The 72,089-nt window shown below is 44.2% G+C and overlaps 1 long non-coding RNA gene across 1 annotated transcript; it reads right to left on the bottom strand.

The window, feature by feature from the left end:
* Positions 1-27,746: 27,746 nt before the first annotated feature.
* On the bottom strand, positions 27,747-61,959 carry LOC132207912 (uncharacterized). Its single transcript, XR_009443990.1, has 4 exons — positions 61,898-61,959; positions 54,215-55,660; positions 35,334-35,454; positions 27,747-35,218 (listed from the first exon to the last, which is right to left on the bottom strand). It is a non-coding gene; the product is annotated as an uncharacterized LOC132207912 (long non-coding RNA).
* Between the last annotated feature and the right edge of the window lie 10,130 nt (positions 61,960-72,089).

Here is a 72,089-nt window from a genome sequence, read left to right as displayed (position 1 = left end):
TTATCTGTATGTACGGATACGAGTGACAGTGGGTCATGTCGTTTTGTGGCTAGTTGGTGTTCATGTATCCTGGTGGCTAGCTTTCTGCCAGTTTGTCCAATGTAGTGTTTGTCACAGTTCTTGCAAGGTATTTTGTAGATGATCTACCCCTCCCTACCCCCACCTATACTCTCCTCTCCACCTATCTTTTTTTCTCTCCATCTTCGGTCTGCCTCCCCCTCTCTCCCTATTTATTCCAGAACCCTTACCCCATCCCCCTCTCTGATGAAGGGTCTAGGCCCGAAACGTCAGCTTTTGTGCTCCTGAGATGCTGCTTGGCCTGCTGTGTTCATCCAGCCTCACATTTTATTATCTTGGATTCTCCAGCATCTGCAGTTCCCATTATCACTCATGGTGTTTTAAACTCTGGTTACCACGCCTCAGGCAATGGGGAGGGTTAAGATGGTGGGACCCTCATGGTCACCTTAGCTAGTAGAGGAATTGATCATGTGTTGCTGGCATCACACTATATCACAAACCAGCCATCCACCCAACTAAGCTAACACACCCTGACCAATGCACAATGCACCATTGAGGATAGTCTGTCCTCCCTTTGTGTACTCAATATATAGATGTAGAAAACCATCAGGAATTTATCATATATAGTCTTGTTACTGATTTGATTTGCTCAATTTTTGTGCAGATTGAAGTCATCCACAATAATCCTCAGAACACAAGGTATGGGAGCAGAGTTAGGCTATTTGGCCCAGAAGACTGTTCAACCATTTGATTGTGACTGATATGTTTCTCAACCTCTTTCTCCTAACTTCTGGAACCATTGATCCCATTACCAATCAAGAACCTAATCACCTGTGTCATAAATACATTCAAAGGCTTGGCCTCCACATTCCTCTATGGCAATGAGTTTCACAAAATCATCGCCCTCTGACTGAAGAAATTCCTCCTCATCTCAGTTCTAAAGGGTCATCCCTTCACATTGAGGCGGTGCCCTCAGGTTCTCGCCTCTCCTATTAGTTGAAACATCTTCTCCATGTCCATCTATCCAGGTCTCTCATTATTCTGTAAGTTTCCGTCACAGCCATAGAGTCTGACAACTTGAAAGCAGACCCTCGGCCCAACTAATCCATACCGACCATGTTCTGAAACTAAAGTAGTCCCATCTGGCTGCACATGGCCCATATCTTTCCGAACATTTCTTATTTATGTACTTATCCAAATGGCTTTCAAACGTTGTCACTGTGCCTGTATCCGCGACTTGTTTTGGAAGTTCATTTCACATACCAACCATGGTGTGCAAAAAGGTAGCCCACTTTGCTGGAAAGTGACTCCTCTCACCTTAAAAATATGCCCCTTTGTCTTGTTATCTCCCACCCTGAGGAAACAACAACTGCCATTCACTTTCCGTATGCCCCTCAAGGACAGGTCTTAAACATTTACTGGGAAGGCCCTGGGTTGTGTTGAACCCAGATACCTGCGTGCCCTAGATGGTGCCATAAGTGGCCACTTGTAAACGGTTCATTGTACTTATGTAAGTGCATGTGACTCCATGATTTCTGAATTCTCTACAATCCTCTACAACCTCCTTGTTATACCTCTAAGGTATGTTTGGGCCCTTGGATATTGGGGGAGGGAGGTGGTAAATGGACAGGTGTTGCACCTTCGTCAGTTACGGGGGAAGGTGCCAGAGGGCTGTGGGGAGGTGTTGGGGGTGAAGGAAGTGTGGAACAGGGTGTCCCGGAGGGAATGGTCTCTGCGGAAAGCGGACCAGAGAGGGAAGGGGCATATGTGTCTGGTGGTGGAATCTTGCTGTAGGTGGAGGAAATAGCGTCTGATGATCTTCTAGATGTGAATGCTGATCGGATGGTAGGTAAGGATAAGGTGAACCCTATCACGGTTGTGGGAGGGAAGAGATGGGGTGAGGCTGGAATTGCGGGAGATGGGTCGGACCTGGTTGAGGGTCCCATTGACAACGGAGCTGTGGAATCCTCGGTTGAGGAAGAAGGCCATATTTATGGTCACTGCCTTCACCTCTCATCAAATCTCCCTCGTTATACATCACTAAATCCAGAACTGTCTGTTCCTTTCTGAATTCAACCATTAGCTGCTCCAAAACAATCTCATTGACGTTCCATAAATTCCTTGTATTGAAATCAGCTGCCAATTACATGACTACTTGGAGGCTTGTACACACGTTCCATCAGTATTTCAGCCTTTCCATGTGCCTATTTTTCATAGATATTTATTAGATATTTAGTTCCCAGCCCTGATCTCCTGGCAACCACATGTGTGTTTGTCTTGCATCTCCAATCTGCCCACTTAACTGATGCGTGTCCTTTCCGTACTAATACTTGGGCATATTTTCATTTTCTGGATCCTCACTAATGCCTTTTACCTCGTCCTAAAATGTTGTATTCATGTCTCAGTAAACTATTCTCGTTCAGTTTGAACTCGATCCAATTCAGCCCGTGAACTTTTTGTGCATTTTCTCTGCCCCCAAAGGGTTTTACCTGTTTAAAGCCACAAAAGAAAAGTTGCAAAAAAAAAACCAAATTACTGCGAATGCTGGAATTCTGAAACAAAAATAAACAAAGAGACAAAGCTGGTGACACTCAGCAGGTCTAGCATTATCTGTGGTGCCGTCTGAGAACAGTCAACGTTTCTACCTGACTTTTGTTGCACACAGCTCCAGTTTTGTTCTCAATTCCGCTGCCTCTCTCACCAAATCCAACCTATCTCCCGCTGAACTGACTGCACTCCGTGCACTCAGATCCAACCCTGGCTTTGTCTTTGAGCCGACTGACAAGGGAGATGTTGTTACAGTCTGGTGTAGTGACCTCTACCATGCAGAGGCTGAGCGCTAACTCTCCGATACCTCCTCCTACCTTCCTCTGGACCATGTGCCGCCATGGTACATCACACCATTGTATCCACTACTGTTAGTGATCACATTTCATCCATTGATATCCCCCCCCCCAACCCCGCCTCCCCCATCAACCCGCCCCGCTTCCAAGCTAATAGTCTCCCCCAACCCTGCACAGCTCGTTTCTACCTCCTCCCAAAAATCCACAAACAGGTCTGCCCAGGCAGACCCATTGTTACAACCTACCCATGGCCCGCAGAACTCATCTCTTCCTACCTCAACTCAGTCTTCTTTCCCCTGTCCAATCTCTACCTACATACATCCATGATTCATCTGACGCCTTGTGCCAATTTCAAAACTTCCAGTTTACCAGCTCCAACCGCCTCCTCTTTACTATGGATGTGCAATCCTTTTACACATGCATTCCCTACCACGAGGGTTTTAGGGCTCCATGCGTCTTCCCGGAGCAAAGACCTGAGCCATCCCCACCCACCACCAGCCTCCTCTGTTTGTCTGAGCTTGTCCTCACCATCAACAACTTCTCTTTGAACTCCTCTCATTTTCTTCCGGTCAGAGGGGTTACCATGTGTACCCGGATGGGCCCGGGTTATGCGTGTGGCTTCATGGGGTACGTGGAACATTCCTCGTTCCAGTCCTATTCCAACCCCACCCATAACTCTTTCTCTGATACATCGATGAGATCATCGGTGCTGCTTCCCTCTCTCATTTGGAATTGGAAAAATTGATTAATTTCCCCTTCAATTTCCACTCTGCCCTCACTTTCACCTGGTCTATCTCTGACTCCTTCCTTCCCTCCCTCAACATTTCTGTTTCCATTTCTGCGATAGACAGGCCACTAATATCCATTACAAACCCACTGACTACCACAGCAACCTGGACTATACATCCTCACATCCCACCTCCTGTAAAGACTCCATCCCATTCTCTCTGTTCCTCCAACTCCTTCACATATGTTTAGATGAAACCAAAATCAACAAGGTTGCCTCCAACATTTCCACATTTTTCTCAACTGAGGATGCCCCAGCAATGTTATCAACAGGGCCCTCAATTGGATCCACCCCATTTCCTGCACTTACACCCACAACCTTTCTCTTCCCTCCAGCAAAAGCGATAGAGTTCCCCTTGTTCTTACCTACTGTCCCACCAGCATCCACATCCAGAAGATTATCAAGTGCCATATCTGCCACCTCCAACAAGATGCCACCACCAGGTGGTGTATACCTCTCCCTCCCTTGGCTGCCTTCTTCAAGCACTGTTCCCTCTGGGACTTCCTGTTCCACACTGCCTTCACCCCATCAACCTCCACAGCCTAACGGCACCTTCCCCTGCTACCTATAAAGGTCTAACTCCTGCTCATTTACCTCCAACCTTCCCAGCATCCATGGGCCCAATTATACCTTCCAATGAAGCAACATTTCACCTGCATTTCCCAGAATCTCGTCCACTGCATTCTCTGCTCACAATGTGGTCTCCTCTACACTGGGGAAGTGAAGTGCAGACTGGGTGACTGCTTCACAGATCATCTACGTTCAGCTTGCAAAAGAAACCCTGAAGTACCTGTTGCTTCCCACTTTAACATACCATCCTGTTCCCTGGCCAACATGTCTGTCTCTGACTTACTGCAGTCTTCGAGTGAAGCCCCACACAAGCTGGAAGAAAATCACCTCATTTTTATACATGGGGACCCTGCAGACATCCAGACTCAATATCGAGTTCAAATGTTTTAGGACCTGAACTCTCCCGTGTTCCAGCCCCAAACCCCACACACAAGGACTTGTTACGACATAGCCTGTCTTTGCACTCTGCCTGTTCTTGGTCACTAATAGTTCCTATTAACAACTAATCACGCTCGCAGCCTAATCATGTTCACTGCTTTGTCTGTCCAACTTCTATTTTCTCTTTCTTTAGGCTCTATCCTATCATTTATTCCCTATTCCTTCCCCTCCCCTTTCTTCTGCATATAAACTTACATTTTCCCAGCCTCCGTCAGTTCTGAGGGACGGTGACCAGGCCAGAAAAGTTAACGGCTTTCTCCTTCACAGATGCTGCCAGACCTGCTGAGCTTTTCCAGCAACTTTGTTTTTGTAATACCTATACTAGATTGACTAACCTAGTACAGACAGAAGCCTCACTCTCTCTTTCTTAGTCATGAACACCGTAGCTATTTCAGCATGTTTCTACACTTTTTTAAACAGGCTCTGCAGAATGGACTGATCTGGACCCCAAAATATTTTCCCACAATCCATCCCTGCCACTTTATCAGACTCTCTCAAAGCTGTGCCTGCTTCAATTTTACTGTTTCACTATTTCCCACACAGTTGTTCTTTTTCTACCTTGCACTTCTCTTGAGGTTTCCGGAGTTTTTTTTCTCATTTCTTTTCTTATTCACTTTTTTCTCGCTTATTTTACGTGTGGCAACACAAGGACTCACAACCCTCCTCTTTCCTTATTTGACTCGTGATTGTGCCAGGACTCTGAGCCCTCCCTTTTCTCCTAATTTGCAGGCTGGGCCTCGCAACCCCCTGTTCGTTATTTCAGGTTCTGACATTATTTCACACACTCTTGTGCTGTCCTTTGCATTCTCATGTTATTTCAAATATTTTCGTGTTATGTTGCATTTTCACACTAGGTCAGATGTTCTCGCGCCAGGATCCCCTTCCACTATTTTGTGTGTTCTCGCAAAATAGTGGAAGGGTTTTCTGGCTTACAGAAGAAACCCACCAATTGCCAAGCTAGCTAGAAAGAGTGGTAATTAAAGATTCTTACCCAGATCATGGCCCAGTGTAACCCTGCTCACAACAGCAATTTGTAGGAACATTTTCCAGAGCAGGGACAAGAACTCAGGAGGCAGGCAAGATTCAAGCAAGTGGAAGATGTTTATTCAAGCAGAGACCAGTCGACAGAGGAAACTGACTTTGGAGGATGGATCAATGACACATCCTCTGGTTTTACAAAGAAAAACAGCATTTTTTATATATCTTGTGTTACAGTAATCAATTGCAACATATTCACTGTCCTCCCCAATTAATCTAAACACACCGATCCTGTGGGACACCTAGTGGACACTTCTATAGACAGCCCCAGGTTCCATGATCTTACGCTGTTTGCTCGACATTATCATCTCTCAGCCTCAGAATCTTTCTGTGCATCCCATTCATTTGCATTCAAAAAGTTTGATGATTATACTTCCTTGGGTCTTTCTCAGACGTGTTTATCTATAAGGACAGTTTGAAATCCATTATCTGTTGTATGTTGGTACAGTCATTTATCACATTCAGTTACTCTAATTTTCCCATTCTCCCAATGCATAATGTAAAAACAAAAAAAAAATCAGTTAGTTTAACTGATTGCTATCAGGTTAACTTCTGTATAAAGTTAATTAAAAGTGTAGTGTTGTACCATTACTTCTACAGTCAGCATTTCATAATTTATGGGTTGTGAGGGCATAAGAGAAGGCATTTCCTCAGGCTAGTTAACCTACACATCTAAACTTAAATGTTCGTAAGGACTGCATTATATTCTGATTGTGTCTTGAAACCAACTTATGTGATTACAGCAGTTTTAGATCGAAACTATTTAATATTGCTGGTAGCTTCAAAGAGGCGACTATTTATGCGGTAAAAACTTTAGCTGCTTAAGAACCTGAACTAGAACATGATGTTACGCATTTACTGGGACAACCATTTTTTTCAGTAATAAAGCTGGAATTGGCCATTTACCTGTCCTGAGGCATCCTTTTGTCAGAACTGTCTGGGATGGAAACATACAGCGTCCTTTTACTTACCTTCTAGCAGTTCTGCTCAAGGATAAAATTATACTTCACTGTGTGAGCAGGCTGCTTAATTTTTGCTTAGCTTCTGTCTGCCAACTTGTAAGCAGGTATGGGCAGCTTGGAGTTGTCCAGTACAAGTCACCTTACATCGCCACTACAGGTCACCCCTACGCCAAGTCAGAAAGTGAGATGGACAGAGACGCAGTGGAACACGGAGAGAGAGATGGTGAGAGGGCCAAAAATATATGGCTAAAGAGACAAACAGATAGAGAGTGTGGTGCAGAGAGAGGGACAGGAGCTAATTGAGACAGAATGAGAGAGAGGGACCAATGTGAGAAGGGTACTGTGAGAGAGAGAAGGACACTGTTACAAAGGGAAAGGGTGTGAGGCAGAGAGGGAGCACAGAGGGGCAGAGAAGGAGGAGAGCATATGAAAATAGAGAGGGAACGACTTACGAGGGAGAGAGAGGGTGGGCGGAATATGTGTGAGATAGAGATCAACAGAGGGGGGAAGAGAGGGACAGATGGAAAGAGAGACAGGGGAAAGGGAGGGGATGGTGCAAACAGAGACAGATATAGAAGCAGATGAGATTAGAAGTGGAGAAAGAGCATGGATAGGGAAGAGGGAAACAGGGAGAAGGGCAGACAGAGAGAGCCAGGAACAGATGAGGAGAGAAGGAACAAAAGGGACAGGGAGGGAGGGAGGGAGAGAGAGAGGGGAGGCAGAAGGAGGACAGTTAGAAAGAGAACGACAGAGAGAGTGAGGGATAGAGAGAGACATAGAGAGTTGGACGGTGAAGCATGTATTGGAGACAGGGACAGACAGAGTGATGAAAGGCGGGATGGTGCTGAGAGACAGAGTAGGAAAGGAAGATAGGGATCGAGAGTGAGGGGGGAACAAAGAGCGAAAGCAATAGTGTTACAGATGGGTGAGGTGTGTGTGTGAGAGAGGGGCGACAGAGGAAGAGAGAAGGATGTGACAGAGGGAGAATATGAGTGAGGAGACCAGAGGGAGAGAGACACAGAGAGAAACGGGCAGAGGAGTGGGAAAGGGACGGCGCAGTGGGAGAGAGGGGGTGTGGAGAAGAGGAGAGAAAGAGAGATGTGACAGGGGATAGAGAGGCGAGAGGGCAAAGAGAGAGAGGGCTAGATGGGGCGAAACGTGCAGGCAGGGACGGAGGGGGTGAGAGAGAGGGCCTGAGGAAAAGAAAGAGAGGGGGATGGAGGTGGAGTGAGCCGGTCTGGAGGGAGAGGAGGACAGAGGGAGAGAGAGGGAGCAGAGACAGGGAGGGGAACAGAGAGAGGCAGTGCGAGATGGAGAGACAGAGGCAGATATACAGAGAGAGGGATAGGTAGAGAATGGGAAAGAGAGAGAGAGAGGAATACAGAGAGAGAGAGGGCAGGCAGAGGAAATAAAACGAGGACAGCAAGAGAGATAGAACATAAACATAGAAAAGTGCAGAATAAGAACAGACCCTTCAATCCAAGATGTTGCACCAAACACAACATCAAATTAAACTAATCCCTTATGCCTGCCCCTGGAGCATTTCCCTTCATTTCGTACACAACAGTGTGTGCATGTAAAATTCTCTTAAACACCCTTATGTTATCTGCCTCTACGACCACACCTGCCAGCACATTCCACACTCCTACCACACTGAGTGAAAAACATGCCCTTCACAGGTCCTTTGAACATGCCTCCCCCCTCCCATCAACCTTTAAAACACATCTCCTGGTTTTAGTTATTTCAACTCCGAGAAAATATTCTGGTTTTCAACCCTACCTATACATCTCATAATCTTACAGACCTCTATCAAGTCTCCCCTCAGTTCCACTGCCCCAGAGAAAACTACCCAAGTTTATCGACAAGAGAAAGAGAAAAGTGCTGGAAAAGCTCAGCAGATATGGCAGTATCTGTGAAGAGAAAAAAGAATTAATGTTTCAGATCCAGTGACTCTTCCTCAGAACTGATGGTAGCCAGGAAACTGTGTCTTTCTAGCCTCTCCTCCCTTTAATCCAGGCAGCATCCTGGTAAAACTGGTAAAGCTGGTAAAGGCGCAACAACACCTGTTCTTCATGAGGAAGATGAGGAAATGGATTAAGAGATTTAGTGTATCTGCATCCTGAAAAGCATTCTATCCCAGCACAGCAACTAGCCTGCTCAGGACCGTAAGAAACTACTGAAGGTTGTGTGCACAGGTCAGACCATCACAGAAGCCAACCTTCCATTCATTAGCGCCATGACACATCTCGTTGCCAGGGAAAATCTGCCATCATAATCGAAGACCCACGCCACCCGCTAAGGCTCTCCAACACCCTCTTCCATCAGGCAGAATATACAAAGTTTGAACACATGCACTGGCGCCTAATTTGACAGAAACACTGAAATGTGCCACAGTAAACCACTGTGGGATAAGGTTGCAGAAACCAGCACTACCCTCAGGCACAGCAACATGGTGCTTCATTGCTGCAACATTGAACTGAAATCAGAAAATCCTGGATGGATTGATTAATGAGTGAATTTGATTGATCGGTGAATTTGGGTAAAGGGATATTTCAGCACATTCTTCAGCTGTTGCCTGAACTTAGTCTGGGTCACGGCATAAATCACGGTGTTTGTGCAGCAACCGAGGAGCTGCAGCATGAAGCCCAATTCCTGCACACAGCGGTCTAGATACACAGACTTATACCCAAACCACCACATCCGGTTCCACATTGAATACACCATTAACATTGACCACAACAGGACGAAATTGGCCGAGATCACAAACAGAAAAATGATGGATTTTTTTCGATTTCTCATTTCTGTGTCACACTGACCGTCCCCATTGGTGTGAGCCCGGAGTCTCCTGCGGGCTCTGCTGGTCACTAAAATGTGTCTGACAGTGAAAACATTGAGCAGCAGAATCAGGAGAAATGGAAGAGCTGGGGTTAGAATGTGGTGGAGGAACTCGATTGTGACCAAGGCACGAGAGGAATAAATACCACCTCTTACATGACAAAACCAGGGGGCATTCACCAGCCGATACGTTGCTGTGAGCATAAAATACCAGAAAATGTTCTTTAAACAGCTCAGCACAGTCACTGTTCCCAGAACCACAGCCGCCGTTTTCTCACTGCAATATTTACTTTTCAGCTTCTGGCAACAAATGGCCACAAATCGATCAAAGGTGAAAGTGACGGTGAACCAGACAGAACAGTCAGTGGCTGCATAAAGCAGGACGGCGTGGATATTACACACAGGGATGAAGAACAGGAAATAAAACTGTTCCCGATAAACAATGGGAATGTGTCTCAATATCAGATCAAGGATAATGAGCAGTAAATCCGCTGCTGCCATGGCCCCCAGGTAACGTCTGACACATGGAGATAATCCACAATCTTTATAAAGCAGGACGTAGATCGTCACTACGTTAACTATGGAGAAAGAAAACAAATAAATTATACATCAGCCTGGAGGCAAAGCCACCAGTTTGGATGAGGATCCAGTGCGATTTTTAAATGTGTCGCTGTATTCAGAGATTTATTAAAGATATTGAGGCTGAAATGCAAATGGTAGGTTCTAAATTACTTACAAAAATGTGGCGTAAAGTACAAAAAACACTCCCCCTCCAAACACACAGGCACTCATCCATAATAACAGGTGGTTTCTCGAGCGTTCCCACATAATTGATCGCTCAATATCATGCAGAAGTCACTTCTTTGCAGTTTCTAATATGGAGGGTGAAAACATTGCTGTCCCGAAGGAAAATTGAATTAAAATTGAGGTTGGAAATTTTTGTCTTTTGGTCTAAACAGTGGTCGACCCTCAGTAATGAAGAAATGTAACTCAGGGAAAACTTATTCACCTCTTTAACTACACCGGGGGACTTCGAAACAATGTTTCCTTCCTCTCCCTGGAATGGGATCTCTTCTTTCAGGACATTATATTTTGTTCAAGTAATTGAGCTCCGGGCGTTCACAGGTAATGCCAGTCACAGAATGTTTTGGGGAATGTCAGTTTTAGAATTTTCTAAGGAATGGCGGTTATAGAATAGGCCTGGGAACGCTAGTAATACAATATTCCAGAGACTGACAGTTATAAAATGTTCTGCAGAAAGTCGGGTATAGAATGTTCTGGAGAATGTTGGTTATAGAATGTTCCAGAAAATGCCACGTACAAAATGCAATAGAGTCATAAAGATCCATATCACAATGGGCCTTCAGTCCACCTGGTCTGATGAAATCCACTCAGCCTCACAGTGTTAATCTCTCATCAAACTCAACTCGACACACTCTCTCTCTCTCTCTCTTGCCTTTGCAATAACCCCATAGGGGCATAGAATCTTCTGGAGAGAGTCAGTTATGGAATGTTCCAGAGAATGCCACTTGTAGAATTTTCTGAATGATGTCGTTTATTGCAGTTTCCAGATAACGCTCTGGACATTTTGCAGTTTCAGAATAATGTCAGTCGCCTCATATGTAACACATAAGGGGAATAAGCAGAGCTGTTTTTTTTTTCTTAAATCTCATCCGAATAACGTCCATCCCGAGTCCAGCCAGCCTTTTAAACCTGCTCCACCATTTAATAAGCTCAGGACTGATCTGATGGTGTCCTGAGATCCATGTCACAGATACTTTCAACTATTCAATCCTTTGTCTCGTTGTACAATTAGAGATCCTGCATCGGGAATATTAGGAATTAGGAGCAAAATTAAAGAGCAGGACCTCAACTGTTATAACCACCTGGTTATTACCTGACCCACGTGTAAATTGGTACAGAAAAGAAAAGACAACTGGGGAAGTAAGGTTGCCACGAAAGGAATGGTGCAGGAAGGATGGGTTCCTTTTCGAGGGGCACTGGTATTGGTTTTGAGACAGGACGGAGCTGAACCTTTGGGACGGACTGCACCTGAACTGTTCAGCAACCAGGATATGACTCGAAAGGTGAAATACTGTCGTCGCAAAGACTGGAAACTAGTAGAAGTGGGGAGAAGTAGAAGGAGAGGTCATTAACATTTCCAGAACAATGAGATTTACCAGGTACTTGAGATAGCTTTGGAACCAGGATTAACAAGAATTCAAGGAAATTCTACCAATTCATTAGTGACAAAACACTAACAATTGAGACAATAAGGCCCGTTAAAGATCAACAAGGCTGTCTATCCATGGAACCACATGAAAAGGGTAAGATACTAAACAAGTGTTTTGCATCCTATATCGTGTGGAGTAGGATATATAAACTAGAGAATTTGGAGAAATACATTATGATTTCTTGAAATGTGCCAATAGTACAGAGGAGGAGGTGCTGGACGTCTTGAAATGCATAAAGTTGGGTAAATTCCTCGCAAATGAGCAGTTGTTCCCCAGAACATTGTGGGAATCTGGGGAGGTGAATGTTGGGCCCCTTGCTGAGATATTTGTATCAACAATAACCATGGGTAATGTGTTGGAAGAGAAGGGGTTGGTATGTGGTGCTATTATTTAGGAAAGATGGTAAGGAAAAACCAGGGAATTGTGCATTAGTGAACCCGACATCAGTGGTGCCTAAATTGTTGGAGGGGACTCCAAGGAACAGGACATATATATGAGGAAAGGTAAGGACAGATCAGAGATTTTCAACATAACTTGATTGAATATTTTGAGAAGTGACAAAAAATATTGATGATGGCATCAACTGTCTGTACAGACTTCAGCAAGGCATTCAGCAAGATTCTACGTGGTAGACCAGTTTGCAAGGTTAGATCGCATGGAATCTAGGGGCAACCAGCCACTAGGATATAAAATTGGCTTGAAGGTGGGATGCAGAGCATAATGTTAAGTGTTGACTTTTTTTGTCTGATTGGAGGCCTATGACCAATGGTGTGTTGCAAGGATCAGTGCTGTGTCCGGTAGTTTTTGTCATTTATATCAATGAGTTAGATATGAACATAGGAGGAAAAGTGAGTAAGTTCACAGATAACTCCAAAATTGTTGGGGTGTCAACAGTGAAGAATAATATCTCAGAGAACAATGGGACCTTGATTAAATGGGCTGGTAAGTGGTAGATAAATTTTATTTTAGATAAATGTGAGGTATTGCATATTGAATTCCGAATCAGGGCAGTATTTATAGACTTATTGGTAGGGATCTTCAAGGAAATAATGGAATCCCTACAGTGTTCAAAAAGGCCCTTCTGCCCTTTGAGTCCACACTAATACTCCAAAGGACATCCCACCAGGATCACCTGCACCATATCGCTGTAAACCTGTATTTTTACTGTAAATCCAGTAATACACATCATTGGAAAAAAATGGCCAATTAACATGGCCAATCCACCCTAACTTGCACATCTTTGGACAGTGGGAGTAGACAAACGAACCCACAGAAAAGCCATGCACGCACAAGAAAAGCGTGCAAACTCCACATAGGCATTCATTTGAGGGTGGAACTAAACCTGGACCCCCATTTCCGGGAAGTAGCAAGGCTAACTACTGAAACACCATGTCACCCTGGGGTGAAGGTTCACAGTTCCCTGAAGCTGGAGTCACAGGTAGACAGGTTAGTGAAGAAAGCATTTAGTACACTTACCTTTTTTGGTTAGTGCGTTGAAGAGAGGCGTTTGGATGTCATGGGACTGTACAGAACATCAGTTAGTCCACATTTGAAATACCGCATTTAATTTTGATCTCCTTTCTATAGAAACAATGTTGTTGAACTTGCAAGTATGGAAACATGATTTATAGGGTATTGCTGGTGTTAGAGAATTCGAGCGAAAGGGAGAGTTTGAATTGGGTGGGGCCATTATCCCCAGAGCTTTGGAGGATAATGGATGACTATATAGAAGTAATAAAATAATGAGAGCATTGGATATGACGAATAGTCAAGGTCTTTTCTGAGGGTAGGAGAAAGCCAAGCTAGAGTGCATAGGTTTAAGTTGAGGGGTAAAGACTGAAAAGGGTCCGAAGGTGCAACCTGCTCAGGCAGAGAGCGGTGCATGTACCGAATGAGCTGCGAAATGAAGTGATGGAGGCTGGCATCTGGATTTGTACATGAAAAGGAAGGGGTTGGGGCATTTAGGCCAAATGTTGGAAAAGAGGACTAGGTTAATTAGGATACCTGGTTGGCATGGACAGATTGGCAGGAAGGGGCTGCCTCCGTGCTGCACAGCTGCCTGACTCTATATGAGAAGGTGAACATTCAGTTTCTCTCAGTTCTGACGAAGGGTCACCGGACCTGGAACATTGACTCTGATTTTTGTTCATGAATGCTGCCAGACCTGCTGAGTCTTTCCAACAACTTCAGTTTCTGTTCCTGATTTATAGCATCCATAGCTTTTTTTTCAGTTTTTATTGAACCTCTCTAGCCTGTTACACAGAAAAGGAGGTGGCTATTCAGCCTCTTGGGTCTCTTAAACTGAAACAGGAGGAGGCTATTTGATCTCTCAAGTCTGCCACAGGGGGCCTTTTAGGTTTTGAGCCTGTTACAATGGAACAGAGGGAGGCCATGTGGGCTCTGGACTCTGTTACAGCGGAAAAGGAGGTGGCCAAGCAACCTCTGGAGCCGGTTACACAGGTTGAAGGGTGTGAGCTATCGGGAGAGGCTGAATAAGTTGGGGCTAGTTGGCCGGGAGCATCGGAGGCTGTAGGATGAGCTTAAAACTTTATACAGTCATGAGCGGCATGGATATGGTGAGTAGTCAAAGGCTTTTCCACAAGGTAGGGGAGTCCAAATCTAGATGATACAGGTTTAAGGTGAGAGGGAAAAGATTTTAAAAAGGACCAAAGGGGCACTTTTTCTTTTCATACAGAGGAGCACTTCTGTATGGATTGAGCTTCAGAGGAAGTGGTGGAGGATTGTTTCGTTTTCAGGTTTAAAAGACATCTGGAAGGGGATATGACCAGGAAGGGTTTAGAGCGATGCAGGCCAATTGCTGACAAATGGGGCTAGATTCATTTGGGATATCTCATCGCCCTGGACAAGTTGGACAGAAGGGCCTGTCAGCACACTGCACGCCTCTATGACTCTACTACTGGAAGATGCCATCCAGCTTCACAAGTCTGTCATACAACTGCACGACCTGTTAGCTCGCTTGCACAATTACTGAGAGAAAAAAAAAATCATAAATACATCGTTCAGATTGTGAGGATGCTTTTCAGAAACAGAAGAAAGGCTTCCAGTCAATAGAAGCTGTAAGTAATGTGAATGGACCATTCAGTCCCTCAATTCCATTCCATGGGTAAAGCACACAGCTATTCGAACCTATTGTTCAGGATCAGGAGGAACACGTCTGTTTTCATGATAAAAAAACTAAAAGATTGTGGATGTTGTAAATCAGGAACAAAAGCAGAAGCTGGTGGAAAAATTCAGAATAATTCTGAAGCAGGGTCACCGGACCTGAAACGTTAACTCTGATTTTCTCTTCACAGATGCTGTCCGACTTGCTGATGTTTTCACAAAGCTGGCACACAGGGACAGAACAAAGCCATTTAACTGCTCGAGACGATACACAGTTTGATCTGGAGGTCAGTAAGTCTCCAGGATTCTGTTACCCAGGAACAGGAGGAGGCAACTCACTCTCCACCACTATGGTACACTGGCAGGCACGGTGATTTGGCTTGTTACAAACAGAAATATATGAATACGTTGCAGGAGTGGGCCATTCAATCCTGTTCCCCCAGTCAATAATATTCAATGTAATTGTGATTCCTCACCCATTTCCCTCTCTGCAGGTTCTGCGCTGTTTTCTGGCCATGTTACAGACAGAGACACTGTAACTACAGTCATGACGACTCATCTAGCATGGGTCACCAAAGCATCTGGTCTTCCTGAATGCCCACAGAAGATTAAAACACAACCTTGAGGAAACTATCCCGAGCATTTCCATGAACCTCCCAAAAAGAATTAAGTGAAACACTACTCAACGCCAAGTTCGAAGCCTAGTCTGAATCAATAAGAGTCCGGGGATTCCAGAACAAATGATCAGCTGAGAGAGACTAACACAGACGTTCAGTAGACCGTCACAGAACACGTTACAAAGGTGTACCCCTTAGCTGTTGAATATCTCTTGTCCAACATGGAGCACCGCGCAGGACACTGGGAAGTGAAAGAAAGTGCAAGCAATCGTTTTTTTTTCAATGTCAGTTTCATAATGATGAACTGAATGTTCCAGAGTGAATGACACAATAGGTCAGTGAGGATACGGGACATCAGTTCAAGTTAAACTGGACAATTACTTAATGGGCAACAAGATGCAGCAATACGTGGGTAGACAGCAGAATGGGACTCGCCTGGGGATTCAGAATTTGGAGGGTGCAATCGTAAGAATGAGAGCATAAAATAAATATGCTGCCCGGTCAGCTAAAATTGAATTTAAAAAAAAAATCACATTCACAATCCAGTTCACAGAATCAGCCCAGACACCATAAATTCAGAGAAGGCATCCGTTCAGCATCGAACACTGTGCAAACCAGGATAGTGTTCGTCTCAATGCAAGCTGGCAATCTGTCCAGTGTGGAACACTGATTACACCAAACCAGTGCATTGACCTATAAACCCAAACTAGACATCTACCCACCGCAAGGACCACAGCAGTGCACTGTTCTATAAGCCCAGAGAAGATAACTGTGCAGCATGGGGAGCTGAGCAGACCACGGCTTGCATTGAGTTATAAATTTAAACTATGTATCTGTCGCCTTGTCGAGCTGTGCAAACCACCCCAGTGTATTGCTCAGTAACACTGCCGAAGATCACAACGTGTAGAGCTGGATGAACACAGCATGCCAAACAGCACCAGAGGAGCAAGAAGGCTGACATTTCAGGCTTAGGCCCTTTTTCATCCAGCTCTACACCTTGTGGTCCCAGATTCACCAGCACCTGCAGTTCATACTATCACTGCCTTAGTTCGCTCTCAGCTTGGGGAACCTTGCAGCCCATGCTGGAAGTGACAGGATATGAGGCTCCCATCCATTTGCATCTCCATATCCCCAACGTGCCATGACAAAGGGTGCTGTGGATGCGAGCATCACTGCCAGAGAGAGATGCCAGGGAATCAGTTTAAATACCAACCAAAACAAGGGGTTCAGAATATACTACAGAGAAAGGAAAACTGAGAGATAATGTCATGGAGGGATGTGTTCACGGGTTTCAGAATGCTGAAGTGAAAATATTTTGATAGCACCTTGCAACATGGGCCAATGTTTCCCACAATGACGGGGCTATGGAATTTTGGTGAGTTCAGTTGACGGAGAGTGTTGGATGACTATTTGTTCCGTAACTTTGAAACTCAGAGTGGCGACAGCAGAACCTTTGACTCATTGGGTTCAACCTTGCAATATTTTGTCTCAGAGTCATTTTCATTGAGTTTGACAGGGAACATCTGCATGAGGCCAAGCTAATTTCCTGCTTCTACCTTGTCAATCTCACCTCATTAATTACCTACACCACCCCATATCTTCCCTCTCACTCAGCATCCTCCAGTTTTGCCCCTTCATCATGGCTAGTGGTACTGACCACTGCCTGGATGCTCCTGGATATTCTGTGATTCCTGGCTCTGGTGCCATCTTTAAAAGGCTAATGGGCACATGCGGTTTTCTTTGTTTGGACCTGTCCTGAACTGTGTACAGTGAGCATAGCAGATAAGGGGCTATTGCATCACATTTTTTTGACAGGGGCCTGGAGGTCCAAGTGAATGGGTTAGTACAGTGGAAGACCATTCTCTTTCCAGGGGAGGCCATGACACCAGAACATGATCCGAGCTTTTTGCCTATTTCAGTCCAGTATCGGCAGGGTGAAGAAATGCCCAGCAATACAGGATAAGCGTGAAACCCCTCCCTGTTCAGTGAGGGTAAGTGCCACCGTATTCTTTCCACTCTGTCACACTCAATGTACTTCTTTCATAGCATTGACCTTCAAACAAGATTCATGAGCTAACATTCTAAGTGCATGCAGCATCATACCTCTCTCCCACCTCCACTGTAACCCCCACACTAATAACACTCCATGGATTCAAAATTCGACTGACTCACTCCAGACACATCAGTATTTACCTCCTACCTCCAACAACCCTAGGAGCAGGATCACCCACTTCCATCCACCCTTCCACCCTCACGCCCTTTCTGTCATTTCAGGAGAACGAGCGTGTAATAGAGTAGAAAGTGTGCAGCCGGTTGGTGGAGTGCCCAACATCCGTTCCCTCACAACTTTCTCCCACCCTGCGCCATATTGACAGGTCCCAAAGAAGCTCAGGATGACTTGCGTGGAGGTTCTGGAACATCGATATAGCACCAACTGAGTAAGAAGCAATATTCAGTGATGAACAATTCTCATTTTCAACCTACTGTAAGTTATTTTTCACTTGGCATAACTTAGATGCTGTGGCCCAGAAAACTGTCCCTCTTTTATGTTGAATCAGTGCAAATGGAATCTCCACGGTCTTGTTGTGTCACAACACATCGTCTCCACCACCTCCCAGGAAAGGAACATGATCGAATAGCAAAACACACTGAGTGGGTCGAATCGGCCATTGCTGCTCCAATTTCTTACGCTTTCATGATCTTATGCTCGTTGTAATTTATCTACCTAAAAGAGCAGTGGAGGATGAAGTTGATAAATATTTGGTTGAAAAGTCTTAATGGTAAAAAGCGGTATGGGGGGTTTGAGGTCTATGCCTGTTACTAATTGTTGTATCCTTCAAACTCCAAAGAGATGGTGACATAGTGTGATGTTAACTCATTTAAAAAATAAGGGCTCGCCTATTTAAGACTAATATAAAGGTATTACCTTTTCTTAGTGTTGTGCTCACCTCCAGGCCAGTGAAGATTTGGTTTTTGAAAATGCTCAAGGCTGAGGCCAACTGATTTTTGATGGAAAAGGGAATCATTGTTTATGCGAACAAACAGGAAAGGCATGTTCAGACACATTCAGATAACAATATGCTTTTATATGATTCAACTCAGACAGGGAGAAATTGCAACCTTCCTGAGAAGCGACGGCTTATTGCCCCCATGTCTGTCTGTCTGCCTACCTGTCTGCCTACCTGTCTGTCTGTCTGTCTGTCTATCTGTCTGTCTGTCTGTCTGTCTGTCTGTCTATCTATCTATCTATCTATCTATCTATCTATCTATCCATCTATCTATCTATCTATCTATCTGCCTACCTACCTACCTACCTATCTCTTTCACCTCACAGCGATGTGTGTGAATGGAAACCCCGCTCAGTGATCTTTACTACACGTGGAGGATTCCGGTTGAGGATTCATTGAAATTTCCAAACTCCCTGAAGCAAAGGGAATTAAACTAAATCCAACTGGTCCAAGTCGAAATCCAACTGCCTGCAGCTTGTGTGTCCAGAATGACTTCAGAAGCAGAGTAACATTTGGGACAATCTACTTTTTGCTCGTGTCATGAGTTTAACTTTTTTTTTGACAAAACTCTTCAAACTGATATTCTGCAGTGATTTTTTTCCCGTTTGTCTTCACGTGTACATATGTGTGTGCATGACTCTGTGTGTTTGCATGTGTGTGTGATTGTAAGTGTGTCTGTATGTGTTTATTTTTATGTGTTTCAGTATTTATAGAACGATAAATACTGATGTACATATTTTCAATGCTCAAACTATTTGTCATTTAACCTTCCATCACAGCGTCAGTTACGTTGCTTTGATTATGGCTGAGCTGTTTTTTTAGTAAACGTAAGACTTCTACTCAATTTTTCCTAAACGCTGAACGTAACCCAGTCTGAGACCTGCATAATTAGCCATATCACCAAGTTGGCAACAAATAAAATTTGTGAAGAGTTGGACAAAAAAAGAAAAAAAAAAGACCCTCCATTCTCAGTCTAAACAGGGATGAGGAGAAATTCTCAAAGGGTCATTTGAGTGGGAATTCCCTTCCCCAGAAGTCTGTGGTTCCTGCATGTTTGTATTGATTCAAAGCAGCGTTAGTTAGATATTTGAAAGCAGAGTGATCCAAGGATAACGAACTACGGATAGGAAGGTGTGACTGAGGCGACAACCGGGTCAGCCACAAGCTTAGTGACTGGTGGAGCAGAGTCAAAGTGTCTAATGACCCACTCCTGCTCCTCAGCCCTATGTTCCATTCTGATCCTCAAATCTGCCATACTGAAACTGTGGAAGGCTACTTGTTCCAGCTACTTCATGCACAGAAACTCCTCAGAACTGCCACACACCATGTGACGCATGTTGGATAATGTTTTTGGTGGAAAATGGGGGCACCAGTGTGAAACACACCCCAACTCTCCTCACAGACGTTTCCCAGTATCCCTTTATTGGTCGTGGTCTAGACCTTGATTCACTGTGAAAACAGCCGCATACTGGTCACTGACATCACTGACAAAATTCTCTGGTCTTCCTACCTGCAACATTCCAAAGCATCAATTTCAGGGAAATCAGAACCAATAACTTTTCAAAAGCAGAATTGGAGGAAACAAGATACAGAAGTAAATCTTTCAGCCCCTCAAGCCTGCCTTCCCCTTCAATGTGATCATGGCTAATCTGATGTTGGCCTCAATTCCTCTTTCCTGCCCACTTCCTTGCAGCTCTCAAATTTCTGATGTGTCAAAATTTAATCACTTCTTTCCAAACATTTCAGTGACCTATCTCTCTATGTTTTCTGGAATTAAGACGTTCCGACAGTCACTACTCTCTGAGAGAAGGAAACAGCCCCCACACATGCAGCATAACCTATTAACACGAACAAAAGATACAAACACAGTGTAAATGTGATGGACACAGATTGCAAGGCAGCATTTGACTCGCAGTGGTATCAAGGAAACCAAACAAAATTGGACTAAATAGGAATCAGTATAAACTCTTCAATGGGTGGAGACATTCGTAGCACAGTGTGGTTGTGAGACATCAATCATCTCAGCCCCGGGGTATCAATGCGGGAGATATTCAAGGTAGCTTCCTCGGCACAAACTTTTTCAGCTGTTTCATCAATGCCGTACTCCCATCATAGGATGAGAAATTGGGATGATCACCGAAGATTACACAATGTTTAGCACAACTTGTCAGGCCTCAGTTCCTAAAGCAGCCTGTGTCAGTGTGCACCAAAAACTGGACAACAGTCAAGCTTGAAATATTAAAGTGTGGGTAACATTCATGTTACAGCACTACTGGACACAGCACATATTCACAGTAAAAGGAAGACATCGTTCAGCACCTCGAGGTGATTTCACAGGAGTATAAGGAAGTCTTTCAGTCCATTGAGATTTTGGACAAGGGGGACAGCCCATTCAGTCACTCCTGCCTGTGACATCAGAAAAGAGTGTGTCTTGTCAGCACATCAAAATTTTAAACAGGACTCTGAGGTTGCTGAATCCAGTCCATGAACCTCTTCCATGGAATGAGGGAGATGCCATTCAGCCCTTTGAAAGACTGATACATAAATAGGAGGATATTATTGCCGGCCCAACATGATTAACCAATGAACCACAGACTGCACAGATAGACTGTTACATGTTGCTCCTTCTGGCTGCATGGCTAATGGTGCTTTACCACAATTTGCTGATTGTCAAAAAGGAAAGTGGATCAGTTGTGCCAAGCCTCAAAGATACATCTGCCATCTCTGAGAATACAAACTGTTTTTCTATATGGAGGTCAGAAACTGGCTGCAATGGCAAACTCTGTCTGACTTAGGGCGCTGTGGCCCCTGACAGGTTTGTGAACAACATGAAAATCAGTGCAGGATCACACACCGACTGCAAAATAAAGTGGTGAGAGCTCATTGAGAGCCTGGAGCTCTCTCAACCTGAAGATGAGGTGTCAACTTGGCGAAGCCACCAAAGAGGACTATTTGCATGCCAAACAACATAAGCTGCAAGTGATAGAATGAAGCGATTTCGTAGCAAACAGATCAGATCAGAGTCCTACAGCCCTGCTACATCCACTTGTGTATGATGGCGGAGAAACAAACAATGCACTGGAGGAGGAGGCTCCACAAATATTCCCGTCCTCAATGATGGGAAAGCCCAGCACCTCAGTGCAAAAAGTAAGGCTGAAGCTTTGGCTGCCACCTTCAGCCAGAAATGCCGAGTGGATGATCCATCTCGGATTTCTCCAGAGGTCCAAATTATTACAGATACCAGTCTTCCGCCAAATCTATTCTTTCCAAATGATACCAAGAAATGTTTGGAGACACCGAATACTTAGAAGGCTACAGGCCCTGGCAATATCCTGGCATTGTATTGAAGCCTTAAGCTCCAGAACGTGCCACTCCCTAACCAAGTTGTAGCAGGGCAGTTACAACGCAGGCATCTACCTGACATCAAATAATGTTGTCCAGGTACTTTCTGTACATGAAAAGCAGGACAGCTGCCCCATCAGCCTACTTTCTATCACGAGCAAAGTGATGGGTGGTATCATAAATAGCACTATTAAAAACACTTTGTCAACAAAAAGTTGCTCAGTGAAGTCCCGTTTGGGTTTCACTGGGGTCTTTCAAATTGTGACTACATTAAAGCCTTGGTTCAAACATGGACAAAAGAGCTGAATTCATCAGCTGAAGTGAGAGTAACAGTGCTTGGCTTCAAGGTAACATTCGACTGAATGTGGCATCAAGGGGCCTGATTAAACATGGAATCAATCAGTATTTGGGTACACTCATGAGTGTTTGGACATATGCCTGGCACAAAGGGCAATGGCCACGGTTGTTGGAGGTTAGCCATCGGATCTCCATGACATCACTGCATGAGCTCTGTGGGGTAGTTTCGGACGCCCAACATTCCCTCCAGCATCAGGTCAGAGGATGTTCATTGATGAATGCATAATGTTCAACACCATTCACAAGTCATTAAAATACCAAAACAGTCCACATTCAAATGCAACAAGATCTGAACAGGATCCAGGCTTGGGCTGAAAGATTTGCACCACACAAATGCCAGGCTGTGGCCACCACCAATAAAAGACATTCTAACCACGGCCCCTAGACATTCTGAATCCTCCTCTGTCAACATTCTGGGAGTTATCATTGATCAGAAATTCAGCTGGACACACCACATAACTGCAGTGGCAACAAAATGTGATGAGAAGTGAGGAATACTTTGGCAAGGAACTCACATCCTGGCTCCTCAAAGCCTGTCTACTATCTTCAAGGCACAAGTCAGGAGTGTGACGGAATGCTACCCACTTGCTTGGATGAATGCAGCTCCAACAACACTCAAGAAAATTAACATCATCTAAGATACAAGCATTGACTCCTTCCAGCACCAACATTCAGTGGCAGCAGTGCATACTACATGCAAGATACCCAGCAGAAATTCACCAAAGATTCTCAGATAACACCTTCGAAACCCATGATCATTTCCATCGAGAAGGACAGGGAAGAAGGTATGGAGAAACATCACCACATTCGAGCTGCCCTTGAAGACACTAATCATTCTGATCTGGAAAGTATATTGCTTATTCCTTCACTGATGCTCGGTCAAATTCCTGGAATTCCCTCATGAGTGACATTACGATTCAACCCACAGCGGGTAGTGATTCAGGAAGGCAGCTCATCAACAACTTCTCAAGAGACATAAGGGCAATAAATGTTGGCCCAGCCAGTGATGCCCAATGCACACAAATGAATGCTAAAAGAAAAAGAAAACAACATGGAGGTTCGGCAGAGAATCGTAAACTATCTGCAGTCATGTATCAATGTTTTGTTTCAGACGTGTGACGGTGCATAAACTTCATCTTTCAATGGAATCACCTCTTATCCTCTCACAGTGCTACAAATTAAAGCCTCGCTTTCTACACACTCTCCTCATGTCATCGTCATCTCAGGAATCAGTCTGGTGAAACGCCTTTGCATTCTGTCTGTGGCAAAGAATCCGTATTCAGGAGAGAAAATCTGTACACGATGCTCAACAAATGCAGAAAGGTGTCTTTAGCCCTATACCTGAATCATTTTGCAATGAAGGACAACAAACAATTTATTGTTTGGATCACTTGCTAACCCGCCTGAATTCTGTTAGCAACTCATGACCAAGGGTATTCAGGTCCTTTTCGACAACAGCACTTCTCAACGTCTCACCTTCTAATAAAAACGAAATGAGAAGGATGGTGTTTTTTGCCTGCATCTAAATCATTTCTTTGCCTTATAAATATCTGTTCTCCAAGCACTGATGCCTGTGATATCATCTGAGTAGTTACCTTCGGTGTATAGAAGGATCTGGCGCACTGTATTCTCTCCATTATCCAAATTTCAATCCACAAAATACTTTTCCCCTTACCCAAGGATTCTAAATGGGTTCACTCACCTGTGTACAACCACATCAAAGGTTTTCTGTAAATTCAAATACACCACTTCCACTTGTTCACATTTGTCGATGTCACAACCAACATTTTGGACAAACTCCAGAAGATTTATCAGATAATTTCCCATTCATGAATATACGCTAACTCTACCAACTCATATCATTATTCTCCAATTATCTAGTTGTTACATGAATTACAAAAAAAACTGATATTTTCTCATAACTGACATCATGTTATCCACTACTTAATTTTCTGTTCACCCTTTTCATCCTGTTTTAGATATTTGTGATCGCAATAGCTACTTTCCAGTCAGCAGGATCCTTTCCAGAATCTAAAAAGCATTGAAGAGCTTTGATCTCCCTCAATATTCCGGAATGTAGATCATAGAATGATGGAACTTACACTACAGAAGGAAGACATTGACCCATCGTGTCTGTATCAACTCCTGAATGAGCAATCCAGCAACTTCAGTGCTCCAGCCGTATATCTGTAGCCCTCTTAAGGCATCACACATCTGGTGCATCAACATATCAATGCTCAATAGAATGAGTTTTTTGAATACTTCCTCTTTATTCTTCCTAATTTCCTACATGTCCTCATTTTTACCAGTCACCTTGTTCCCTAATATTACTGGAACGTTTTGCACTGCTCCCTCTGTGGAGACAGAGCCAACGTGTTCACCTCACTGGACAGAGATGACATCACCTCATGAATACATCAGAGGACGGCTCTCTGGGACACGATGGGCATGTAACTCAATTCCGCCCAGAAATTTCCAGAATAAAACCAGTTCACTTCATGGCCAGTGTCAGCACAGTCCTCCCCCTGGTGTGTGACTACAGGTTATACTGAAAGTGGTGACACAACTCTGGGACCTCTTCATTGCTGAATAAAACTTGCTTCACGCTTTGCAACTGAAATAGGGACAACATTGGAAAACATTCCATGAATCTCCAGAGAGGAGAGCGCAGTGCCCTGATACTCCCTGTTTACAGAGCTTCCCTTCAATGCAGCCTCTGTCCCATTTGTTAGCCATATTGAAGTCCCAGATACACTGTAAATGCAGCAACCATATCTCTCACGGAGTGGAGGCACCAGACCTTCAGGTCTCCCGAAATGAATGCAGCAGCTGACAACACACACGCAAGAAACTATGAAAATAACATTCCCTGGCTTTCCAATGACAGGCGAAAGTCAAATTTATGCATTCATGGTGCACCCATTCAGTGTTGAAAATGCCTTCCTCTCCTCATTTTCTTTTCCTGGATGATAAACTGTTACATTTTTACGCAGTCGCAGTGACCTGAAATATTAACAGTTCCACTCTCCGTAAAAGTAGTTTATAATACAATTGCACATTTTTTCTGTACCTCAGTCACAATTACAGTAAAACCACTATTACCGGTGAAGATGGTTGGACATGCTGGAAGGAGGCATTCTAGCGACATTATGTGCAGACTGTTAATCCAAGGACCCAGGTATATGACCCTGACTCAGGATTTGAATCCTGCCACTACAGATAGTTGAATTTGAATTCAACAAAATATCTGGCATTATGTATTCATTGAAACTGTGAATGCATCATCGCTCGTCAGAGAGAAAGAAAAAAAAAACTGGCCCACCGCTGTACTTCATGGAAAGAAATCAGCCATCTTCATCTGGTCTGGCCTTCAGTGACTGCAGAGCTAAAGCAATGTGATTGGCTCTCAGTTGCCATCTGAAATGGGCAAGACAGCCATTCAGTTATATCAGTCACTGCAAGGTCTCATAGAAATGAACAGAATGGCTCCAGGCATTGACACACGTGGACAGCAGTGGTTGAAGAAAGCAGCCCACTGACACCTTCTGGAGGGGAAGCAGGAAACGGCAGTAATTTCTAGCCCAGCCAACGATGATCATGTCCCATTAATGAATAAAGGAAGATGATCACACTCAGGGAAAAGAAACAAAGGGGACATAACTCACTTTAAACACAGACTTGGACATATACCTGCACAGGAATGATATTCAGGAATATGGGAAAAGGCCAAAAATAAACAAGATTAGCATCACATTTTATTTCTATTCCAGCTGATCATCAACAGTGTCCCTAATTGCTTCTTTTTTCTCTCTCTTACTCCACGTACTCAACACACTCCTTCTCCCCTTCAAAACAAACATCTCTGTCACCAGATTTAATCACATTATTTCCCAGCATCTTTCAGTTCCAATGTGTGGCCAGTGGATTAAAATGCAAACTCTGTTCTTCTCTTGGCAGGAACTTCAAACCTGTTCAGTTTCCTCACCATTTGTTTTTCCTTTTTGTTTCATGGAATTTCATGGGATTTTGACATTATTGGAAAGGGCCAGCATTTGTTCACCATCATTAATTGTTCTTGCCTGTGAGGCCAATTCTCAAGGCAGTATAGAGCCGAGCACATTATTATGGGTCTGAGGTCACTCTTAGTCCAGATCAGGTGGTAATGTTAGATTTCTTTACCAAAGGATATTCGTAAAACAGATAGGTTTTTAGACAAAATTCTGTTGATTTTATGGTTGCTGTTAGTGACTTCTTTAATTACTCCAGTTCCTGTCATTTGAATTTATGGTCTGCCATCAGCTGTGAATTTGGAACAGTGTTGTTGATATAAATTACTGTCCATCAACATTACTACTCTGACACAATCTCCGTATTGTAAAGTAAATTCAGAGACAAGAACAAGTTTCTGGCCAATTATTTGTAACTGGAAGACTGGCTGGTGGAGACCTGAAGACGTGAAGTCTTTACGATACCAAGGCGTAGTTAATGGTTTATTCAACAGCAACAATGACACAGAGGTGGAGCCTGTGGATATTATCGAGCTGGTCGTCGACAGGTTTGCTGATGGAGACAACAATGAGGGATAAATCAGTTCAGGGCAAAAGGGGTCCTCCAGGTTGTGAACACTCGTGTCTGTAAAGGAAGGGTCTGAAATTCATGGAAATGAGCGGTGTTTGCAATTGAAACAAAAGAAAATAGATTCTGCCTTTGCCCAAGTGCGGAAAACGGAAATAGCAATGAAGTTCAACATGTTTTATGGAATTAATGAATGGTTAGAGACAGTGACTTACCAGGAACACCAACAATAGCGAGGAGGGGATAGTAACCCACTTGAATAATCAGCAGTAGACCGTGTATTCGCCATGATAACAGGGCCCAAGGATTTGAAAGGTATAAAAGACCCTCGAATAAACTCCTGTCCGTTATTGTAACATTCCCGTCTATTATTCTCAGATTCAGATTCATTGTTGGAACATTCCAGTCGATTGCTCTCAGATCCTGAACTCTCCGCGCCGTCTCTCTGCAGCTGCTGATCCCTGTCAGTGCTGTAGCTGATGCTCACGCTTATACTATGGGAGAACACACTGAATGGGGCCCCTGAGGAGTAGGAGAAGGAAAGCCTCCTGTGACACAGCTGGAATCCATGGAGACTGACATCAATCACAGTCACTGAACAAACAGTTCTAGTTAACTCCTTTAATTCGAGAAACTTCAGATCAAAATAATAACCAAACTTGTTTGGGTGACTTAATCTCTGTCTCTTGGCCTTATCTCCCATTACACATTGCTCTAGCGAAGTCAGTTATGTGGGAGCATAATGGATGATTTCTTTTCGCTGGTTAAATGATTCTACAGTGCTGTCCATATACAATGGTGTACCCATCTCCCCCCTCAAAAAAGTCAAGAGGTTGTTATTGTGCTGGTCTTTCCTTCACCAAAACAAGCGCCAACCAACTGATTGCCACTGGGCATAGCTGCCATGACCTTACAGAGGAAGTGTGGATTTGGCTGGACATTCCTGCCATTTATCTAAGAAGGCATTTTTTTTCAACACACAATACACTTTAGCTTTCTTTTTAAAATACACTGAAAAGCATCTTATTGAAGTTTATTTGCTTTAAAGTTTTTAACAAATTGGTTTTGTAACTTGAATCCAAAGCCAGGCTTGGCATGAACAATGATCCTGTCCATTTAAACCCACGGATTAATGACAGAATGAACATGATGCTGGTTAGGAGACAGAAAGGAATGAAGCAGTGGCGGTGGAGACTGGAGGGGAGTACAATGATCTCGCCCAGTCACCAATTTTTGACCAGCACTCTCTTTAGGAGGCAGAATGAAGTGTGATGCAGAGGAAATAGACAGACTACATTTGGGAGATGAAATGCCCAAAGACATTGTGAACAGAGCAGGATAATTTTAAATGTGTCGTCGGGAAATATATTTTATATGAAGACTGCTTTATAACAAGGTATGCTTGTTGATAACATTGGTCATATCTGGACGGGGTATTCGAAATTAAATATAGATACAGCTATTAGATGTAGGGGTACAGGATGATTTCTGGACAATAACAGTAGAAATATAGCTCATTCGGACCTCCTGCAGTAATGAAGAGGTGTGTTACCACTATTTTTCCTGTAGTTATTCTGTGACATGTATTACGAGGTGGCATGGTTGTTATGACTGCTGCCTCACAGTGCCTGGGACTTCGGTTCGATTCTATTCTTAGGTGACTGTATGCAGTTTGGGTGTTCTCCTGTGTCTGCAATATGTTTTCTCTGGGTGCTTCCGTTTCCTCCCACAGTTCAAGAATTTGCACGCTGATGGAATGGCCATGCTGAATTGCCTGTGATGTTCAAGAATGTATAGATTAGGTGGTTCCGGGGGAAGGGTCTTGGTGTGAAGCTCGGAGAGTAAGTGTGACCTTGTTGGGCTGAAGGGCCTGTTTCCAAACTAAAGGGATTCTCTTAAAAGTTTTCAGAGCATGTGGTGACAGGCTTGTTCAATAAAGAACATGGCATGGGTCATCGTCAATAATCTATTCCTGTTTTTATTTTCATGAAGTTCAGCTGCGTCTAAAATATCTTTTCAAGCAACATCAATTTCCTGAGATTCACAAATTTAGGAGGATATTCTCAAAAAAAAAAAGTTTTTGTTGGAACTTAAAGAAGAAACAGACACCATGTTTATACAAGTATCACCAGCACAGCTTCCTGAATGGGAAAAGAAATGGACTATATTTTGTCTGATCTGAACGAGTACAGTGAAGCTGCAATTTCAGTCGACTCTCAAGTATTTGGTTATGGCCAATACATGAGTAACTATAAAGATGCTATGTTTGACAGGTTCCCCAAGTATCAATGACATATTGAGTTGTGCTGACTTGCCATGAAATTAGTAAACTCAGTGACACTGACATCATACGATCAATCCTCTGAAAGTAACCAATTGAAAACAAACAACAAATAAACAAAAGAGAAGTGCAGCACAGGAACAAACCTTTCACCTTTCCAAGCCTGCGCTGATCGTGGTGACCTGACTAAATTAAAGAAAAACCTTCTGCCCTCATTTGTTCCGTATCCCTCCATTCTCTTCCTATTCATGTAACCATCCAAGTATCTTTTAAATTTTGCCAACGTGCCTCCTTTCATCATCTCTTCTGGTAATGTATTCCAGGCTCCTACCAGTCCATATGAAAAAAAAAACTTTTTGCGCACATCTTGCTCAAACTTTTGCCCTCTCACGTTGAACCTGTGCCCCTTTATAAATTGAAACTTCAACCCTGGGAAAAAAAATCAAAACCTCTAACTATCCACCCTATCTCTGCCTCTCATAATTTTCTAGGCCTCTATTCGGTCACCTCTCAGCCGCCATCTTTCCAATAAAAACAATCCCATTCTTTTTAACATTTTGTCATTACCAATGACCTCGAGACTGGCCAACATCCTGGTGAACCTTCTCTGCACTCTCTCCAAATCTACCACATCCTTCTGGCAATGTGGCAAACAAAACGATGGGAATCACAACCTCAATGTAATGTCATTCTCTTAGTGTCGCTGGAATCAGACTCATCCAGCAAGGTGTTACCTTTCTGAAACTATAGACCCAACTGTGAAAGCATAAAATATCTTGGTATTTTTAAGAAAATATATTCATCTGTGTTTTGGAAGGCAAGGGTAGAGTTTGTTTGTCATCCCCAAAACCTCTGGAGAGTTTGACAGAGAGCTTCGTCCTTGAAATTCTTCTATCCAAGTGGTGCAGATACAGACGCAGACCTCTCTGAAAGGGGATTCCAAGATATTTCAACTAACCAACAATGATGGAACATCAAATTTGTCATCGGTGCCACAATTAAAGCAGTCCTTATCATTTAAGTTACAGTGAAGCAGTGCTCCTTGGTTATTCTAATGACCATACACATTGGACAAGTCAGATTAGCGAACGTAGATTGAATGATGAATTGACTAGTTCATTAGAACAGTATTTTCCAGATACAATCAGAGAGCAAGACACCTGGTAATATGTAATGGCACAAGATTAATCAATGATCTCATAGCGAACACGCACCGAGGTATCAGTGATCACGGTGTGGCTGAGTGTACTTTGAGGGAGGGATGGTTGGTTCTAAGATGACAGCTTGAAACCTATGTGAGGAAATTGGTAACAGTGCGAAATTAGGGCTGGCTGCAATGAATTGGTAAATTAGCTTAGGAGCTGGGTCAGTAGACTTGTAATGTTAGACATTTGAGGAAATATTTCATCCTGGAAAAAGCTAAACTGCAGTCAGAAAGACTCGAAGAGAATGAAGCACCATCCAAGGCGAAAGAAGGATTTTCAAGATAAGGTGAACTTTCAATAAGAAGCGTAGAATGACACATGGATATTCATATTCAGACATATGCACACAGGACACATTTCTTAGGGGAGTACATTTTATACGCCATCTTTTCCTCGATGCTATCAGTTCTGATGAATAGTTCCTGTTCTCAAAACATTAACCCTGCTTTCAAAATGGAGCTGACATCATAACATCATAACATCACATCATAACCTTGCGATATACTTAGAGCAGATATAACCTGACCATTCCTTATTAATGTTCTACATTTTAACTGAAATATAAATCTGTAAAACAATACTAATAATGCTCTTTTAAACGGGTTAAGGATGCTGCAGTTGTTCAGACCCGAGTACTGACGACGCTTGACTCGCAGCCCCAGGACAACAAATAATGTTGATCTTGCTGCCCTTGATCTCGCCTACTCCATGTCCTGTGCCATGTAACCAATGTACCTCTGTCTAGATCTTTTCGCAAATTCTGATGTGTTAATCAATGCTTACTATGATCTGCTTGTCCTGCTCGTAAACAAAGCTTTTCACTGTATTTCGGTACACATAATAATCCATCCATCAATCAATCATTTCCACAGATAATGCCTGTTGGACTGAATTTCTTCATAAATTTCTGATTTTGCTCAGAGAACCTTGTACCATTTTGATTGCGAGATACAGGAAGGGTGTAATTGTACTAGAGTGTGCCCAGAGCAGATCAGCAAGGATATTACCCGGATGGACCATTTCTGCTGAGAAGACAGATGATCTAGGCTATTTTTTTTTCTGACAGCAGAGGAAGCTCAGTGGGGAGCAGATTAACATGTATAAAATTATGAAGGGGATACATAAGGGAGATTGGACTAAACTTCAGCTTATTGAAAATGATTATTAACCTTCAAGAAAGATTGAAAACAAGTGACAGAAGGTTTACGGGAGATTTAAGGAAGATGTGTTTCTCCCACAGATAGTTCTGGGCATCTGAAATTCACTGCCTGAAAGTGTGCTTAAGCTAAGAATCAGAACATTTTACGAGTGTTTAGATGGTCACATGAATGCCAGATCTCTCAGGGATAGTGTGGAAAGTGGGACGAGGGCAAACAGATACAAAAGCAGAAGTTGCTAGAAAAGTTTGACAGATCTGTCAACATGTGTGAAGAAACATCGGCGTTATTTTTCAGGTCTGGTGACCCTTCTTTCCAAGGAAATTTTTTTTTTTGTTAAAAGACACAAAGATGATGTACCAAAGCCAACTTTCTGTACTTTAAAGCTCGAGTAGGCGAGGTTCTAGGTACAATGGCGAGCGTATCAGACATCTATGGATTTATGGCCCTGTATTTCAAATGTTGTGGGTTTGACTCCCACAGAGTTTTAGATTGTGTTTGATGGAAGTCAATGATGATCTGCAAAAGCCGATTCATTGTCACCCCCTGTTGTCCAGCTCCCACTGCTGACCATGCGAAGTTTGTCAAATTTTCGGGGCAGGTTTTCTGGGGATAATAATGTTTGAAAAATATTCAGACTAGAATCGGTTGCCTACATGATAAACCTGCATAGTTCATGAGAAAGCACAACTGGCTCGCAGCACAAACATTCCCTTCCACAGTTGACATGTTACTTTCGAAATTTTTTGAAGGTGGAGATTGATAAATGTCTGGTTCCCAACGGTACACAGGGTTTTGTGGATGGGGTGGAAAATGTCATTGAAGTTTAGATCAGCCATGATTCGATCGAATGGTGAGACTCGTTCCTTTTTTATGAGTGAATTTTCCAGCTGAGAGTTTTAAACAATAACCTGGTGAGGATGATGTTAATTGACACCACTGAATATCAACTCATCAACTTTACTACACTTCTCTCACAGCTGGAATTTTCCAGCTTCAGATCAGGCAATGGAAGATTTACTGGAAAATAAAAATTAGTTCCTGTGAATTCCTCCAGTCATAACATTTCTTTCCTAAAATTGTGACATTAAGGATTTTGGAAATGTCCACTCTGTGCAAAATTGTGGGCCATTAATACCTGTCCGGAATAGACGTGGTCCCAACACTGACTCCTGGGAACAGCACTGTGCACCCTCCTCGAGCCTAGTCAACAATGCCACATCCCCACGATTGCAGGGATTTTCAGTCCCTGGGCTTCAATTCTTCACAAAATTGGTTTTAACAGACCTTGTCACTTCGTAATTCTTTAGTTGTATTCTGCTGGGTACCATACTTTGGAAGACGTCCTCTGCTGTTTATCGTTTCACTAATGCCAAGGAGAAGAGTCTGTTGCTCTGCGCAATTTACTGAACAGCTTTCAGAAGCAAGGTAAACCAACTCAACTGTTTCCTGCTCTCTGTAACTGAAGCAATCTCTCAAATTGATTCTACTGTCTCACAGGCCAAGATTGTAAATGCTATACAAAAGTAAAAACTGTCCGCTCTCTCACATCCCTGTTCTCCCCAGAAGATGTCAAAGTGCTGGCCTGAATTGCTTCTCTGTCGCTCTGAGAATGATTTGAAAAGTAAAATCTATTCCCTGAGCTGGGATCAACACCATGAAGTTTATACAGACCTAGTACAGTGTGTCTGAATGACAAGACTCCCTGCAGTAACTTTCCCGCTGATTCATATAGCAGCGACCTCCCTGTGACAGTAAGATACAGAAACAGTTCCCTATTATTGGGAGGGATTCTCTCTTTCGTACCAACTCTGCATTTTTCGCTCTGTCTCAGATGCAGTAATTTAGACAAGGTTCCCAACATAATGTCAGTTCCTGTGCAAGTACGATCTGCCTTCTGCACAGACTTCCACAATTTCCATTCCTCACAAGGAGGTTTGACAGAGAACTGAAGAGCACGTTCATGCTGCCCTTCTCCAGCACTAGCTGCACGTGGAAGATATCTTACTCCAGGTGCCAATGGACAGAGCTTGGTCCCGGAAGAAGGGAGTAAGGAGTTAGAATGGGAAGAATCTGTTTTTAAAACTCAATGTTGCTTTCACTCCCCGAGGCAATGGGGATATCCTTAGCTTACAAGAAAACTCACCTGGCTGAGAGTTCATTGTTCTGAGCTGTTTGCTGGTTCATTGATCGAGCGGTATGATTCCTGTTTTGTGTGGATAGAATAAATGAGAATGGTTCTGCACGTTAAAAGCGTGGGCAATCTCTGGCATTTTCTATCTTGCTCTCTTCTTTACTGATGAAGTCTGTTTTTGATGAGAACGAGGTCAGTCTGAGGTCCCTCAGGTTTGCTGTGGCGAATGTATCACATGTGCAAAATAAGGAAGCAAGCTTTGAACAAAAAACCTCTTCTCGTGGTGAACGGACTTCATGACATGGAAAGTCCTCTATAAATGCACCTCTATTTATCTTCAAAGTTTAAAAATCCCAGTGTTTACTGCCCCTGGTCTTTGGAAGCAAGTTTCTCACTGTCTACTTCATCCAAACGCTCATGCCATGAAATCTCCATTTAATCTTCTATGCCCCAAACAGAACAATCTCAGCCTCTGGAATGTCTCCATAAAACTGAATTCTTTCATCCCTGGGCATGATGAAGACTGAGCAGCGCCATGAGAATTTAAGCGGGAAATCAGTTAGTACGTGGAAACATGGAAATGATACGAAACAGAAACCCAGTCTGTGAACCTTTCAAAATGTTTTGTGATCTAGGTGGAAGAAAATGGTTTAATACACAAATGAAGAGAACGTAGTCTCGTTGGAATGGACAAATAGCACCATTCTGGGAGCAAGGAGACAAAATGAGAGGAAATTGTTTTGAAACTCTGGGTTGGTTTGAATTTCCGGAGCAACATTCGTGACAATTCACTCTGAGTAAGTCTCAGCTGGTTCAGAGCTACGCAAGTGCACACAGGCAGGGCTTGTTAGTCTAGGGGTATGATTCTCGCTTAGATTATGATATAGTGTAGATATGCAAAAAGTCACTGTGTTCAACTCCCAGACAAACCCAGCTTCTTTACCTTACATTTGCTACAATGCCCAATGAGATTTCCAGAAAAAAAGCTGGTTTTGTTAAATGTGGTTGGATTGCCTAACGTGGGAATGGTGCAGAGGTACCGTTGCAATGAACATGCCGAAAGGAAACACTCGTTCAAAGTGAAAACAAGTGTTCTCGGGCCTTTGCCCACGTTAACTGACTCTGAATGAGTGCTCCAACTGCATTATTGCTCATTTCTGGGAGTGAAACATCCAGATTAAAAAAAAACGAAGGAACTGCAGATGCTGTAAATCAGGAACAAGAATAAATTTGCAAGAAAAGCTCAATAGGTCTGGCAGCATCTGTGAAGGGAAAAAAGGCAGTTAACTTTTCGGGTCTGGTGACCCTTCCTCGGAACAGAGTCATCGGATACAATATGCTTGTTCTGTTTTTTTTTCTCTTTCATTCCACGTATTTTCATTGGAAGAGAAGTTGGAAGACATAATAGGAGGGAAAATCGTGCTCCTTTTCATTATGCCATCTCAACATCCCAACTCAATTATCCAGAGATACACAGAAGGCAGATTCTGTACGTAGAGACAGAATGTAAAAGTCAATCAGAGATGTCAAAAAAGTGCTAACGCGATGGGATTGCTTTGTGTTCAGGAGGTGAAAAGCTCTCTCACCTGAGTCACCTTCACATCACTTGCTGAGGACTGAATAAGAGAAAAGGTGTTTCACCAGAGCTCACAAGCCTCGCTTTCCTATTCCTCCTTGTTTCGCTCTCCTTGATCCTTTGTGAAAGAATGAAAAGAAAATGGAAACAATGTTATTTAGTAGCCTAGCTTGTCCTTTTTGCAAACATTAGAATTCAAAAACGACAATATCACGTTGCGAGTTTGTTCAAACCTTGGTGCAGGTCTGAGCAGCTATCTGCCTTGTCTTTCTCCTTAAGCGTCAATTTTCCTGCACAGCTTTCCAATCGTGGACACGAACAAATGTCAGATTGGCAGCCAGCTGATTCAGAAACCTGTGTGGGAAACGAGGAAAAGCAACTCAATAAATTTTACGATATTTCATGGTGCTTATTTAGAGACGCACGTTTATGAACACATTGACCGTTAGTAAAAGGTGATCAGAGACGTCGGAGATGATAACAGCATGTGATTGTTTTTCATTCAAGAAGTGAAAAGCCCTCGTGCCTGAGTCACCATCGCTTCACATCCTGCTGTATGATTAAGGTACAAGTTGCTTCACTTTAACTTCATGTGGCACACTTTTCTATCTCTCCTTGCTTAGACTTTCTTGCTCCTCTTTGATATAAAGAAAAGATTGGATACAATATCAATTGGTAGCCTGTCTTGTCATTTCCTCAGTTTCAATACGAGCATGTTGTTGACTTGAGACCACACGTAAATGCTAATGACTCTACGAGAGCATGAGTCATGAGGTTCATCTGAGCTTGTAAATCCCTTCACTCCTGTTGTTGGCTGAATGAGCCGCTATTGCGTCCACTGCTAAGAAATGCAAACACATTTCTCTACTCCGAAAGGTGACTGAAGGCTTCTGGTTTCAATTCATGCACTTTGAGACACGGCAGAGCAGAACTAGGACGTTCAGAGACTACCTTGAGATGCATTTGACAGAGAGGAATATGCGGTGCACTGCAACACCCGCAAATCAAGCTTTTCCTTGACTTTGAGCTGGAACGCTTTCACACAAAAAGCAAAGGTGACACTACACTGCTCCAGAATGAATTAGGGCACGTTAAATGCACACGTGAAAGGGACAATTTCAGCACATTCATGGCCAGGAATGAGAGAAATTTAACAAGGATTCATACCACATTGAAATAGAATTATCCTCCTTTCCACAACAAAAGCAGAAATGGCCAACTTCATTCAAAGAAATGTTGGCTGACAAGAACTCTCACTTCATGTCCATCCAGAAACCTATCACTGTAAAAGGGCAACAGCACTGTTTCTGCCCGGCTTCGAACTGGGAACCTTTCACTGGGTAAAGCGAATGTGGTAACCACTACACTACAGAAACACAGCCACTACTCTGCCCTGCGCACTGACCTTCCTACAGCATTAAAATGTGCAGCAGTTCAACACTAAAGCTCTCTGTTTCAAATAGATCGATGCAGCCCAGCGTTATTGGCATTATCGAAAAATAAAAGATATCATGTCAACCCGCCCAGAAAATATTCACGTGGACTTTGCCAGGGTTGCAGGTTTCGGACTGTATGGCGAGACTGAATAGGTTTAAGGCAGTTTTCCCTGGAGTGCCGGAGGTTGAGGGACGACCTGGCGGAAGTTGATATAATAATCACGAATATATACAGGGTGAGGAGTCAAGGTCTTTATCGCATGGTGGGTGAGTCCAAACCTGGAGGGTGTGTAATTAAAGTGAGGGGTAGGAATTTAAAAGCGACCTGAGGGCCATTTCTTTTATTGCCCTGAAGTGGTGCAAGTATGTGTTGAACTGCCAGATGAAGTGGTGCAACCTGGTAAATGTACAACATTTCCAAGGCATATCGAATGTGTGAGTGAATCGGAAGGGTTTAGAGGGATATGGGCCAAATGCTGGCAAATGGGATTGTGTTAATGTGGGACATCTGGTCGACATTGGTGAGTAGACCAAAGGTTGAGTGTCTGCTCTTTCCATTTCCACAACAAAATTGATAACCACTGGCACAATGGAAGCTCTGTGCTCTCTTGCATCGTACATTGATTGGAAACAAAATGCTTCCTACTATTGCTTTCTACTGATCGCAGCTCATCGCCATCCAGCTTCAGCAGAACAGACAAACAACATGACAGGGTACCAGCATCACGGCAGTGGTGGGAATTGAACCCACGCCTCCGAGGAGACTGGATCTGAATCCAGCTCCTGAGACTGCTTGGCCACACATCCACTGACAGGTGCGCTGCAAACATGATTCTTTCTGATGTTGCTACTGCAAGACAACATAAGCAAAGGCACAGGGAAATGCTTGAACCATCCCTGTCTTGTTCATCCATTTTCTTAGCTGCCGGGCAGTGCCCAGCTCAAACATTATTTTCCCACGAGATGCTGATAGCCGCTCGATCAATTCAAAAATCAACTGAAAGCAGAGAACGTCATGTGAGACTCAGTCAGGCGACAAATGTAATGTGCCTGGGAGAAAGTATATTCGGTTATGCTTGGATAAAGTAAACATGAACTGCATGGCATTTCCGGCATTTAGATTTTCACTCTGGTGAACGATTCCGCCCTTTGCTCAAAACAGGACAATTTTCACGTTAACATGTAGCGTGAGAAACACCAGACTACTGGGAAAATGCACCAAGCTGAGCAGGGCGTGCACCAGATGATACCGTGCAACATATGTAGACTTACCTTCGACGACGTTTTGCAGTGTAAGTGGCTCAAAGATAACCCTCTGTCTGAAAAACTGAGCAAGCATTAGAATTCGAGAACGACAAATCACATTGGGAGGTTGTTCGAACCTCGGTGCAGCTACGAGCTGTCATCTTCCTTACCTTTCTCCTTACTCCAACATTTTCCAATCGTGGACATGAACAAATCTCAGGTAGCAGCCAGCTGATTTGCAAGCTGGCATGGGAGACGTGAAAAAGCAACTCAGTAAAATTTACGAAATTCCACGGTGCTTATTTAGAGATGCACAAAAGGCAGTTTCTGAACACATTTCTGAATGTAAAAGGCGATCAGAGATGTCAAATAAATGCTAACAGCATGCGATTGCTTTTTGTTCAAGAAGCGAAAAGCTGTCGCTCCTGAGTACCATCACTTCACATCCTGCTGACTGATTAAGATAGGGTTAGGGTTAGGGTTGGTGATCATGTTCTCTTGTTGTTAGTTTCCTTCCTGTTTGTCCGATGTAGTGTTTCTCACAGTCTCTGCAGGGGATCTTGCAGATGACATTGGTCCTGTCCATGGTCGGGATTGGATCTTTAGTTCTGGTGAGCACTTGTCGTAGGGTTGATGTGGGTTTGTGTGCCACCCTGATGCCGAGTGGTCGAGAAGTCTTGTGGTGAGTTCTGACATGTTCCTGATGTAAGGAAGTGTGATGTGTGTGTCGGGGCATGTAGAATCTTTCTGATGCTGTTCCTGGAGGCATCTCCTGACACAGATCTTTGGATATCCATTATCGTTGAACAACTGGCTACAAAAAGACATGGCCAATGCTCACTCATCTTAATCCACACGGAGAAGGAGTACCACCACTTCGACTGGGACAGCACCAAATTCCTGGGACAGGCAAGCCAGAGGCAAACACGAGAATTCCTGGAAGCATGGCACTCCATGAAGTAAGCTATTAATAAACACATTGAACTCGATACCAAATACATTCCACTATGGAGGAAACCCACAAGTGAGGCAATCCATCACAACGAACCCCAGAGTTTAAAAACCAGGTGGGAAAGCACTCTGAATCTTCATCAGAAGCTGCACTGAGGATGTTACCAAGCATGGTAACGAAACGTCTGCGGAACAACAAACCAGCTCAGCGAGCCATCCAACCTCAAAATAGTCATCATTAGATTTTTAATTCTAGATATCTTTTTAGAATTGGAATGTCACCACCTGCTGTGTCAGGATTTTCAGTGAGTCGATTACAACCAGGGAAAAAAAAACACAGATACAAACACATATGGAGACACATGTCAACATGACCATTGTATCATTTGAAACTCAAGAGGGAGAGACAGAGAGAAAGCGGGGAAGTGAGTTAACCCCGTTTCAATGGATTCACCCCCAAAACAACAGAAATCCCACTGGAAAGAACCACAGGCACAAACACACAGCCACAGAGACTCACACTAATGCACACACTCAGCTTACAGTTTTGTTTCACATCAGTCCAGCTTGCACACAGTGAGAGTTCAACAGTGACACACTAATACAGAGACAGAAACACACAGACACATATGTACACACGTATGTACACAAAGGCATATAGACACACATTGAGACAGAAGCACACAGACACAGAGCCACACACTGAGACAAACATGTGCATACAGACAGTGACACACATACACACACATACAAATGCTGAAACACAGAGGGAGAAAGGGATGGAACGAGTTGGAGAGAGAGTGTCAAAGGTTCTTTCTAGTTCGGAAGAATCTTGGTATGAGTTGCCTGGGCCTGAATGCACATAATATTCGCAGACAGTTCAATGATTGGAGAATATTTCCTTGTAGATAATGTTCCTATTGACGATCCGGAGATGTGTGACAAAGGAAACAGCGAATTTTTTAACTGACAACCTTTATTGGTTAAAAGCTGAGCATCTTGATTGGTTGTGACACAGAGACTGATGTGAAACAAAACTGTAAGCTCTCTTAAACCCACGTGTGAGCCAGTTCAAATTTCAGATTGCAACAACTAAAATACCAATGTTCCTCTGCCAGTTTATCATGGAGACACAGGCCCGCAGTCAATGCAAGCACACCCATGCCACCAGGAACTGGCCGTGTGTGCTGATACATACAAACTGATTCTGCAGTCTCTCTCCAATTTACTCAGTTTAAATTCAAGCTGACTATGATTCATTTCAGGATAACAATGGGCTGAATGAAGTCTTTGCTGTAATCAAGCTGTGATTTCATGGGAACATTATAGATTTAGGCATTGATTGAATGGATCAAGAGATGAGATTAAAACTCAAGGCGGGTAGTGCTCCATTTAAATGGTTTTGACATCGCTTTTCATCATTTCGGAGTTTAATCAAGGGCCCACTGAAATCATTATCTCGCTTCATGGATACTGAAATTTAACTGAGAAGGAAAAAGAATGCCTCGATCTTGTTTAGTTTGTTGATTTTGTAACCACATGAAATGATTGTGGTTGGCCATCCAAATGTTTCCCGCCACAGGGCAGCCTGACCCTCAGGGAGGTTTCTTTAATAAACTGTTCCCCGGGGCTTCCAGCTGCACCATGACGTCATACACCATGAGCGGCGACAGCCTTCAACTACTGTGATGCAACAATGATGCTGGCTCCCGGAATATAATGATTTGTCGTGGGTCACGTGGCGCTGAATCATTCAATGAAATGTAATTACATCCCCAGGTATTTACGTTTCTACATTACAATCTCAGGCACTTCCATCTCTGACTTCAAGTTAAGCAATTCTTGGGATTCCATATTTCTATTAAGGATATTCATGATGCTACTTCCTGGTGAAATTGGAGAAATATTGTGTTTTGGTGGCTGAATTTACTGAACAATGTTCGGTAAGAGGGTCGGGAATCTCGTCAGTTGTTTCTATTTTCCCTCAGATCCTTTTCCTCTGCTTGCATTTTAAGGCGGGTCGATAATAACGATGTACATACAGAATCAAATTCCCCAGTGCCCTACAAGTTCAGAGCAGGACACAGGCAGGGCTCCGCACACAAATCACATTAAGTTTACACCACTCATTAGCAGGCCAGCTTCCCTGGAACATATGCTAGGATGGAGGCTTTTGGCGACGGAGTGTATGGATCTCAAACTCGTTTCTGATTATTTTTCAAGTTTGCCATGGGAACAATGTTTCACGGCTGTGGTGTGCCATTGTTTGGGTTAATTCTCACTTCCTCTCATGTGTAAAGTAAAACGCAAACTGCTCACCATGCGGTTTACACACACAGCTGCCTCCCTCTGGGTAGCTGCTTCATTCAGCCGGTGATAGCACAATGTTAAATATATTACACTGATCTTTTATTACTTAAGCTATAGACACGCCATTTTATGTTTCAATTCATCAGGATTTTCCAGCTTCTCCTGTTGTGGCAGAGTGGCATTGAATTCAGAAAGAGATGTTTCCAATCAACAGCAAATCCCTTCCTCTTACTAGACGCAGGAACAGTGATCTCTATGCAACAGCAAGGGCACATCCACAACCTCTCTTCACATTAACGGTAAGCCTGAATTTTATAATCTGTGTCGAGAGCAGGGAGTCAGAAAGAAGATGTTCTTGAGATTGAACAGTAATCCCATGAGCAACGTGGAATGTACTCCGCTCTGAGGGTATCCCAACTTGACCGGGACTGCTCCTAACTTGGCCAAAAGGGCTGTTTGGTCTTGGGGTATGATTCTCACTTTGAGGGCTGTACAGCCCGAAAAAAATCTGAGAGATCACGTGTTTAAATACCAAACAAGCCCTGATTAGTTGTCTTTGCTTTGCCAATTCACCCATCAACTTTCTGGAAAAAAAAAACGTTTTCAATGACGTTGAAACACATTAGTTGCAGTGTGTTGGGTGCTCAGGCCACTCTGCAGTAACTCCCCATAAGTGCCTACAGCAGCATCCTCGCTTTGACACGGGGTCTTGTTTTATTTTTCAATTCATCAGGATTTTCCAGCTCTTCCTGCTGTGGCAGAGTGACATTGAATTCAGAAAGAGATATTTCCAATCAACAGCAAATCCTTTCCTCTTACTGGATGCAGGAAGAAGAAAATCATGTTTATTCAAGCTTTCTGCTTCTAAAATTTAGCATCCTAACGTGAGGCTGCAAAACTGACCTGGGTTAGCTGCCAAGTTAAACTGATGTGACTCCCGGTCCTCTTGAGGCACTGAACCGAGGTGAGATGTGCAAAGGACAACACACAAATGAGAGTTATTGTATCATTGATTGTATACCAGGATAAACAGGGAAAACCAGTCTTGAGCACCCAAATTGAACCTTTCTCCAGTTGCCCTAAGTCAGCTCTCACTAACCACTATCACCATTCACTTTTCCTAATGTCCCTGCTGTTCTTGTTGCAAACTGACTGCACGTCACACAATTGCAGCTGACATTGCTGGTGTGGAACTGTAACTGTGGTGAAGTGATTCTGACTAGTTCACAACATTATTCTGTTTCTAAAGATCAGTCTTTTTTTAACTATAAATGTTAACCATTAGCAGGCCATGGTAGTGAAGGTTCTGAAACCTTATTACGAGACTACCAGTGAAAATCTGTTTAAAAACCAAAAGAACTGCGGATGCTGTAAATTGGGAACATAAACAGAAGCTGCTGGAAAAGCTCAGCAGGTCTGGTGGCAGCTGTGAAGAAAAACAGAGTTAATGTTTCAGGTCGATGACCCCTCCTTTCCGTTCTGAGGAAAGATCTCTGTTTATATCAACTTGGGCACTGTCTGATTCAGCCTTGCTTTCTCCCATCTTCCTGCACATAATACCTACAGCTCTGTTTCGATTTTGTTATTTCTTGATTTAAAGTATACAGGCTATCCCATTATCTATTACATTGTAATTTCTTATACGTGAGACCCTCCGACTATTGTCAGGCTAATGGCTGAATAGCTCAGCGGTTAGAGCACTGGCCTTGTAAACCAGCAGTCATGAGTTTGCATCTCACTGGGGCCTTAGGCAATTTTTGTACACCTGCTGTTTCCAAGATCCAAAGGAGCACTTTAAACATCATCTGAAATTATGAAAATATCATTTCTTCTACAGGCCTGAAATGTGCTTTAAATGCCACACTCCTGTTTATCTTTTCAGGAATTTGAGGAACACCATTCGGAAGGACAGGAAGCAGCTGATATGATCAATGTTTGGATGGAAGACTGAGGTGAGGCCATATAGACTACAGAGTGACAGGAGAAGAACTCAGGCCAAGGGGCGTGACTGAGTGCTTCCTTTATTTGCTGTAAGCAGACTCTAGTTTTGAAGTCTGGAATGGGACAAGATAAGCCAAGTGGGTGAAATCCGACTTTCTGCGGTTTGATCTTTCCAGGAGCCTTTGTCACTCTTGGTAGAATGTGCCCATGTTTGTTTCCTTCTGGAGGTAAGGTTAAGTTTCCCGAGGGAGCATGAAACAGTTTTCCCATCTCAAACTTTCCTCCCATTTGTTGTGTTGATTGAGATTAAAACATTTCGGTGAAATTATCATTGAAATGATTACTTGAAACGTCACAGCACACAAGACTACAGGCCAAGTCCTGGAAACTGGGATGATGCTCCTCTTTCCATGCTTTAAAACTCAATGTTTTGATCATCTTTGAGGAGAAATTGATGTCCAGTTAAAAAAAGGCAGGAGCTGAGTCATTAAGTAATTATAGTACTTCTGTCCTCATCCCTGGTGGGCCTACTGTCTAGGATTCAGTGCTTTCACTGTTCACGTCCGCAAAATCACAGCAAAAGCACAGCAGCTCTGACAGCAATCTTTTCTATGTCTCCGATCAGAGAATGTCCCTAAGAACACCAGACTCAATGTCCCAGCCTCTAAAAGAAGTCGAATTATAGTACTTCTGTCCTCATCCCTGGTGGGCCTACTGTCTAGGATTCAGTGCTTTCACTGTTCACGTCCGCAAAATCACAGCAAAAGCACAGCAGCTCTGACAGCAATCTTTTCTATGTCTCGGATCAGAGAATGTCCCTAAGAACACCAGACTCAATGTCCCAGCCTCTAAAAGAAGTCGAAGGTTTCTTGGCAGTCTCTGCTCAGTCGGACATCTGATTCAGTGAATCAGAGGAGAATATCCTTTTACCCAAATTCACCAATCAATCAAATTCATTTGTAAATCCACGCAGGATATTTTCATTTCAGTTCGATGTTTTAGCAATGAAGCAGCCTGCTGTTAGGATAAGAAACTGAGGGTAATGCTGGTTTGTCCAAAATTATCCCACAGCGGGTGGCAGGGATACATTTGAATGTTTCTCTCAATTCAGGGTCCAGTGAGAAAAGGTGCCATTCCACTGACTGTATCAATCACTTCAATTTGTAAATAATTGAAATGTTCATTAAGAAGTGTCAAGCAGCAGAATGAGTTGTATTGTTGTTTGTCTTTGTGTTGTAGAAGCTGGGGGACGGACAATTAGAATTGGCCCCAAGTTGTCATCCTCAGAGTAGAGGACAGGAATGAAACTGAGTTGAGGAGTTGGGTACAAGTCACTCTGTCCTTACTTCCACCTCTGGGTTACCCACTCCAAACTGGTCTTGGTACATTTCACCTTTCTCCCTTGCTCCCTCTCCCTACCACATTCACACTGTCCCTCTTCCTGTTTTTGCCTCCTGTTCATATCTCAAGGGCAGTATCGATTGGGCAAAACTGCTCTGTGTCTCTAAAGACATTCTTTGAAAAACGAAACAACTGTGCAACCTGACATACCTTCTTCAGAAAAATATGTACCACTTGTGTAGTGAAGTTAGAAGGCCACCAGGCGGTGGCATTGTACGAGAGAGACAGTCTGAGCCTTTGACTCATCGGTTTCTAATTCATTTAAACTTCTCCCCTGAGTCTCATTGCAGCCAGATATAGACACGCAGATACAAATATGCACACGGACACATATGGAGATATACATCAAGCTGACCATTGTATCACTTCAAACGCAAGAGGGTCAGACAGAAAGTTGGGTGGGGTATAACTCAATTTCTATGGATTTGCCTCCAAAACAACAGAAGCCCCAAGGCACAAACATAATAGTACACACACTAGATGTGCACTATCTCACACACAAACAGAAAAACACAGCTACAAATACACAGATAGTTCAACTGAGATAGAAACACACACTCAGTTACAGAGATGCACACAGACTCTCTCTCTCTCACACACACACACATAAACAGAGAGACACCGTGGCACACATCCAGAGACAAGCATAAACACAGACACACACTGACATGTAAGCATACAGGCACTGACAGACATAAACACAGAAATATACATGCATATGTGCAGACTCTAACTTAACATACATACATACACACAGAAACACAACACACTCATACAGACTGTGTGCAGTAACTGACACTGCTCCGAATTTAACCATCATTAACAGAGCTAGAACATAGAAGTGTAGAGCAATGTATAGGTCCTTCAGCCCACGATGCTGTGCCGAACTTTTACCCTAAACCTAAGGTCTATCTGGCCTCCACCCCTACCTTATGGTATCATACATATGCCTATTTAATAGCAGCTTAAATGCCCCAAAGAGGCCGACTCCACTACCCTCTCTAGCAATGCATTCCAGACCCCGGCCACTCTGAGTAAAGAACCTACCTGTGACGTCTCCCCTATATCTACCTCCACTCGATTTAAAACTATGTCCCCTCATAATAGCTCCCTCCAACCGCGGAAAAAGTCTCTGGCTGTCCACTCTATCTATACTTCTGATCATTTTGTAAACCTCTCACACTTCATCATTCTAAAGAGAAAAGCCCTAGCTCTCTCAAATTTTCCTCCCTCGTACAGCCTTCCTTCCATTCCAGGCAACATCCTGGTAAATCTCCTCTGCACCTTTGCCAATGCCTCCACATCTTTCCTGTAATGAGGCAAACACAACTGTACACAATATTCCACTTGTGGCCGAACCTGGCTTTTGTATAGCTGGAGCATAACTTCACGGCTCTTGAAATCAATCCCTCTATTAATGAAAGCTACCACACCATACACCTTCTTAACAACTCAATCCACCAGCTTTCAGGGAACTTTGGACATGAACCCTAAGATCCCCATGCTCCTCCCAACTGCCAAGGAGTTTTCCATTAACACTGTATTCTGCTTTCAAGTTTGTCCTTCCAAAATGAATCTCCTCACACTTTTCAAGGTTAAACTCCATTCGTCACTTGTCTGCCCCGCTCTGCAACCTATCAATGTCCATTTGTAACCTAGAACAGCCCTTTGCACTATTCATAACTCAACCCACCTTTGTATCATCCATGAACTTGCCAATCCACCTTTCCACTCCTACGTCAAAATCATTTACAAAATCTACAAATAGGAAGAGGACCCAAGACAGATCCTTGTGGTACATCAGTCGTAACTGAACAACATGTTGACTATTTTCCATCCACTACCACCCTTTTTCTTCTCAGGGTCAGCCAATTCTGAATCCAATCTGCCATATTTTCCCTACCCACGCCTCCTGACTTTCTGCATGAGCCTACCATGGGGAACCTCAACGAACGCCTTACGTAAATCCATGTATACCACATCCATTGCTCTACCTTCATCCATGTGTTTGGCCACATCTTCAAAGAATTCAATAACGTTTGTGAGGCCTGATCTATCTCTCACAAATCCATGCTGCTTGCGTCAATCAGATAATTCCCAGCTTTTACTGATGAACTATCAATGGGAAAGTGGGATAGTTCAATGAAGTACCTCATTCTATTGTCAGGAATGAGGTGACAGTGTTTGATAAACTTAGGATTATTTGTACAATGAACAAACTTCCACTTGTGCAACAGATCCAAATAATCCCCTGATGTTCACCTGTGAAATAGATTGATATTCATTCTCAGAAACTAATTAAAAGTAATCCCCGTCTTTGATGGTTACCTACAGCTTGACTCATACCTTGCGTTAGTCTGTGTGAAAATACTGTGTTCACCTGCAGGATCAATTTGTGTTATGGCTGCAGAAGGCTCAGTTCCCTTGTCTGGATAAAAGTGTTTTATACCCGTTTTGAAACTGCAGCCTTGTCTCTGTGTGGGTTTTAGGTCTGGGGCCAATGTGTGTGTGTGTGTGTGCGCGTGAGTGAGAGAGAGTTTGTGAGAGTGCGGGTTGGGGGGAGGGGTGCAAGGGAGGGACAATCATGAGACATTGGACTGAACTTCTGAGTTGCTGCTTTATTTCCCCCTCCTCCTCCACACCCCTCCCCCCACCTCTAACCTCACAAAGAAGCTTCTTGGTTTGCTCTATATCTGGAGGATGTGTGTACCAGGTACAGACAGCTCGGAACTGATTGGGTAGCTGGGATTTGGGAGGAGTGAGGGGTTTGAATGACATAACTTGGGGTTTATAAAATTGGTTGTGACAGCCATACTTATCTTGTTCATGTGGATGAAGCCAGGAGGTGAGCATCAGAGTTATTCTTACTGTGCCAGTGTGAGTACAGCTGGAATCTCAATGCCAGCTTTGGACCTGTACCACCCTCTTCCAGAAGCAGCCCTGGTGAGTAATGGCTCCTCAGACTCTGTATCTTTCCTGAATTCCTGGCTGTATCTCACTGACTTCTCCTCTTCTTGCCTCTCTTTTTCTCTGTTTTCTCGCTTTGCATCCCTGTTTTTCTCTCGAAGCCTCTCCTTTTGTCTCCCTTTGCTTTATCTCTGTCAGTCTCTTTCTCGCTCACATTCTACTCTTGTCTCTCTTTGTTTCATTCTCTCTCTCCCTCTTTGTGTTTCTGTCTCTTTCTTTCAAAGTCTCTCCTCTTGTCTCCCTTTTGGTCTTTCTCAGTCCTTGTCTCTTTCTCTCACCTGAATCTCTGTCTCTCTCACAGTCTAGTTTAGATCATTTTGTTTCATTCTCTCTCTCTGTCTCTCACGAGCAACAACTCTTTGCCCCCCACCACTCTCTCTTTGTTCCCTCCCCTATCATTCTCTCTCTCTCTGTCTTTTCCCTCCATATTTCTCTCTCCTTTCCCTCCATTTTTCTCTATTTCATCTCCTGGTGTCTTGTTGCACTGCCGCTTTCTTTCCTTCACCACTCCAAAAATTTTGTTTCCATTCAAAATTGCCAAATTCCAACCCCTCCCCTCCACAAATGTGACTGCCCCTACAAATTTGACCCTAGAATTTTGTTATTTCATTTGAGACTCATATACCTCTCTCATTTCACATTCTTCTTCCTCAATTTTCTGCCTACAATATAACCGCCAAGTTTCGCTGCCGCCCAGTTTTGTCCCTCTCTTTACCTCCCAGAGGAATGTCAAACTTTTGTCCCACCCTTACAGTATTGTACCCCCATCCCAAATCCTTGTGCTGGTGAATGCAATATTGCACCCCCCCAATACCAATATTTTGTGGGCCTACCGACCAAGTATTGTCCCCACAATTATGGTATTTCCCAATTGCAGTTCCCCAAAAGTTTGTTCTCCATCGCAATTTTGCAAACTCCCCACTAAGTCATCTCAAATATTGCCTCCCACAAATTTGCGCACCTGTTTAAATATTTCCCCCGTGACTTTTACCCCAATGAAAATGTTCAGCCTCACAGTTTCTGATTGCTGCCAGTGTAGCTACACCCTCTTTCTTCATTCCTCTGTGATGCCTCCACTGTGTATAGATAGCCCACTGTATCTCCCTCCATGTGCAAAACCCAAATATCACCTCACCCTCACTGGATCCCTGACTGCACCCCAGAGATACTCTGGCCTGTTCATTGACTGCCTTACTGCAAAGCAAGATCCCATTTCGCAGGCACACCCCAAGCCCGACTACCACTCACTTTAGCCAAAGTGTAATGGTGCAACATGTAGGCACTGCAAAGACCAGGAAGATCCCCTGGCATTTCGCATGAAGAACAGAGAAGGACAGAGATGGAGATGGAGAGAGAGAGCGAGAGAGAGAGAGAGAGAGAGAGAGAGAGCGAGATCCCATTGAAAACAAGGAAAAAGAGAAAGAGGAGAGAGACACAGAGATAGGAGAAAGATAGAAATCCCATGGACAGGACGAGAAAGGACAGATATAGAGAGTGGGACAGACAGAAGGGACAGTGAAAAATCGAGAGAGAGAAGAGCAGAAAGAGAGATACCATTCAGAACGAGTGACAAAGATGGGGGGGGGGTGGTATGGGGATGCAGACAAAATGTCCCTCAGGAAGGAACATCAAGATCACACAGGACAATGAGAGAGAGAAAGAGAGAGGAGTGTTGAGGAGAGGTGAATGGGTAAACTTGGAAATCAGCAAGACTGAACAATGAAATGGTTCTTGAAAAACCTGGGAAGGGGACAAGACATTTGGAGGGAGGAATATGAAGGGATGTGGGAGAGTGAACAGGGGTGGATGTGAAGAATGATGGGGAGACAAGGATTTATAGAAAACTGTGGGAAGGACAGGAAGGCGAGAATATGGAGGCAAAGAGAGTGGAAGGCAGTGACATCAGACTTAGCAGCAGCCCCCTTTTTCCACTTTGTCTCCCCCACACCTCCAGCCCAGAGCTCATCCCCTTGTTTTACAAATCTCAGGGACAGCCTGAACCCCATAATTATTTTCCCCTGTGAGCATACAAGTGTGCAAATGAATGACAAGGAGACAGGCTGGTTTATTATCATGCTCTCATTTCTCTCTTTCTCTTTGGTTCCAGCTCTGTCCGAAGCTTCCTCACGGCAGAACAATTTAATTCTCCCAATCAGTGCTTCGTCCCAAATTTCAGCTCCCGAATCTAATCACCTCAGGGGCGAGGTTGGAAAGACAGACAAGAAATGAAAACAAAAAACCTACACCCATCACCTAAAACACAGCAAAATCACACCAATCTCTGCCCGAGCTTCCATAATCTGACCCTTTCCCCCAATTGCCCTACGACCTCCAGAACAGCCCATCGTCTTCAAGAGGGAACAGGAAGAGGCTCAAACCACCTCAGTGTTTCTGTTTAAAGGGAGGACAGAGAGATATTTACTCCAGATGGTGAGGCTCCCCTCCACCGGACATCCCCAGCTACACGACCCCCCACCCCGAACATCTCCACTGCCAGAGAATGTGTCCACCACTGTATGTGTATAAGCTTCAGTCTCTCAGTAATCTCCTCTGGTGGAAGAGAAGGAAATTGATCCATCAAAGCCAAAGTTTTGAAACAAAAATGAAGAGAAACGTATGAGATTCCATCACAGGCTGACTTTCGAAATTTCCCCAATTTATCAGCACTTTCCCTGATTTTAAACCCCGAGAATAGGAACAAATTTGACTTCGGTTCAGGGGAGAAATGCTTTCTGACTGCATCCAGTGTTTACTTTCTGAGAGGCTGGACAATTAATCACTGATGGGGAGTCACTCACCGGAGCCTGCGTCTCTCTCTTTGTCGCTCCAGATGAGTTTCTGACGCCCTGCGGTAAAAAAACAATAAAAAGACCAAAGACCGTCCCACTCCCATTCAGCAGGCATAGACCCCATGACCACTACTTCCAGGATTGGGGCTGTTTCTACATGACATATTAATGATGAACTGATACACTTACTTTTCTCTCTCTCTCTGTCACTGTCTCTATCACTGTCAGTCTTCCCTCCCTCTCTCTGTCCCAATCCACCTCTCTATCTCTGTGCAACTTTGTCCTACTCTTGAGAATTGATCAAACTCTCCCTCTCTCTCTCTGTCACTTTTCTGTCTGTGGCTGTCCCTCTGTCTCTCTTCCTCTCTGCCCCATCCACCTCTCCATCTCTGCTCTGTTTTCTGTTGCTCAACAATCGCTCTCTCTCTCTCTCTCTTCCTCTCTGCCTGTCTCTGCCCCATCTCACTCTCTCTCACTCCTCTGTCCCTCTATCTTCTTCTCTTTGACGCCATCGACCTCTCCGTTCAGCTTTCCTTGCTCTTGACAATCGGTATTTATTTCTCTCTCTCTCAGTCTCCATTTCCTCTGTTTTGATTGAAACACTCCTGGCTTACATTTTCCACAAGTTGCAATCTCCCCGCCGTGTCTCCTTGACGTTTGCGACACCAATATCGCATTTTGGAGGGTGAGGCGATGACAAGAGGTGGGAGTGATCGGAGTTGAGGGTAAAGGAGGGACGATGCATTTCACCCACTAAAAGCTGTCAGCAGTGTCCGCTCAGGGCCCTGTAGACAGACACACAACACGTTTGAGGCTGTTCCGCAGACCAAGGGGATGCACAGCAACATTCCACAGGCAGCCACTTAATGTACCTCGAAGGGATTCCCTCAAAACTTTGTTGGAGCCAACCACACCCTGCCCCCACAAACTGAAGGACTGACTGCGGAATGAAGGACATTCTGCACAGCAGCATCCCAACAGCTTTCCCCAGGTTCCCCATACTGAAGAGACTAAAGGTTTCCATATCCTTCACCGGCCAAGATCAGAAGCGCCGACACACCCACCTCATCTGAATTTGGAAATGGTGGACCCCTGCTCCTGTAGAGGAAAAGGCTGCAGGCTGTCCCCACACAGCAAGATTGCAACGTGAAAACAGGATTCCCCCACTGAGTCTACCAGCAACTACTAAACACCCCATTTTAACTTAGACCTCAGCTCAGACTGAACACTGGAGTTAATCCCTCACCCCCTTTTCCTCAGAACCTATATCTATGTCCCTCAGCCCTGTCCCTCTTTCAGCTGTCTCCAATTTCCCTCCATACCACCATCTTGGCCCCTACACTCTCCACCGTGCCGGTTCCCACAAGCAGCAAAACAATAGTCACTTGTTGATGAGAGAGGATTAATTTCACACCAAACATTGGCCGTGAGGGAGTGTGGGTGTCAGGCCGTGCAGTCTCGGCCCCTTTGAAATATTGATCCCCCTCCTTATCTCCAATCCAGAGCCTGCGCTGACCTCCCCATTCCCTCAACGCTCAACACCAGAGAGAGGAATGAAGTCCCAGTCAATGGAAACAATTCGCTCCATTTACTCACAAACTTCACACAGACCAACCGGGGGTGGTAGGAGGGAATGGCATATAGAGGGGGTGGGATCCCACTCCCTTCCGATATCCTGGCACACCCATCCCACCCACCTCCCCATTAAAATGACAACAAGTCACAGCAGAATTTCTTCCAGATTTTCCAAGATAAAATACAGGGAAGTAACCAGCTGGATGGAGAAACAGGGGAATCCAGCCTTTCCCTCCCCTTCCCCATTGCCCTCAGATCACCACATTCAAGTGGAGCCTGCACCTTTTTTTATCCCTCGCCACCCCAGGGCCGCCTGAAGTTCAGATACGACTCTCCTCGATGATTCACAAAGCTTTCAATTGTATCAGTCCTGTCCTTGTTTGTTTTACCAAAACACAGTACCGTGTATTTATTCAAATTTAGACTCCATCTGCCACTCCTGAGCCCATTGACCCAATTGAACAAGCTCTCTTTGTAATCTTAAATATCTTCATTGGCCACCATACCAGAAATTTGGGAATCACTCACAAACTTACTAACCATGCCTTCTATAGTCTCATCTGAATCATTTACACAAATGACAAACGAAAGTGGACCCAGCAGAAGACCCTGTTGAACAGGTGTCCATTCTGAAAAACAACATCCAGCACCAGTTTGTCTCTTGCCATTAACAAACTCTGTATCCAATTAGCAAGCTCATCCTGAATCCCATGTGATCTAACTTTAATAATGCATTTGTCACAAGGAACTTTGTTGAAAGCTTCACTTTACTCCAAGTAAACAATGTGAACAGCTGTGCCCTTATCAACCTTCTTAGTCACTTCCTCACAAAAACTCAATGAAGTGTGTGGGGCGTGATTTCTCTTGCATAAAACCATGCTGACAATACCTAATCAGTCAGTGACTCTCTATATGCATCGGCTCACAGATTTATGGTTCTCAGGCTTCTCCTCACATCAGTTTTCAAACAGATGCAAACACCAGCCATTCTCCAGTTATTAGAAACTTCACCATTATTTAGAGACGATACAAATGTTTCTGCAGCGGCTCACAATTTTCTCCCTAACTTTCCAAAGTGCCCGAGACATACTAGCTCAGAACCCAGAGAATTATCCACGTCTATACCTTTTAAGACCACCAGCACTTCCACTTTTATAATGTGAACTGTTTTCAAAATATCATTATTTATTTCCCTGAGTTCTCCAGCCTCCATTTCTTTCTCCACACTAAAAACTTAGGCAAAATATTCAAGTAATATGTTTCCCAACTCCTGAGACTCAACACAAAGATCAACTCCTTCATCTGTATGGAGCCCAACTCTCTCTCATTGCTCTCTTTCTCTAATGTACTTGTGGCATTCCTTTGAGACATCCTCAAACTTACTCACCAAGACTATCTCATATCTCTCTTTGCTTTCCTGGTGCTCCTCTTAGGAATGACCCCACACTATTCATACTATTCGAAAGATTCATTTTCTCCCAATTGTTTATGTCTAATATGTGATTCTTTTTTAGTTTTATTTAACGAGTCCTTCATCCCTGCAATCAATCTTGTAAACGTCCTCTGGATCCCTCGAACACCAGCACATCTTTTCTTAATACAGGACCCAAAACTACTCAATTTTCCCACTGCGGTTTGACAAGCACCTTTTATATGCTCAGCAGTACATTTCCGCTCGAGCTGTCTTCAAATGAATGCCTACATTGCCTTTGCCTTATTACCACCATTTGAACCTGCATGTCAACCTTACAAAGAATCCTGAACTGAATCTTTTAAGTCTCTTTTGACTTTAGATTTCTGAAGGTTTTCCATGTTCAGAAAATAGTCTATGTCTTTACTCTTCCCACCCATATGAATAGCCTTGCACTTTCCTTCACTGGATGCCGCATGCCACTTCTTTGTGCACTCCCCCAGCCTGACCAAGTCATTCTGAAGGCTTCCCACAGCATCGATACAACCTGTCCCTCCACCTATCATTGAGTCATCTGCAAACTTAGCGACCATGTCCTTAATTCCTTTGTCCAGCTCATTAATACATTGCATGAATAGCTGTGGTGCCAACACTTGCTCCTGCTCAACTCCACTAGTCATCCGGCTGTCATTCTGAAAAAGTCCACTTTATCCCAACTCTCTGCCTTCTGCCAGTCAGCCAATCCTTAATCCATGCCAGTACTTTGTTCCTAAGACCATGGGCACTTCCCTTATTTGGCAGCTTCCTGTACGGCAGCCAGTCAATGCCTTCTGAAAATCCAACAGATCACTTCCACTGGTTCCCCTTCATCCAGGATGTTCAGTACCCCCTCATAGAATTTCATCAGATTTGTCAGGCATGAAGCCCCCTTGGTGAAGCCACGCTGCCTCTTCCAAGTACTCCATGATCACATCTTTACAGTGACCTGCCACACTGTTTGAAACAAAGGTTTTATTTTTCACTTTTATCCAGAATATTTAAAGAATTGCTTTCAGTCATGAATGTTTTGAACCGCTAAGTCAAATTACCATTGAGATCTGTGAACTCTATGTTGTCCAGCCGGATTGTCAAATGAATGAATTCCTTCCCCCACACAGAGCAGGTGAACGGCCTGTTCGCCAGGGTGGCTCTGTGCTGTCTCAGCAGGGCTGAGGAGTGACCCAAGTGTTCTTTTCTTTTTCCTCACATGCAGCAGGTAAATACATTCTACCCAGTGTGAACTTGCTGGTTTACTGAGAGTTGAGATGATCACCTGAACCCAGTCCCACAATGAAAGCCTCCGAAAAGATACCTCATCATGTGAAAATGTTGATGGGACATCAGTTCGACAGAACTTCGATAACACTTCCCACAGACCGGACATTTCAAAGGTTTCTCCTCAATTTGAACACATTGATGATAAAACTACCTCCATGATCTTGCACAGGGATTCCCATAATCGCAGCATTTATAAGGTCTCTCCTCAGCTTGAACATGTAGATGACAATTCAGTTCCCAGGAGCTTCTGCACCGCTTCCAGCAGTCTGGGCGTTTGAAAGATTTCTCCAGTGTGAATTTGCTGGTGTCTCAGCAGGTTAGACGACTGAGTGAATCCCCTCCCACACTCGGAGCAGCTGAATGGTCTCTTCCCAGTGTGAACCTGCTGGTGTTCTGTGAGGTTGAATGATCACCTGTACCCAGTCCCAGAGTGACAGAACCTTTTCAGGGTGAACATGTTGATGGGATATCAGGTCCGGGGGTTTTGTAGCATTTTCTGCAGGCTGAGCATTTAAAAGGTCTCTCATTAATGTGAGCTAGTTGATGCGACAAGAGATCCCTGGGACTTATAAAGCACGTCCCACAGTTTGGGCATTTAAAAGATCTCTCCTCCACGTGAGCACTTTGGTAGGTCATCAGGTCCCCAGATGTTTTATAGTATTTTCCAGTCTCGACATTTAAAGGGTCTCTCTTCAGTGTGAAGATGTTGATGGGCCGCCAAGTTTCCAGAGGTTTTATAACATTTTCCACAGTTTTGGCATTTAAAAGGTCTCTCATTAATGCAAGCTAGTTAATGGGACATCAGGTTCCGGGATGTTCTGAAGCATTTTCCAAAGGCTGGGCTTTGAAATGGTCTCTTATCAGTGTGAATGAGCTGGCATTGCAGCAGGTGAGATTACTGAGTGAATCCCTCCCGACACATTAAGCAGGTAAATGGTCTGTTACTGGCGTGAATCTGTCGATGAGTTTTCAGCTCAGATGTGGAAATGAATTCCTCCCAACAATCTCCACATTTCCACAGTTTCACCCCAGTGTGACTGCATTTGTGGTTTGTGAGGTCTGATGATTGGCTGAAGCCTTGTCCACACACACAACATGCGTAGTTTCTCTCCAGTGTGAATGGACCGTTTTCCTACCAGGTTTAAAATCTGATCATGTTCCATTTGTGATGAAATGGGCGTGATGTTTGGTTGTGTTCGTCTTCCCCTTCTAATATCCTGTGAAATTGACATCAAACAAAAAACAAGAGAATCAGAGACAATCTCTCACAAGACACGGGCTTCTGTGTGAAGATAGAGAATGAAAGCGAGGGATTTTGAACACCGGCAACTTGATCAGAATTTTGTCAGAGTCATTTAAACACCCAGCCTCCATCATTGAGAATGGGCAGGGTAGCAGGTGGATGTGAACACCAACATCTCTAAATTCCCTCCAGGTCACAAACCATCCAAACTTTGCTGACATCCAGTCCTGGTGGAGCAGAAATTTCCTCCCATTAACTAATGACAAAACCAAGGCCTTTATCATGTTTCCCCAACACAAACTCCACTGCGTCACAACTGACTCCAAACCCTCTGTGGCAATTGCCTGAGTTTGAACCAAAAAGTCATAACCGTGGTGAAATATTTCATCCCGAACTGAGTTTTCAGCCACATATCCCCACCGTCATTGAGACTGCCTAATTCTGCCACAGTAACATTACCCAACTCTTCCAAGTCTTTGCTCATTTGCTGCTGAAACACTCATCCATTCCTTTGTTACCTCTGGACTTAACTATCGTTACACACTCCTCACGGTCCTCTCACATTCCCCTCTCTGCACTTGTCTTATTTCTCTGCTTCTACTTTTGTGTGTCCTTGAGCTCTGTTTAGTGTTTTTTTTTTGCTTCCTTCTACTGAGTGTATCCAAATGAGATTTTTACCACTGCTCATTCTCCCAACCATGTGCTGCTGTCTTAACAGCTTTCTCTTCCCACATCAGCTCTCTCAATGCTGTAAGGGAAGGAGTTTCCACTTTAGGAGGTACGAATGTGTGGACAGATTGTGGAAAGATGTAGGAGCAACAGGGTGGTGGTGACGGGAGATTTTAACGTTCCCAACATTGACTGGGATTCACTTAGAGTTATGATCAGAGATAATGGGAACTGCAGATGCTGGAGAATCCAAGATAACACAGTGCGAAGCTGGATGAACACAGCAGGCCAAGCAGCATCTCAGGAGCACAAAAGCTGACGTTTCAGGCCTAGACCTTTCATCAGCGAGGGGGATGGGGAGAGGGTTCTGAAATAAATAGGGAGAGAGGGGGAGGAGGACCAAAGTGTTTATCCACTTCACAAGCACCTTCCACCCCAACCTCAAGTTCACCTGGGCCATCTCCAACACATCCCTCACCTTCCTTGACCTCTCTGTCTCCCTCTCAGATACCCAGCTAGAAACTGATGCCCATTTCAACCCCACCGACTCCCACAGCTACCTAGAGTACACCACCTCCCACCCAAACCCTGCAAAAATTCCATCCCCTATTCCCAATTCCTTCGCCTTCACCACATCTGCTCCCAGGATGACGCATTCCACTCTCACACATCCGAGATGGCTGCGTTCTTCAAGGACCGCAACTTCCCCCTGCAGTGGTCAAGAACGCCCTTGACCACGTCTCCCGCATTTCCCACAACACGTCCTTCACACCGCGACCCCGCAATAACCGCCCTAAGAGAATCCCTTCCGTCCTCACATACCACCCCACCAACCTCCGGATACAACACTTCATCCTCCGACACTTCCGCCATCTACAATCCAATCCCACCACCCAAGACATTTTCCATCCCCACCCTTGTCTGCCTTCTGAAGAGACCACTCACTCCGTGACTCCCTTGTTCGCTCCACAATCCCCTCCAACCTCACCTCTCCCGGCACCTTTCCCTGCAACCACAGGAAGTGCGACACTTGCCCCGACACCTCCTCCCTCACCCCCATCCCAGGCCCCAAGATGACTTTCCAAGTGGAGGGTTGGGGACCACTTTGCAGAATACGTCCGCACGGTTCACAATAAACAACCGCACCTCCCAGTCGTGAACTGTTTTAACTCCCCCTCCCATTCCTTAGACGACATGTCCATCATCGGCCACCTGCAGTGCCACAATGATGCCACCCGAAGGTTGCAGGAACAGCAACACAAATTCCACTTGGGAACCCTGCAGCCCAATGGTATCAATGTGGGCTTCACAAACTTCAAAGTCTCCACCTCCCCCACAGCATCCTAAAACCAGCCCAGCTCGTCCCCGCCTCCCTAACCCGTTCTTCCTCTCACCTATCCCCGCTTCCCACCTCAAGCCGCACCTCCATTTCCCACATACCAACCTCATCCCGCCTCCTTGACCTGTCCGTCCTCCCCGTACTGACCTATGCCATCGCCACCTATACTCTCCTCTCCACCTATCTTCTCCTCTATGCATCTTCGGTCCGCCTCCCCTTCTCTCCCTATTTATTTCAGAACCCTCTCCCCATCCCCCTCTCTGATGAAGGGTCTAGACCTGAAACGTCAGCTTTTGTGCTCCTGAGATGCTGCTTGGCCTGCTGTGTTCGTCCAGCTTCACACTTTGTTATCTTCACTTCGAGTTAGTGGTTTAGATGGAGCAGAATTTTTAAGGATCATGGAGGAGGGTTTTCTAGAGCTGCGTGTAAATACTCCAACTTATTAAGGCGCCATACTGAGCCTGGTGTTGGGGAATAAATATTGATGAACAAAGAAGAGCGTGGTCCTGAAGGAAGAGTGCTAAACTCGGGGAAGGCCAACAATAGCAAAATTTGACAGGAACTGGGGAAAGCGGATTTGGAGCATCTGTTTGAGGGTAAATCCACATTTGATATGTGGGAGACTTTTAAAGAGAGGTTTATTAGACTGTCGGACAGACATGTTCCTGTGAAAATGAGTGACAGAAAGGGCAAGATTAGGGAACAATGGATGACAGGTAAAATTGTGAGACTGACAAAGAGGAAAATGGAAGCATACATAAGGTCTAGGCGACTGAAAACAGACGAAGCTTTGGAAGAATTTGGATAAGCATATGGACGTACATGGAATAGTATAGGTTAGATGGGCTTCAGATCGGTATGACATGTTGGCATAGCATCGAGGGCCGAAGAGCCTGTACTGTGCTGTAATGTTCGGGAAAGTAGGACTAACCTGAAACGAAGAAATAAGAGGGCTGAAAGGGATCATGAAATATCTTTAGCAAACAGGGTTTAGGAAATTCCCAAAGCCTTTTGACAGACATGAGGAGCAAGAGGGTAACTGGAGGAAGAGTTGGCCCACTCAAGGATGAAGGAGGGAAGTTATGCAAGGAGTCAGAGAAAATGAGTGAGATTCTTGATGAGTACTTTAACTCTGTATTCACTTAGAGAAAGACATGACAGATTTTGAGGTTGGTGATAGATTTTTGATTACTGTCGGTCAAGTCGGCAAAAGGAGGGAGGTTGGGGGGAGTGTTGGGTATTCTAAAAGGCATTAGGGTGGGCAAGTCCCCAGGCCCAGATGTCATCGATTCCAGGCTTTTGAGGGAAGCGAGTGAAGAAATAGCTGGGGCCTGAACAGATATCTTTGCAGCATCCTTGAGTACGGGTGAGGTCCCGGAGGACTGGAGAATTGCTAATGTTGTCCCCTTGTTTAAGGAGGTAGCAAGGATAATCCAGGTAATTATGGGCCAGTGAACCTGACGTCCGTGATGGGGAAGCCATTGGAGAAAATACTGAGGCATAAGGTCTATTTACATTTGGAAGAAAATGGGCTTATCAGTGATAGGGAGCAGGAAAGTTGATGTCTTACCAACTTGATAGAATTCTAAACCAGCTATTCTAAATGCTAAACCAGCCCGTCGTGCCCACCCCCATCCCAAGAATGACATTTTTTTTTAAAAAATGCCCTTCCAGATACCTGCATTATCTCTAATTCCATACTCCTGAAAATTCTTGTTTTTTAATGTTTCACATTTGGTGCCCTCAAGTTTCAGCTGCCAAGGCCACAAATGCTGAAATTTCCTCACTAAAACTCTCCCTTTCTCTGCCTCAGTTTTGTACTTGCAAATATGCCTTCAAAACAACAAATTTGACCATAAAGCATTTTGTCACCTTCCTAACATGTTATTGATGATTCTGGTCAAACGTTGCATTGTAATACTCCTGGGGAACAGCCTGGATGTTTCCATTCAGTGAAAGATACTACAATGATATCAATTAATTGTCATTGATTTGGACACATATCACAGTTCCTTCATCACCATTTCATGATAACTCCTCGCTGAACAGCATTGTGGGACGTACTCAGGAAATATAATTGCCAGCAGCAAATGGTCAGGCAATTTTCTGCTGTATAAACCTCATTTAGAGAGCGAATGAAGGTAACAATAAAATATCTAGGATAGTCACACCCATTATTGGAGACAGAGGAACTTAGACATGACAGAGCTGATCGAGGAGAGCAGAAATGAACCAGGACAATGGATGGGCTCTCATTCATCAGTGTTATACAGCAACTTTTAACATCAGTCTCACGATATTATGGGGGTGAGAAAATTCTACCAACCATGTGCTGCTGCCTTAACAGCTCCATCTTCCCACATGAGCTCTCACAATGCTGTGAAAGAAGGAACACCAGCCCCAGAGTCAGATGTCTGAGAACAGCACGAGAAGCTGAATTGTGCAGATTTCTGGTTAAAAAATACTGAAATAATTTCATTGTGTTCCAACTATAAAATCAAATGCTAATCTCTACCCCTGGAAAGTTATCAAAAGCACTGGGGTCAGAGGAAACTATCACAGTTCAGGATACCTCGGACTCAGAGTGATGTCACTGAGTAATTGTCCACGTGTCATAGCATCACTCATTTGAACAGACAGCATTTGGGTCTGCACAAAAAGGTGACCTCCATGAAGGATGTGATGGTCAACTCATCATTCAAAAAGAAATTCAGCAGAATGTTTAAAGAACTGAGGGATACTGGTTTTAAGGTCACATTGGAGAAATTCAAGTTGCCCCTCATAGTGCAAAGGAGGTCAATATGACAGTAGATAAAGGGGGTGATAATACAGTATGGACCTGGAGGAAAATGTTCTGATGAAAGGTCCCTTCCTGAAATGTCAACTTGCCTCCTCCTCCAATGTTGTCTGGCCTGCTATGTTCCTTCAGCTCCACAGTGTGTTATCTCAGTTTCCAGCATCTGCAGTTCTTGCTATCTCTGATTTGATAAAGGTGTCCAGGTTTAAATCAGGTGGATAAAGAGCAGCTGTTCCTCTTTGCTGATAGTAAAACTGTTTGGCACACAGATTTAAAATATAGGACAATAGTTACTGGGAAATGTAAGAAAGGAATTTTGTGCTATTTTTATTTTACTCAATACTTCCCTTTAAAGGCCAATAATATCCAGTGCTAAATGAATAAAAAAGGCATGCTTAGATCATTTGGTTTGAGTTTCCGATCTGGAAATCCTCTTCTGATGTGCTGTAAAAAAATTACAAAAGCCACCTCAGTCAATCTGGGACACAATTTCGGAAGAAGCAACTATTTCCTTGATTTGGAGTTTGCTGTTTAAATGCTCCTCTCCCAACTCCCTGTAAAAGCAGTTTATATATACGCCAAGATAACAAGTGTGGAGCTGGATGAACACAGCAGGGCAAGCAGCATCTCAGGAGCACAAAAGCTGACATTTCGGGCCTCCACCCTTCATCAGCGAGGGGGATGGGGAGAGGGTTCTGGAATAAATAGGGAGAGAGGGGGAGGCGGACCGAAGATGGAGAGAAAAGATGATAGTTGGAGAGGACAGGAGAGGTGGGGAGGTAGGGAGGGGATAGGTCAGTCCGGGGAAGACGGGTAGGTCTTCCTACCTACTAACCTCATCCCGCCTCTTCGACCTGTCCATCCTCCCTGGACTGACCTATCCCCTCCCTACCTCCCCACCCAAACTCTCCTCTCCACCTATCTTCTTTTCTCTCCATCTTCAGTCCACCTCCCCCCCTTCTCCCTATTTATTCCAGAACCCTCACCCCATCCCCCTCTCTGATGAAGGGTCTAGGGCCAAAACGTCAGCTTTTGTGCTCCCGAGATGTTGCTTGTCCTGCTGTGTTCATCCAGCTCCACACGTTGTTATCTTGGATTCTCCAGCATCTGCAGTTCCCATTGTCACTTATAAAAACGCCATCTCTGTCAGTCCAGGAGAGACATTCACAACTTTCTTGCCCCTGGCCCAGGACAACCGCACATGCGCCTTGATGCCCTCTGCCTCCTACAAAGATGGCTGCCGTTACCCACAGTCTGCCATTGAGCGGGAGCCTCGATTTTAACATTTTATGAAACCGGGACAGATTGCTTCTTTATACGGGATCTGTCACATTCGCAAAGTGTTCAGAAATTCTCCCCGTCTCACTGACCGGTCTATTGCCTCCCCCGTTCCGCCTTACTATTACCTCTTGTGGAGTCGAGGGAAACAGCGACTGCTGCTCAGGATCACTCCCAGTGCGCAAGCTCTAGACAGTGGGCACTTGGGAACTTAGAGCGCGCGCGCAGTGATCAGCAATGCTGTGCACAGCACTCGGAATTTTGGGTTAAGTGCCCATCGTTGTAAAGATTGAACTGTATTTGTTGTAATGTGTACAAGCAATCTTTCTCTATACTTCCTACCAGGACAACTGGCATATATTTTATAAAGTATAAAACGTGCCTTTTCCATCCCATGGATATAATATTACAAAATCTGACACTGAGTCACACACTGAGTCTGACACTCAGATGCCATACACATTCTGGGTCAGAGGACTGCTTTCTTATTAGAGAGACAAAACTGATGGTGGCTGAACCTGAGGGACACCACAACTCATGTCAGCAGAGAGGTTGAATGTAGAAAGTCATTAGTGGTAACCTCAGGCGGTGTGGGATTTCATTCTACACTGTTGGCATCATGGCGGAAACTGGCAAATGGCTCTGAGAAACAGTTTGGATTTAATAGCTGTCTTCAAAGAGGAAAATGTAGTTTCATGTTGTAGCAACCAGCAATGCTTTCCTTTCCTTTGTTGAAGAAAGTGTTTTTGTTCCACTGATGCCCTCAAACTTTGACTGCCTATATGGATGAGCACTTGAAACGTCAAAGCAGACGAGGTGCTGGGCCAAGCCCTGGAAACTGGCTTTAGAAGTGAGATCAAAAACAAAGTTTCTGGTAAAGCTGAGCAGGTCTGGCAGCATCTGTGGAGGAGAAAACGGAGTTAACGTTTCAGGTCAGGTGACCCTTCCTCCGGTTTTTATTTATAAGTGAGATATTTGATGACTGCATAGATATAATGGGACGAAGGTTCTTTCTCCGTGGTGTTAAAATCTCACTGACTAATATTTTGCAACTGAAACAAAAGATCAAAAGCAGTGTCAAGACAGAAAACGTGCAAGTATTGTCTGCACCTTCCTTTTTGGGATTCAGCATTGCAACTGTTGTGTTCATGGCTTGATTCCGAAATAGGAATGAGGATTTTATTGTTCCTCTCAAAATTCTTAAAGTGAACGTGAATTCCTGACATGAAAACACATAAAGGGAATAGCTTTGTCAGAATAAGTAACAGTTTGACATCAGGGATGAAAGCAAACAGGAGGAAGTGCTGAAATCCAATGACTTCACGTGCTCAAACACAGTACTGCAAAAATAATACTTGCGCCTTATTACAGCATACAGATTTCTTTGCGATTTAATATGTTGGACACAAAAAATGGTTTTCCTTTTGGGCAATCTGCACGAGCGTGCCTAATATCAGAATGGGGGTTGCACATTTAAGACAGATGAGGAAAAGTTTATTCTCTCAAATGATGGTGAATCTATGGAATTCCTTACAGCAGAGGCTTGTCAGATCTGGGTCGTTCAGTGTATTAAATGGTGAGATTGGCAGATTTTTAATCAGTAAAGGTATCAAGTGTTATGGGGAATGGCAAGAAAGTGCAGCTCAGGATTATCATATCAGACACGAGATCAGTAAATGGTGGAGCAGACTGAATGGGCTGGATGGTCTCTTTCTGCTACTAAAGTTTATGGTCTTAATACGAGACTGTTAGGATGACTTGAGTGAAATTTGCCAGCTTAACATGCATGGATCCTCTCCGAGCTCTGAAATGAGGTGAGATGTGCACCGTCAACACACAAACGAGAGTCATTGTGGGTGATTAATCCGGAGTGATTATATATCAGGGTAAACAGTGAAAATCAGTCATCAGAGCCCAGAGATAGTAGGAACTGCCGATGCTTGAGAATCTGAGATAACAAGGTGTGGAGCTGGATAAGCACATCAGACCAAGCAGCATCAGAGGAGCAGGAAATTTGATGTTTCGGGTCTCACCCTTCTTCAGAACCTGAAGCATCAGCTTTCCTGCCTTCAGAACCGACGTAGGGCCTGGCTGCGTGAGGCCTACGGTCAGCTCCTACAAACCACTGTGGCCCTTCACTTTTCCTGACGTCCCCTCTCTTCTTGTTTTCAACCATTTGCTAACTCTGTTTCCCGACACAGATGCTGCCAGGCCTGCTGAGCTTCCATGTCAATTCCATTTTTGTGTCATATTTCCCCAGTTCTTTGTTTTATTTTAATCTGAGTGACGTCTGGGACTAAACAGTTCACCTTCCATCTCCTGAAGGATCAGTTAGAAGTGCTGTCACCATGATGAAATAACACAGCAGAGTGACTATTCCCTGACTAGGAATCAAAGCTGGGCTGGGGAGGGGCGAGGTCCGAATCCTAGCCACGAGACCACCAGTGAAAGGGGCAGCGAGTGTGGTACATTTCTGCAATGACACTGCTTTTACTTTTTCATTTGCAACCATTTTCACTGCAGATCAGTTTCTCCATCTGAGATTTTACAGCGTGGAAGACGACCATTTGGTCCATCATGTCAGCACAGATTATCAAACCTTCATCTATTCTTGTCCCAGTATTGAGTGCACTGAGTTACAATTACCCATCCAAGCTGCAAACACATCAGCGCAATTACACTGGGAAGAAACTGTTCACCTGCTTTGTGTGTGAGAAGGCATTCACAGCAGTTTCACATTGGAAGGGGCTGTCTCCCTGCTGTGAGTGTGGCAAGGAATTCATGCAGTTATGCCCCCTGCTGACACACCAATGGGCCCACACTGGGGAGAGGCCTTTCACCTGCTTTGAGTGTGGGAAGGATTTCTCCTGGTCATGCTGCCTGTTGAAATACCCACAGGTTCACTCTGAAGAGAGACTCTTTTAATGTGCAGTTCGTGGGAAGTGCTATAAAAGCTCAAGGGAACTCATGTACCATCAACATGTTCACACTGAAGGGAGACCATTCATGTGTTCTCACTGTAGGGCTGGGTTCAGGGCATCATCAACCCTCACTGTGCACCAGCAAATACACACTGGGGAGAGGTCATTCACCTACTCTGTGTATGGGAGAAAATTCACTCAGTCATACAGCTTGAAGAAACACCAGTGGCTTCAAAAGTAACTGCAGTAATTGGGTTTTTCTTTTATTTGTTCGTGTGATCATGGCATCAGAAGCTCAGCAAGCTTTTATCATCCGTTCTAACTGCACAGAGGATGGTTCAGAATCAAACTAATGGTTATAGCTTGGAGTCACATGGAGGTCAGAATAACAATGGTTCCCAGGCCCAATGGCATTGAGTTGATTTTCTGGTCGCTTGTCCCGTTTCTGAAACAATAGTCAATAAATTGTTGCAGTTGATTTAAAAGTGAAAGACCAAAATGGGTTTTATTCTGATTCAGCATGCCCTGCTGTTTTCTCAGTTGGTATTGACAACCTCATGGTCCTCACGCCATCACCTGTTTCGGAGGGTGTTGCAGGCAAGGGGGAATGGTTAACTGCATCTGGTCACTCAAAGGGTCAATTGTCCCAAAAGGGTAACTCTGATTTCTTTCATAGATGCTGCCAGGCCTGCTCAGTTTTACAGCAATTTCTGTTTTTGTTTCTGATTTCCCTGCATTTGCAGTGTTTTTAAAAATGTTTTTCAATATTTACCTTGTCTGTTTCAAAGAAGCCTCATTGATAGGTTTGGTGGGTTTTGGAAATTGAAAGTTAGGCCACAGATCAGGCAATGGTCTCATTGAATGACAGAACCGGCTTGAGGGGCCGAATGGTCTACTCCTGTTCCTATAAAAGTATTCCATCTGCAGCTTGTGGCATCATTTCCCCTCACGACTCACTTCACATCCGTGACTCTTACACTATATGCTATTACTGGCTGAACAAATCTCCTGTGTTTGAACTAAGTCTGTTATTATTCAGCATTCCATCTTCGCCTGCCTGGGTTTGACTCTCGTCAGAGAATGTTGTCTCTCCTGCAGAAATTCACCAAAGATCCTCAGGCAGCACATTCCAAACCCATGACCACTTCCATCTGGAAGAACAAGGTCAGCAGATATATGGGAAGGTCACCACATCCACGTTCCACTCCAAGTCACTCACCATCCTGACTAGGAAATATATCACTGTTCCTTCACTGTCGCTGGGTCAAATCCCTGGAATTCCCTCCCTAATAGCATTGTGGGTCACAAAACATCAGGAGGACTGCAGCAGTTCAGGAAGGCAGCTCACCACCACCTTCTCAAGGGCAACTACTGATGGGCAAGAAATGCTGGCACAGCCAGGTCCGCCCACATCCCACACATTAATCACAAAAATATTGTGTGAACACTCACAACTGGAGGATCCTGGAGTTTCATTCGCCTGGAACAAAAACAGTTGCTGGAAAAGCTCAGCAGATCTGAAAACATCTGTGACCCTTCCTCACCCCACTGGGATCTACCAAACCTGTTTATTATTTCCACTTCCTCTTTCATTCTGACTCTTTAATTTCTCAATTTCAGTCCACGCGCCTTTTGAGCTCTTCAACAACCCCATTTGGGAAAATGAGAGAAAGCTAGAATTAATGCAGCGAACTGGGAAGTGGTCGGAAGTATGAGGAGAGGCCACATCAAAGGAAGCTCCCATTCCAACAACAGAGCTTCTCAAAACACAAAGACAGCATGAAAGATTGAGCTGAATGAACATGGGGATGTGTGACCTGTCATGAGGAAAATGTGATCATGATCACAAATGGTTAAGATCACAGGATCCCGATAGTGCAGAAAGAGGTCATTCAGTGCATCTAGTCTGCACTAGCTCTCTATCCCACCCTACTCCTATAAACCCCACATTTACCGCAGCTAACCCGACCACCTACCCTGCACACTCGAGGACAATTTAGTGCGGCCAATCCACCTAAGCTGCATTTTTAGACTGTGGGAGGATCACAGTTTAGCTCTAAAGAGGCAAGCTTGTAGATTAAAGCTCAAAAACACCTCAACTCTGAAACAATTTCATGGGTTTTGTTTCCAAAATAAAAATCTGGGGAACGCTGCACCCACAACGATTTCAGTTACTCTCTGGAGGAAGAGAATTTAAAACTCTGACCCGGGGACGCGGTGAGTTGACAGAGGCCTGGGACCAGAAATGTAACAGATTCTGAGCAAGGTGGGGGTGAGACAAGGGCAAAAGGCACATGTCACGGGGGGAAGGCAGGAGAGATTAAATTGCAGAAATGTTATTCGTCCTTCAAGGCAGCAGGGAGTGGAGTTAGGGCTGGAAAAGAAACAAATAAACAAAACATGTGCCTGGGGCCAGGTGTGCAGTGGACACAGAAACAAATTGAGACAAGAAATGTAAACAAATTGGGGCAGAGTTCACGGCCTGAATTTGTTGATCTCAATGATGAGGCCAGAAAGCTGTAAAGCCTGGCTCGTTCTATTCCAGCCAACACATACATGATGGGCCAAGGGTGAATGCTGCTGGCCAGCCAACAATACGCACATCACACAAATGAATTAAAAAAGGCCTTGCTCTGCTCTGTAATTTTCTGTTACTTTTGTTCTGACATTTGCGGTTTGTTTCTGATGATGGCTATAACCCTAAAATTGAATGAGAGTTTAGTACACTAGAGAAATGTAAAATAAGTCAGCTTTGCCACAAACACATCACTGTAGATTGTTGTCTTTGTCCTGAGGGTTGAACAGCACCTGGAGCTCAGAAAGGACAATCTCATGGGTATGGAGGTAGGGGAATCATACGCAGCAACAGAACTTCAGCCGGGACCCATCCTTCAGGGTCACACTCAGGGGGTCAGATGGCACATTACACTTTCATGTCTCATGCCACGGTGTGGGTTAATCCTGCTGTGTGTAAGAAATGTGTCCCAGCTACTGTCTTCCATGGCTCACAGCTCCTCGACACGGAACAGAATCTCGTTTCCAACTGGGTTTATTGTCAGAGGAAGAACAACGGTGAACGCTGGAAATGTGCTTCAAATCAGAGATTAGTGTAAATCAATGATCTGTTCCTGACTGGAAGTGAACCCTCAGGCTCAGGTTTAGGTTTCCTCTACATTGGTAAAGATAAAACAGTATTTCGTAGCTGTACAACACTGAAACCCAGAGCAGTGGGAGCAGGGGTATGAGCAGCCTGTCCCTGTCTCTGCTGTAACCACACAGAATGCGCCAGGGTGAAGTGAGAGAAGGGTCTGGGTTAGAAATTATATTTCACCAACAGCGATGACACAGGGAGTGTTGACAAAATGTTAATTTTCATTTTCAATATCGGCACGTAACATGGATATAATGGTCAGGAAAGGATGAAGAGCGGTTATTGCTGGCAGTGGGAAGATGTTTTTCTGAAGGAGTCTCATCTGAGACTTTGTCACTTTTTTATGCTGTCTCCAGGACATGTCTGTTATTCCTACTTTGAGATCATTTTCCAACTTGACTACCTTCTGTTCAGTTGTCTGATCCAGAGGTAACTGTCAAAAACCAATGTTTCACTTTGTAGACAGCTTCATATGACAGCATTTTTTTTTAATTTCAAAAGCCGTCCATCAGGTTTAATACAATTGAACACAAAACAGCCCTCTTGATTTGCATCTCAATGACATCCCCGTACTCCCTACACCACTGATGCACAGTGGCAGCAGTCACTGCACTAGGATGCACTGCAGTGGCTTAGCAGTGCTCCTCCAACAGAACCTTCTGAATCTGCAGTCTTTACCATCCGGAGCAGGTCGAAATTGAATTAGACCTTGAGTCCTCCGAAAGCTTTTCCAGTCAGAGTATTTAAAAGGTCTGTTGCCAATGTGAACCCACTGGAGTGACATAACAACATATGAACAGAAGAACTAGGAACAGGAGTAGGCCATCCGGCCCCTTGAGCCTGCCCCACCATTCAATAATATCATGGGTGATCTTTTGAGACTCAGATTCACTTACCCGCCCACTCAGCATAACGCTTCAATCCTTTCTTGTTCAAACATTTATCTGGCCATGCCTTAAAAACACGCAGTTAGGTAGCTTCAACTGCTTCACTGGGCAGGGAATTCCACAGATTCACAACCCTTTGGGTGAAGAAGTTCCTCCTGACCTCAGTCCTACATCTGCTTCCCTTTATTTTGAGGCGATGCCCTCTAGTCCTCGTCTCACCTGCTAGTGGAAACAACCTCCCTGCCTCCACTTTATCTATTCCCATCATAATCTTATATATTTCTATAAGATCTCTCCTCATTCTTCTGAATTCCAATGAGTATAATCCCAGCCTAATTATTCTCTCCTCATAATCCGACCCTCTCAACTCTGGAATCAACCGAGGGTATCTCCTCGCCACCCCCTCCAGTGCTGGTATATCTCTTCTCAAGTAAGGAGACCAAAACTGCACACAGTACTCCAGGTGTAGCCTCACCAGGACCCTGTACAGCTGCAGCATCGCCTCCCTGTTTTTAAACTCCATCCCTCCAGCAATGGCAGACAAAATTCCCTTTGCCTTTTTAATTACCTGCTGCACCTGCAACCCCACCTTCAGTGATTCATGCACAAGGACACCCAAGAGCCCCTGTGCAGCGGCATGCTGCAAATTTTACCAATTAAAACACAGTCCATTTTGCTGTTATTCCTAACAAAATGGGTGACCTCACATTTATCAACATCGTACTCCATCTGCCACACCTTTGCCCACTCACTTAGACTATCTGTATTCGTCTGCAGACATTTTGTGTCTTCTGCACATGTTGTGCTACCACTCACCTGAGTGTCATCCACAAATTTTGACACACCACACTTAGTCCCCAATTCCAAATCATCTGTGTAAATCGTAAACAATTGCTGCCCCAATACTGATCTCTGAGGCACACCACTGGCCACTGACCGCCAACCAGAAAAAACACCCACTTACCCCTACTCTTTGCTTTCTACTGGTCAACCAATCTTCTATCCATGCCGATACATTACCTGTAATACTATTAAATCTTACACAGCAGCCTTTGGTGTATCACCTTGTCAAATATCTTCTGGAAATCCAGATACACCTCAGCCACAGGTTCCCTAATGTCCACCATGCAAGTAATGCCCACCAGTTTAGTTAAACATGACCTATCCTTCATCAACCCACGCTGGGTGTTCCCAATGGGACAATTCATATCCAGATGTCTTGCCATTTTTTTCTTTAATGATAGATTCAAGCATTTTCCCCACTACCGAAGTTAAGCTGACTAGCCTAAAGTTACCTGTTTTTGTCTACTTCCTTTTGAAAACAGTGGCGTCACATTGGCTGTTTTCTAATCTGCGGGAACCACCCCAGAGTCCAGTGAATTTTGTGAAATAATTACTCGTGCATTTGCTATGTCCCCCATTCCCTCTTTTAGTGCCCTGGGAAGCATTTCATCAGGGCCTGGAGACTTGTCTACCTTTAGCCCATTAGCTTGCCCAGCTCTGCCTCATTAGAGATAATGATAGTTTCTAGGTCCTCGCCTGCTATAACCTTCTTGCTGTTAGTTGTCTGCATGTTATTTGTGTCTTTCATTGTGAAGACCAACACGAAATAACTGTTTAATGCCTCGGCTATTTCCTCATTCCCAGTTATTAAGTTGGCCATCTCATCTTCTATAGGATGAATGTTTACCTTCACCACTCTTTTACGATTTACATATCTTTTGAAGCTTTTGTGCCTGTTTTATATATTCTGAGCTAGTTTGCATGAGGCTGGGTGACTGAGCAAATCCCTTCCCACACATTTAGCAGGTGAATGGTCTCTCCCTTGAGTGACTGTGACGGTGAGCTTCCAGCTGGCCTGGGTATCTGTATCCATTCACACAATCCACACATTTCCACGGTTATTCCATGATGCTGATCTCCTGGCATCTCTCCAGATTGGATGATCTGTTGAATCCTTGTCCATTAACACAATGTGTGTACAGTTTCACTGCTCTGTGGATTTTTATTTCCCAGAATGTTGACTGGATGATGTTGAATAATTTCTGCAGTTAGCTCACTGGAACATTTAGAATCAGGTGTGTCAGTGTGCGGGTGTTGGCGCTTTCCCACTCACACTGATGTTTGAAATCTTTTCCCACGGACATACCACATAAATATATTCCTTTCCGGTCCTAATGAATTCAATAACTTGTTTGGGTCTCAACATAGTGTTTGATTTGATTGTTCCATCTTCAATGTCTTTCTTTCTATTACTCTCTGAAATAGTGGTTGGTCAGAGAGGAGGGAGGGGGCGGGTAGGTGGGAGGGAAGACAGACAGATCAAGGAGGCGGGGATGAAGCTAGTCGAGGTGGGACAGGGACAGGGATGGACAGGAAGGAAGCAAAGGACAGTGACAGGTAGCAAGGGACAGGGACAGGGATGGAGGGAGTAAGCGGGAGTGAGATAAAATCTTCGAACAAACAAATTCATATTTCTGTGAGAGATAGTAGGAACTGCCGATGTTGGAGAATCTGAGATAACACGGTGTTCTCGAGAAATCTCAAGAAGGGCCTCCACTCAAAACGTCAGCTTTCCTGCTCCTCTGATGCTGCTTGGCCTGCTGTGTTCATCCAGCTCCACACCGTGTTATCTCATATTTCTGAGAGACAATTCTCCTTTATTACACCCACCCAAAACTATTGACTAACATTAAAAGATGTGAAAATCAGTGCTAAAAGCAAAAGCAACATTCCTGAACAAATCAGGTTGTTGTTCCCAGTGTCTATGAGGCATTGTATACCCTGAGGTACCAACTTGTGGCGGGAAGTACCCAGCCCAGTGGTGGGTCTACAAGCTCCCTGTCCAGAGAGAGGTCACAAAGGACAGATGGTACCCTTTGGGGTAAATAGGAACTGCCGATGCTGGGGTCTGAAATAACAAGGTGTGGGATAACAAGGTGTGGAGCTGGATGAAGACAGCAGGCCGGGCAGCATCAGAGGAACAGGAAAGCTGACATTTCCAATCTGGACACTTCATCAGAAATGAGGGAGGGGAAAGGCAGTGATAGAAGGTGGACAGTGGTGCAAATAGATGGAGAGAGGACAGACAGGTCAAGGAGATGGGGAGGAAGCTATAAAGGTGAGTGTAGGTAGGGAGATGTGATAAGGGTTAATCAGTGAGGAGGGAGGGGTCGGTAGGTGGGATGGAAGACAGACAGGTCAAGGATGCGGGAATGAAGCTCGTAGAGGTGGGACAGAGACAGGGACTAACAGGGAGGGAGCAAGGGACAGGAACAGGAAAAAAATAAAGGGAGGGTCAGGGAGGGAGCGAGGGACATGGATGGAGGGACAGAGAGGGAGCCAGCGACAGGGACAGGTA

Source organism: Stegostoma tigrinum, unplaced genomic scaffold (assembly GCF_030684315.1).
Source record: "Stegostoma tigrinum isolate sSteTig4 unplaced genomic scaffold, sSteTig4.hap1 scaffold_203, whole genome shotgun sequence".
Classification (NCBI taxonomy): Eukaryota; Metazoa; Chordata; class Chondrichthyes; order Orectolobiformes; family Stegostomatidae; genus Stegostoma; species Stegostoma tigrinum.
This window is presented reverse-complemented; position numbering and strand designations above follow the sequence as displayed.